Below are 61,422 nucleotides of genomic sequence, written 5' to 3'. Positions count from 1 at the left end.
AAGCCCATTTTCTGGCCCATTATGTATAACATTTTAGTAGTCTTGGTTTTATTCAAAATTGATTTTTAAATAGAAAATAGAATTATTAGTAACTGTTGTGATCCATCTTTTGGCCCATTGTGGTTTATTTTCCCTCCAAACATTACTATGAATAGACTGACCCTTGACCCTATTATTAATTAAAAAAATAAATTAAACTATAAAAAAGGGAGAAGTTATTACAGAAAATAAATGAGGGGATTTATAGCATTGCTATATATAATACATTTTAGGTATAAGTATTTAATATAATTCACTTCTCTTATATATAAGGTTAATTTCGGTACAGAATTGTTAATTTAGTACCGTAATAATTCAATTTTTTTCAATTTCAGTCAAATCTGGACACAAGTATAAAAGTTTCATTCTCCTGTGGTTTTTAATCCATTCGACTAAATTACCGGAAAAGAAGTGACCGAAAAATTTTAATAGATAAACTTTAAACTCAAGACATCATATCAAATCTTGACACAAGTATAAAAGTTTCATTCTCCTATGGTACCAAGTAATGTTCCTCCTACCTAAGGATAATGATAAAAGTTTCAAGAGAGGTAAACGAGACAAACATTTAACATTATGTACATGAGCATGTGAAAGGAAAGCAAAAGAGTTGGAGAAAACTGGAGCAACAAAAAAAAATGATATGATGAGCAACAACACTATGGCCAAAAATGGCTACTGGTAGTTCAACAAATAATAGCCTAACATCTAATTTTCATACAACAACAGTACAACAAGACTTGTATCTTGTATACTAATTTTTTACGCGCATTGCGCAATTGAGATAATGTCCAATATTTTTTTTATCACAGTATAAACAAGCATGGTGTCACGGTTGTGACCAGCTGCCCGCTTTGCCAAATAAATGAGGAGTTAATTTATCACGCCCTGGTTGGCTGTCCTGCCATTACGCACACATTGGCAACTTGCAATTCTAAATGAATGGCTGCAACCGAAACGAACTTCAGAGACTAGATGAAACTCATAATGAAGAATGTGAGCACTGAAAAAAATTTATATGCCATATTCACTATGTATTCCATTTGGCAGGCTCGCAACCTCGCAACACCCCACCTAGGACCAAACGTCAGGCCACAACGACCACCGCTCCTGATGGTACTCCAGAAGGCTTTGTTAGATGTCAGGTTGATGCCGCACTCTTCATACTACAAAGACAGCAAGCTTCGAGACGGTACTTCTAGATGAGGTGGGAGGTTTCAAAGCTGTCACTTGCGACCCAATACCGTATGTCCATGACTCTCATCTTGCAGAGACTATAGCGTGTAGATAACCATTATCTTGACTTAAGAACCTCAACCTTGACAAGTTTGTGTTGGAGTATGATTGCCACAAATCCCACAATGTTGTGACAACCATAAATAAGCCTATGAGAGATCCTTCTTACTATGGTCTCATTCTTAATCAATGTCACTTTCTATTTAGGTCTTTTCATAATTTTATATGTCATTTCATCTATTGTTCAGTGAACCAACTTACCCATATTGTGGCTCTCAATTTGTACGTATTACTTGGGTGGCTAGTCACCGGATGTCTCCTTCAATTCTTAAATTAATGTAATTAATTTCCTTTAAAAAAAAACTTATTTAATAACTAATGATAATGACTGCCAAGACCTTATGGTCTAGTGTCACTTCCGACTGTCCTCGCGCGGATAAACGATGAAACTTTTTTTTTTTTTTTGTTTTTTAAAATTTAATAAATAAATAAAATGTTTTTTAAAGAAATAAAAATAAAAAAAATATTTTTAAAATGACACGTGTCAAGTTTGAAAATAATTAATGTTGTTGATTTGAATTTTTTTTAAAACCATTAACTCTATTACATTGTAGTATTTGTTCATACATACTCCCATATGGGAGAGTAACTACATGTCATCTGAGCATAAGGTGCTTGACTTGCTGATTTGAATTTAATTAAACAATTTTATAGGTTTAGAGGATTTGAGTGAAAATTAGTTGACTTAAGAGATGTAATTGCATTATCCGAATAATGGGTCCAATTTAACATTTTTCATACCTAAACCTAATTCCTAAATTCTAAACCCTAAACTTCAAAGTTCAAACGCCCTTACATCCTATTGCCCCGAGACTCAGACTGCAGAAGTAGAGGATTCTCGCTCTCGCCGGTCGCCAACAGGATTATCTGTCTCCGTCCGTCACTCCGGCAGTAGCCGTAAGATACTAAATTATTACTCCCTATACTATTTTTATTATAATGAATAAATTTTATATACCTTTTAAAAATTTTAAACAAGTTGTCAGGAGAAAAAAAATGATTTGATATATTGATTGTTTATGGAAAACCTTAAGACAATGGTGAGTTCCTGGAAAATGCAGTGAAAATCTTTGCCATCTTTTATTTATCATTTTTTAATTATATATAAATGAAAAACAAATAAGGTAGGAACTAGGCAGGCGATTCATTGTGTAGGATTTCTGATATTTCATTCGATTGGGTTGTGTATAACTGCAGATTTATGGAATATAATGAACTGTGTTTATTTCCCAGTTTCATTTGGTTTTAGACCTTTATTTCGGGCTCAATCAATTCATTCCAAATGTCTGCAATGATTCCCATTGTTAATTTCAAAAACATAAGTGCAATATTCTTAGTTTTATGTTGTTAAATCACATGCTAGCAATTGAAATTGAAGACTATTAGCACAATGAAGTGTAGAATATTTGATGTTGTCTAAATATCATGGGCAGTTGGCACTGAATTACTGTTTCTGTGAAAAATTAATTAAGATCTGACTTTTAATACAGATTTAATCTTTATATCAAACATTAATTTCAGCTTGATTTTATTCATAAGTTTATTAACATTTTCTGGTTAATATATAGGGCTGTGGTTCAGGATTATCTGTGGTGTCTCCTGGTTAGCAAATGGATGTTGCTAATGAATTGGGTTACAAACCTCCTTCTGATTTTGTGGAGGATAAAAGAGATCCACTTGTTGAACTTAAATTAACGGATTCAACTGAGCTCTGGCTCATCCAATGGCCCCAAAATCATGTATGGTCTCTATTGCAGACTCTTAGCTTCATTTACACTTCACATAATCTGATGCTTACATTTTATGGTATAATGAACTTACTATCATCAAACTTGATGGACTTTGGATATATTGCGATAGAAAGGATTAATACTTGCCCAATTTGCAGAAAATTTAATATATCTTGTAAATGAAATATGCTGATAGTATAAGGACCTGAAGTTTTCCAATGTTTATTTGCCTTTGTATGCATATCTGCATCATGAATTCATGAGGTAGAGAATATTTGTAATTTGCAAAGAACAAGGATAATTTGAATATGTAAGTATTATTATATAATGATACATTATATTTCTATACTTCATTGAATTTTGATCTAATCACATTTTTCTTTTTTTGGGATGTTGCAGTCTTCAGATTTTGATGGGCAAGTGTCACTGAAACTTGATAATGAGGGGCATTTAGGCAGCTTTGAGAGTTCTTCTGGCAAGTATTTTGAGCAAAAATTTAAGTCTTTTTTGTCTTTATGTTTACAATCCTTCTTTCTTAGCAAATTTAATCAACATGTATTCTTGTTGACAGGAAAATCTTATGATGTTTTCAATTTAAAAGCCCAGGATCCAGTTGGAACGGTATTTCTATCTTCTGCATCAGAGGCAAAAGCTGGTCTGTGAAATTTTATGTTCTTTCTTGCATTTCTGGCATCTGTGGTTCTTTTGATACATAATGCATATGTATCATGTATGCATGCTTGCATTAGTATATTCTACTTTCAGTAGTTTACATTTATAGTCATCATATTATTGTGCTGGGCCAGGTTATGTTGTCTTAATCATCCGAACACAGCCTTTGTGCAAAACTTTCCAGTTCTGAAAACCATTAACTACAAGCAAGCTAAAAGAAATTTCTGGTGCAGCCTTTATTTGTTTTAGCTTAGACAACGGCCCTGTTTGATAACATAGTTAGCTTATCAGTCAATTTTGGCTTATTTGACCACTATTAGCTGTTTGACTTGGTTAAACAATCAATATGAGTGTTTGATTAATTAGCTTTTTTGTAACCGTTCCAAAATGTTAAAATTCAAAAAGCTGCTCAAAGTAGTAGTTTCGATCAGCTTTTTGAGAAAGTCAGCATGTAATCAGCTGTCAGCTAACAGTTAATTTACCAAATACTTTTCTACAATCAGCTAATGTTATCAACTAGTCAAACCAACTAACCCAATCAGCTAACAACTATTTACCAAACACCCCCAACATTATTTTTTAAAAGACGGGCATTTTCTTGTATCTGCCTTTTAGATCTTTGTTAATAGTATTAATGTTTTGTTGCGATGCTCTAAGCCTCTAACCTGTGTGATACTTTGGCAGTTGGAAAGATTTCGCGCCATGTTTCTTTTATTCACTATCCAGAGCCTAGTGAATTTCAGAAACACAACAAAATGAGTTTGAAGGAGATAGCTCAGAGGTCTTCAACGATGACAAAGACAAGTTCAGTTTTCCATTCTTCAAGTGCTACTAAAAGTAGTAAGCATAGAAGTTCACAATCTACGAGTATCTACACTACCAACACTCCTAGTAGCCAACAGAAAAGTTCCAAATCCAAATTGGGTGAGCCATCTAAGACTCCAAAGAAAAGAAGCCACGGTGAGTCTTCAAAGTCCATGGACCAGTCTGTGCAGGATTCTGGCAGAGCCAACAGTGCAGTTACCAGTTCTGGATCAGCGGGGCATTCTCAAGAAAGAAAAGCAAAAAAGTCGAGGGCTAATTGAATCTTCAAACTGTTATAGCAGCTTCCATTTATCAGATCTTGTTTCAATCTTGATGCACAATTTTGAGGAAGATCATACGGAATATTAAAATGACTCACCGGTTTGTCTAGATTATTATGTAGAGCTTTGAGAATGCAATTAACTTTCAGTTCTTGTGGTGTTGAGTATCGAGTAATGATCTTGAGAGATTTTTTATGCTTTGGTACCTTGGATTTTGTTTACACAAGACTTTGATTCTAACTTCAAGTTGAAGAATATAAATTAGGGATTTATTGGTTACATGATCGTGGTGAAATACTGAAATACATGTTAATGTCATTATTTTAAAAGTGCCGGTAAGTTTTTTACAGTATTGTTTATAGTTACTTTTCATTTGAGAGACTCACTTCATATTACTAAATCAGTTTATAGTTATTTTTCATTTGAGAGACTCGTTCATGTCACTAAATCATACGGTTAAAAATCAATAATGCGGTTTGGCAAAATGAGGGAACTCGAAGAAAAAAAAACTTAGGTCAAGGTAAATCTAAACTAAAAACTGCAGTATGAATTAAAAGGGGGGAAAACATGAAAATGAAGGGTGAATCAGATTTGTTTTGAAACTGGGTTTGTGCAGCTCCAGCTTGCCTCGCTGGACTCGCCGTGGTCGTTAGCAGACGCACTTTCTCTTCATTCATCCGTAAAACCAAAACCCTGAACCCTACTCCTTTCTCTTTTACTCTCTCCCACACTCACTCCTCCAGTGTGAAATCGGAAAATGTTCTCCCCGGGAACGAGGAAATCCAACTTGACGGCTAGAAAGGCCGGCCGCGTAAGGCCTGCTTCCGATTCGCCGGTGACGCCTCTGGTCGAGAACCGGAGGTCGCACCTTGATAACGCTGTTCCCAATCGCCCCAGCACCGGCACCCCTGCTCCCTGGGCTTCTCGTCTTTCTGTTCTCGCCAGGTACGTATACACACTAGCGCGCGATGCTGCTTCCGAATTTCTCTGCATTTAGTCTTGAACTGAAATTTGATAAGTGATTTCAGTGGAATGTTAGCTCTCTTTCTTGTGATGTTCAGGAAATTTCTGAGTTATTGAGAGTTCTAAATACTCGTGTAGTAATTAAGGCCAGAAACGAATTGAGTTCGGTTGTGTATTCCGTGATATTTGTGTGATATATAGTAGTTGAGCAAAAAGTTATAGTAAATAGTGATATGTATATTAACAATATGCTCATGTATGGGGGAGACTGGAGAGGTAGATTGCTAATACCATGCCAACTGATAACTAACAGTCATAGTTTTTGTTGTTGACATGTTTAGAATCCCCCCTACAAAGAGGAGCGAAAAAGGGGATGACACTGATCTGGTAAAGCCTGTATTTGTTGGAGAGTTTCCTCAAGTCTTACGTGATCAGCAAGCTGTTGTGCTTCAAAATTATGCACCTGGTTAGTGATGCGAGTTCATTTATGTCCTTGCTATTAGTGCTTAATTTCTTCCTCTAAGCATTTTGTAAAATGTAATGGTGTATGTATTTCTGTTTTCCATTTCTCTTAACAGCTTAAACATGGCTTTGAAGAATGATAGGTGCATATATATATATTTGCATATTTTGTCAGGTAGTGCATCCATGTCTGGTGGAATGGACAAGGAAACTTTCTTGGCTTGGATTATCAGTGGAAGCAAACTCTTTATCTGGAGTTACTTGGCTTCAGCTGCTTCTAGGAACTGTGTTGTTCTTGAACTTCCTTCTACTTTTTCTGGTAACGATAATGTAGGGAAACAATCTTACAGTTCTGATAACTGGTTAGTCAGTGTTGTCAGTTGGGATAACAAGCAACATACCAACAAAGTTGTCCAACGGTGCAGTTCTGCTGGTGTTATTGCATGTAATCAGAAAAGTCGAACTCTTGTATACTGGCCAGACATATTCTCTGAACCGAGGACTAGTCCAGTTATTAGTTATGCTGATCCTGAGGAGGTGGAGTTGACCTTTTCTCCTGTAGATGGTAAAGCCACACCAAATAAAATGTGGCAGCGCAATAAGCTAGGGAGCAGTTCAACCTTAAATTCCATCAACTCTTTGATTGCTTCTGCTATCCCTGAGAACTGTCAGCATCATGCATGCATTGCCCTAGCTTGCAGTTCTAGTGGTGAGCTTTGGCAATTTCTCTGCAGCCCCACTGGTATCTGCCGCAAAAGGATTTGTCAGAACATATCGCGAGGTGATGATGGTGGGCATTTTGTTGGAGGCAGAGGATATCCAAGGTCATTGGTTTGGCATTTTCTGTCTCATTCTTCTGGTAAACCTAAAAGACAATTTCTTCTACTGACAGATCATGAAATACAGTGTTTTTCAATTGAACTTTCTCCTGATCATATTGTTTCAAAGATCTGGTCTCATGAAATTATTAGCAGTGATAGTGATCTGGGCATCCAAAAGGATCTGGCTGGTCAGAAGCGTATATGGCCTCTGGATCTGCAAATTGACAATGAGGGCAAGGTTATTACTATTCTTATTGCTATCTTTTGCAAGGATCGCATAACCAGTTCAAGCTACACTGAGTATTCGCTTCTAACCATGCAATACAAATCTGGGGTAGATGTTTACTCAGAATGTGTTCAGTCAACAAATGAAAGGATTTTGGAGAAACAAGCTCCCCCCCAAGTGATAATACCTAAAGCAAGAGTAGAAGATGAAGATTTTTTGTTTTCTATGAGATTGAAAATTGGGGGCAAACCAGCTGGTTCAGTGATTATACTTTCTGGTGATGGTACTGCAACTGTCTCACATTACTGGGGAAACTCCACCAGGCTTTACCAATTTGATCTTCCGTATGATGCTGGAAAAGTTATTGATGCTTCAGTTTTCCCTTCTGATGATGATGGGGAAGGAGCATGGGCTGTTCTCACTGAGAAGGCTGGAGTTTGGGCCATTCCTGAGAGGGCTGTTAAACTCGGTGCGGTTGAGCCACCTGAGAGAAGTTTGTCACGCAAAGGTAGCTCTAATGAAAGGTCACCCCAGGAAGAAAAGAAAAGCTTATCATTTGCTGGAAATATTGCTCCAAGAAGGGCTAGCTCTGAAGCATGGGATGCTGGAGATAGACAAAGGTCTAGTTTAAGTGGAATTGCACGCCGAACGGCTCAAGATGAAGAGTCAGAAGCTCTGCTAAATCAGCTTTTTCATGATTTCCTCTCATCTGGGCAGGTTGATGGTGCATTTGATAAACTTAAACATTCAGGGGCATTTGAAAGAGATGGGGATACAAATGTATTTGTAAGGACAAGTAAATCAATTGTAGATACCCTTGCTAAACATTGGACAACAACACGAGGTGCTGAAATTGTAGCTTTGTCTGTTGTGACCACACAACTAATTGAGAAGGAGCAGAAACATCAGCAGTTCCTTCAGTTCCTTGCTTTATCAAAGTGCCATGAGGAATTATGTTATAAACAGAGTATGATCCACCTCCATCCTTATGCTACTACAATGCAGTTTAAATGATCTGGTTTTAGTTTGAGTGTATATAATTGTAATACTTAATAATATTATAAACTAATCCCTGCAAGGATGAATATGGGTTAACCGGTTAAGTGATATTAGTTGGAATATAGGGCTATACATCTCCCCTAGTATTAGACTTTTGCCACATGTCTCTTTATGCAAGACTTAACACATATTCAGAATCCTTCTTGCTGAAGTTGATTCATTGGGATGCTTGTCTCCCAAACTTGAGCAAGAAAATCGAGTTTGAGTAACTATGGATCTTTAAGCCATAGAATAATATCTCATATCTGATGGATTTTGTATCAAATTTTGTCCTATTTGGGTGATTCTTTGTGGTGTTATATCTTTCTATTTAACTTTATTTGTTATGAAAATTTGAAGTAATCAATTGCAAAGAGGACTAAATTGCTCAATCCTTTATTCCTGTATGATTCTTAGCGGTCAAACTTTATAGAAGAAACACTTTTTATTATATCTCTTTATCCTTTGGCTCATTGTTTGCATATATTGTAGTTCTTTATGCTATTAACTAGCCAATATCATGCTGTTAGTGAGTATAAAATAATGTTTCTTTAATTCTTCCTATAGACCAATTAAAAGGCTATATCAGCAGCTCCCCTTGATGATTCTGTATGCCTTTCTAGTTTTAAGGTTAAGAATTTTTAGCTTTTGCTTGCAGGACACTCCTTGCAAATAATCATGGAACATGGGGAAAAGCTTGCTGCAATGATCCAACTGAGGGAGCTCCAAAACACAATTAGCCAGAACCGTGGAACTGGGTTTGGCTCTTATTTGCATTCTGATATGCAAGTCTCAGGCGCTCTTTGGGATCTTATTCAGTTAGTTGGTGAAAGAGCTCGTCGAAGAACTGTTCTTTTGATGGACAGGGATAATGCTGAAGTATTTTACAGTAAAGTGTCAGATCTTGAAGAACTTTTTCATTGCCTGGAGAGACAGTTAGAGTACATTGTTAGTGAGGAGATGACATTTTCTGTTCAGATTCAAAGAGCTTGTGAACTCTCTAATGCATGTGTGATATTAACTCGCACTGCCATGAATTACAGAAATGAACAGCACCTATGGTATCCTTCACCTGAGGGTTTAATGCCATGGAATTCTCAAGAAAAAGTACGTAACGGGCTTTGGAGCATTGCATCTCTCATGCTTCAGCTGTCTAAGCAAAAATATCCAGTAGATGATGCTGTGAAATTGAGTTTTTATTCACATCTCGAAAAACTCTCTGATGTATTACTAGAAGCATATTCTGGTGCAATTACAGCAAGGATTGAATGTGGAGAAGGACATAAAGGTTTATTAGATGAATATTGGAGCAGAAGAGATGCACTCCTTAACAGCCTTTATCAGCAAGTGAAGGATTTTGTTGAAGGCAAAAACCAGGTTGAATTGGTGTTTCAGTATGTTATTACTAAATGTTTTTTATGGCTTCTTTTCATTTGGAAGCATCTCATATATTCTTTTATGCACAGACTGCTTTGTCTGATATCCTTTACTCTAATGCTTCTTAGTCTAGTCATAGGAAAGTTATTTGATTATAACTGGAGTACTGGAAGGAGTCAAGGAGATAGATGTTTACTTTGTACTTTCAGTGATGTTTCTTGCTAAGTGCTTTCAACCATGCAGGATTCTGTGGAGGAATTTAAGCAGGATCAGGAAGAAACTTTTAGAAAGCTTTCCTCAGGCTTGTTCTCTATTGCTAAAAGACACGAAGGCTATCAAACCCTATGGAATATTTGCAGTGACCTCAGTGATCTAAATCTTCTTAGAACTCTTATGGTATAAATTTATTTGCTTGTTTTTTTTTTTTGTTTTGTTTTTTTTAAATTTTCTATTTTGCATTATAATACCTCAATCTTTTCGTATTGTTTGTTTTTGCTTACATCAGTCATTTTTGTGAACATTTCCTATTAATTTTTTGGATGTGATGTTTATTTCTCGTCTAGCATTAATAATGCAATTTTCTTTTGCAGCATGAGAGCATGGGACCTACAGGGGGGTTTAGTTACTTTGTCTTCCAACAGTTGTATGATAACAAACAGTGGTCTAAGCTTATGAGGCTTGGGGAGGAATTTCAGGAAGAGCTAGCAATTTTTCTAAAGCAGCACCAGGATCTCCTTTGGCTTCATGAAGTGTTTCTTCATCAGTTTTCCTCTGCTACAGAAACCCTGCATGTCTTGGCTCTCTCCCAAGATGATAGGTCAATTTCAGATATGGAGACCTTCTCTTTTGCCACAAATAAGAGAGCCTCCTTGTCAGACAGAAAGCGTTTTCTAAATCTCTCAAAGATAGCGGCAATGGCAGGTATATTATGCTTTATGGCTTCTTTGTATTATCAACAAACTATACATATAGAACGCACACTCCAAATAAGATTAGGCATTGTGTGATGCTAGGATTGTATCTCTTCGAAGTTCAAACCCAGTGTGTTTCTTGAGTGAAACTATCAGTAATGAGATAAATCCAAGTAAATTAAGAGAGAACTGTTAAATGGGTAACAGCAGGTTATTGAATTCATGGAAAAACTTTTTGTAATGATTTTTTCCTCCACTAATTTTCAATGTTAAGATAATCTGAAGTTTATTCATATTGCTGTTATCCAGCAAGAACTAGTAGAAATTATTCTCAGTTGCCTCAGTGAAGCATATCCTTTGGAAGCATGATTTTAAGATGCCCTCCTAAATTAGGAAACTATCTTCTTCCTTCACCATAATTTTGGAAGCCAATAATTTCTTCTTTATCTTGCAGAGAAAATAGTTGAACCATCTTAATTGGAACTGTAGAACCAATAACAGGAATTGAGTATTCTGTGGAGAAAGAGTATAGATAATAGGATGTCAGAGAAACAAAAAATGGACTGCCTCAAGGGGAGCATAATGATTATTTTGCTAATAGTTTTTGTGTTTAAGTTTGCTTGTCTATAAATAAGTTAGAAGAAATTAAATTTGTGACTGCTATATAGCTTTCTGATTTTCTTCTGAGACTTGATAAGTATTTTGGCATTTGGCAGGGAAAGATGCAAATTTCGAGACAAAGTTGAAGCGAATTGACGCTGATTTAAAAATTCTTAACTTACAGGTAAATATACTTTTATACAATGTCTAGGATTCTGGCATTGTAATTCTTGTTTTCCTTGGTGATTTGGTTTTATCTTTAGTGGTTGATGCTTTGTATTTTGATGACTATAATTTCCTTATTTAGTCTTGTAAACTGCTACAGAGTAATATCAACTTTATGATCTTGACTAAACAATTATCCTTAGTTCTGGCCTTGTAGCTTGGAGCCTTATTCTGTAAATGAATTAACTGCATGTTTGGTAATTGGTTCATGCAATGAAACAAAGTGAATAGGAATAAGATTTCGGAAGGAATAGAAAAAAAAAAATTATTCTGAATAGCTCATTCGCAGTAATGCTATTCTGGGAATATATAACCAAACCAAACGAAAGAATAGGTCTATTCTCAAGAATGTTATTCCATTTTTGGTCTATTTTGCAAACCAAACATGTTAAAATTTTATTCAGATTGTAGTTAGGACTTAGGAGCCATAATTTCCTTCTTTCAATAACAATGAATGAATTCCTTTAATATTGAATTTAAGATTGATATATTTTGAAGAATTGACACAATTAGAGCCCATCATTCTTTGCCTCTTCTAGATTTGTGCCAAGGACGAAAGATTGCTTTCTGCGGAAAACCTTCAAACCAATTAATGTGGCGTCGTCATTTACTTACACAGTTTGATTGTCCATTTGTCCTACAGGAAATAATCTTGGAACTGCTTCCAGAGGATGAAGTGCAAAACATTGGGCAGCGGCAGCTTCTTCCTCCAATGGACCTAATTGAACTGTGCCTCAAGAGTCAAACCCGGGAGCTTTCTTTGAGAGCTTTTGATGTATTTGCATGGACAAGCTTCTCCTTTCTCAAATCTAACACGAGTCTCTTGGAAGAGTGCTGGAGAAACGCTTCAAATCAGGATGATTGGGAAAAGCTATATCAAGCCTCTGTAGCTGAGGGATGGAGTGACGAGGAGACTCTATCCATTCTCCAAGACACCATACTTTTCCAGGCTTCCAGCAGGTGTTACGGGCCCAATGCAATAACTTTCGAGGGCAGTTTCAACGAAGTGCTACCTCTGAGACATGAAAGCTCCGAACTTCAAAACCTGAAAGGTACAGCTTCCTCCGTGGAAACAATACTTATGCAGCACAAGGATTTCCCCGATGCAGGCAAGTTAATGCTGACTGCAATCATGCTCGGGAGTGTTCAGGGTGATGCAATAATGGAGGACCCTTCCCCAATGGAGTGAGCCTGCAATTTTATTGCTCTTTTTTTTTTTTTTTTTTTTTTTTGAGGGGGGGGGGGGGGGGGGGGGGAGTGGGGGTTCTGTTCATAGTAATTTTGTACAACTATGATGAAATTACGTGCACAAATTTTGTTGTCTCAGCTGCTGGTTTAGTTTGCTTGAAGTAATGAATTACTCAAATAGTCCCAATACAAAGTGTCTAAACGTTTTCACAGAGCTGAGATGTTGATACTTGATACTGTGACCAACAAGACCTAAATACTCTTTTCGCTCAATCGCATTTCAGAAAGCTTCTTCCTAACTTCATCTCCAAGAAATAAACCCTAATGGCAACTTCTACGATACAACAATTGGCATTTTCTGGGCATATTACATTGAAGCCCAGAATGAGCTTTCCCTGGAAGGTTGGAAGCTTCGGTGTTGAACATATGGTAAAGTTGGAACTCCCTTTAGTACTGTGTTAATACTTGTTTCAAACATTGTTTTGAATGTATACCGACAACAGAATACTGACTTGACTCTTTAGTTCTCCGTCCAACAATCCCCACCACGAAGCCAGCTGCATTTGACGCAGAGGCAACACTTGTTGCACTTCACTAGTCCCGTGGAGCTAGCTCAGTTGATTCGATTGATCACCCTAAAGTTGTATAAACGATGTTTATTTTATGGTCTTTCCTTTGCAATAGATGTGGAAAGGAAACCATTGAAAGTGTATGGTTCAACTACAGAATTTGGAGAGGGAAATCAAGGATTAATGTTGTGGGTGTGACTTTGCCTAAATTCTATTAGACGTTATTGTTTCTTTTCGTCTCGTCTGTGCTGTTAAAAACATAAACTTGATAGTGGTTTGTGACAGAGTTGAACATCAGAATCATCACCAAACATGAGTCCTCCTTTTATTTGGTGTGCTTTCAATTCCCCTTCTTTACTCTAGGACAAATGTGTGAAAAAAGAGAAGAGTATACAAAATCTGAACCAAAGAAAAAGAAAAGAATGATTCATTCTACAGATGAAGAGAGGTATCCACATCACAGTTTTCCATCTTTCTATATCCTGTGCTCACACTGATCTTCTGATCACCCCACCATAATGCCCTTTTCTTCATAGCCTGAAAATCTGCCTGCCTGCTGCTCAAGTTCAGTCCAAGAGTGAGTGGATCCCTATCCCCTTCCCCAAACGGAATCAAGCCCGATTCTTGCACGAAAACCGGCTTTTTTGCAGCCTCAAAACTCTTCACAGGACTCATAACTTGAGGCTCAAACAGCAGCTTCAGTTCCTTCACCTCCCTCTGCTCTCTTGCCCTTTGCAGCTGCCTGAATCTTTCCTGCAGAAGTGCAATTGAAGACCCTAAAGCCGCCGGGTCCCTGGTTTCCCTCCCCATGATCACAGCTTGTTTAAACAGATATGAAAAAATGCAGATAAACAGGTAATGCTGTTGCTATGGCCCTCCTATGCTGCTAAACATGGCATATTTAAAGGGGAGTGTCACCAATTAACATGTTTTCAATGGTATATTATATTCAAGGGTGATGTATGATGGGCTGAGAATCGGCTGCTGGCTAGCAAAGTCCAAGAAGAAATGGTGTGTTGAGGTAAGATGAGTTCGCAAATTATATCGTGTACCACGGTCCACCAGCGCATTATGAACTCTGGTCTAGATTCCGTATATACAATTAACTTATGTATATTCCGTTAACAAATTATATACCTGTAAATAAAGGCAAATTACTTTGTGGACCCGTGTTCACCTTATCGGCCTTGTAAGGTGGACTCAAATCTAAAAATGCACAATTTATATATTGAATGTTCACAATTTTATATACTAAATGTTCACAATTTACATATACTAAATGTTCACAATTTATATACTGAATGTTCACGATTTTATATACTAAATGTTCACAATTTACATATACTAAATGTTAAAAATTTACATACTGAATGTTCACAATTTGAATTGTGAACCTTCAGTATGTAAATTGTGAACATTCAATATATAAATGGTGTATTTTTACCCGCGTCCACCTTGCAAGGTGGACCCGGGTCCTTGGCATAACTATTGGTAAATAAATTGAAAGTACATAATATATTAATTGCAACTGAAAGTAGAGCTATCAAAGTGGGCTAGTGGGTCGGGGCCCACCAATTTGGCGGGCTATAAAACTCAAAGTCTGACCTGTTCTTTTTGCGATGCAGGGAGACGAAGCCTATTTTGACAGTTTTAATTACAAGTACATATAATATGTTAACTGCAATAAATACATATGAGATATAATGTCTTATGTCTAGGATGGGTTAATGTAAGTGAAAGCGGAGGGACTTTTCTACAAGGCCAAAAGGTCAAGAACAAGAGGCCAAAGATGAGGGTGGAATGATGGATGAAAGTGTTTGGAAGGGTTTGTGATAGGGAATACAAGGTTAGGTATTGTTTGAGTCGGTTTGTCTTTAATGCTATTCTCTAATACTCTCTAACAGGGGATTAAGATGTGTTGTTGAGCTTTGGAAGGTGTTTATGATTTCTTGTCTATCCATATTTTTGTTGTGTTCCTGTGGCTGGAGGTCTGATTGGGGAGGTAATGGCCATTCAGACAAGACAAGGGCTTGATTGAATATATCCTCTCCTTTTTGGCTTCTTATTGACTTGTATTTTGTGTGATTTATCCTTTCCGGAGCAATGATTTAAAGGTACCCATTAATCATGTTGATGAAATAATAACAATATTTTCTCTTATCTCCGTTCATGTCATGTCAACGAGTGATAATTGTAAGAAAAAATGTCTGCGATCACATATCTTATGTTCGTTTCGAGATGTCTTGCTTCTATTCCTCCTAATCCTCTTCTCCTCGGCCATCTCCAAAGGGCACGCCATTGCGCCAAAATGGTGGAAAAAATGGCGTGCCCCTGCTCCAATGGAGCGCCATCCCACTAAAAATTTGGCGCAGCATGAACAGTGCAGTGCCAAATATGGCACTGCACTGTTGGTGGGGTATTTTGCTTCCAATTTTGCCCCTTCCTTCTATTCTTAATTCTTTTTATGTCCTGATTTTTTAAATATATTTATATACTTTGTTAAACTATTAAAAATAAATTTTATAATATTAAAAATAAAGTATATCATTTGAAAGATCTTATCAAGACGATTAAAATAAGACTAATATTGAATATAAATTAATTAAAAATAAAATTACATAAATATAATTTTAACATATATTTAAAGTTATAATACTTATAATATTTGCATTATAATTATATTTTATATTAAAATATATAAAGTTATAATACAAAGTCTTAATTTATGAGAAAATAAATTATTTTAATGAAAGAAAAAAATTTAGTGCAGAATTTGGTGTAATGGGTTGGAGATGAAAAAAATTTAGTGTAAGAATATGCTGAGAATATTTCTTTTAGTGTAAAATTTGGTGTAGAATTTGGTGTTTTGGGTTGGAGATGGTCTTACACCTATACAACACGTTTGGTTCATAAAATAGGTCGAGAATAAAATAGCATTCGTGAAAGTAGAGATCTATTATATTGTTTGTTTTGACGTTTTATTTCTAAAAATGTCGAGTATGGAATCTTTTTTGATATATTTTTTGAAAGAAATGAGAATTGAATTTAAGACATTTTAAATATGAAATTAAGTAAGTTTAGTTCACGAGAAAAATAGGCTATTAAATAAAAAAAATCAATGAAATTCATGTATTCCTATAAATCCCATTTTATATATATTTTGTCAATTAAACATGATGTTATAGTATTATTCTTGAATTGAAATATTATTATGCTACTAGATTATGAGGTGTATTTTCGAAAAAAAAAAAAAAAAAAAAACCAAATCTTTTGCAAATGATGGAAATTGGATGCAGTTTCTTGCAAATTACGCCGGAATAATAGCTGCCATGAGAATCTAAATAGCCACCTTTGCCTTGTAGAGACAACATATATTGAGCCATTCACTCTTGTAAATTCAGAGGTCTTGAGAGGAGAAAGCTATTCAGAATAAAATAAAATAAATAATGATTTCATCATTTATAACAAATAAATAGTGGAAATTGGAAAATGTTGAATTTTGCCAACCACAAGTTGACACGTTACTCGGACCCACAAATATTATATGACAGGTAAATACCAGTACCTAAAGTTTCTACAAACAGCTAAAAGCTTGCGCTCATGAGATCCAAATTCTCATTTATTCATTCTGAGTGAAATTTATGACTGCTTTCGTGACCACTGAATCAACCGAGGGGGTCAATAAATAGCAAACATTCTAGAATGGACATTGGGGCCTGGGGGTATTAGGTTCCTTTCTCCTGTTTTCATTCATTTTGGTCCAATTTCTCATGCTCCAAAAATAAATAAATAAATAAATAAATAAATAGAAAAGACATTGACAAGCTATTGTTGAGTATTTAAATATTTTGGCATGGCAGCAATAATAGCATTACTGTCATCTTTTCACACTGTTAATGCCAAAGAAGTAAATACAAATTCTGGGTTCTGTTCTGTACAAGATCCTTGTGAGATCCCTTTCAGGATAACACACAAAAAGTTTTGCATTATTGAGTGGTGATGTTTACAGCAGTTTTTTCTTGAAAACAAAAATCAAATTGTATGATGCAAGAGATTAAAGGAGTGAGTAGTACATCCACCAAATCAATGGTGATGATTGATGATATTAAAGATCACTATACCAAAAATTTCTCACCTTATTATCGGTATTCTTATGAGAGCCTTCAGGCTCATCTATGATCTACCACACTTAAAACGCGCCAACCATTTATATTTTACAAGGCAACCTACTCCTTCACTCATAAAAAGAATTGGAACAATCATATACCTATGTGATTTCTGATACAAAGAATAGAGAAGAAATGAAATGAATAGCTAGGTGTCACAACTAAGTGTGTGTCTTCTACCGAGTACCTCAAATTTGCATTATCATCTTTGATGGACAAGCGAGATGTATGGACATGTTACCAAGCAGTTGTGTATGTGATTGATCCTGCATCCTGTGATGGAACACAGAAAAATGTCAGTTTTCCATTTGCATGGCGATTCCTCTGAAGTTTGCATAACTATTTCTATCATTTTTCATCTGAAGATACTTCAAGTAGTATTGATAGCTTAGTGACTAGTTTTCTGCAGTCTTCGGACTCTAAAGCAAAGAAGCAAAGGTCATAAAGGACCTATGCTTGAAGGTCTGATAAGAATATCGAATTTGGGTTTTTTAAATGCTTGAATGTCTGATAAGAATATCAACATGGGTTTTGTAATATTGAATTGAGGAAATAAGGGGATCAAAAGTGAATTTCTAGATCAGTAAAGTTAATCCAGTTTGGAAAATGAATGTGATGGTGTACCAAAACTAGAAATTTCTCGGTTCATGGGTCAAAGTGTCAAACAGCATGCATGAAAACGATCTATCTTTTTTTTTTTTTTTTTTTTTTTTTTTTCTCAAGAGGCTGATTTGTGCTTTTTACCTGAAAATGACTAACTGCTCCTCCCTGAAGCTCAGGCAGCATTTTGCCACCACGCATTTGCTCTGATGGGTGTTCTGTAACAGAAGGTAAAATGATATGATTTAGTGTCTGTTTCTTTTAAGACTCTCTGAAGAAATGAAACTAAAAGAAATATAAACAAAAGAATATGAGAATATCAGTACCAGAAAGAGATGAAAGTCCATCATCTTCTGACCATTGAATTAATTGGGAGGAAAAACCACAGAGCAATTTCTCAAAGATGCATTACATTAAAATCAATGCATCACAGAGGGGCTGTCAATGGAGATACAGCTGTCTAATCCGTATTAGACAACACCATGTTTCAGAGGCTTGACGCAAGAAAGACATTGCACTCATTTTTCATCTCTCCCAATTCTGAACTTATTAGCAATTTCCCTAGCATCAATAGATTTATCTGCTTTAGACAATTCTCTTGCCAAGATAAGATAAGACTGCAAATTTATAGGGCAATTCTTGGATTCCATGGCATGTAGAAGCTTCATGCACATTTCTGATTCCCCCTCCTTAAGCAAACCATCAATCAGGATAGTCCAAACAATCTCATCAGAGTTCCACTGCCTCTCAAGCATGCTGATAAACAAAGCTTCAGCTTCTTTTACCCAGCTTGCTTTACAAAGAGATGAAATAAGTAGCTGATAAATTGATAAGGAAGGCCTAAAACCTTTTAAAACCATCAAGTCAAAAATTTCTAGAGCAGGGCCCACTTTCAATTCCTTACAATAGGCACACAAAAGAGAGCAATCTATTGCATCATTTGGACATAATCCTTTGCTCTTCATCTGTGTTACCAACTGCTCTGCTTCGTAAATTTTACCTTCTTTACACAGACCGACAACTAAGGTAGAGTATGTATCTACACTGGGTTCATGGCCACTTTCTGACATTCTATCTAATAAACTACATAAAAAATCAATACTAGAATCCTTCCCATCTGAATAGCCGTATACTGTCTCGTTTTGAACTGCAATCCTCTCCGCAATTAACTGAGATTCTCTTTGCAATCCCTTCACCAACACAATATAGGTTCGATAATTTGGTTTGCAGCCACTATCAATCATCTGACTGAGAAGTAAGAATGCATGATCTATTCTACCCAAAGCAACAAACCCATCAATTAGTGAAGTATATGTCACATGATCAGGAACCAATCCTTTCCTCTCCATTTCTTTGAGTAGCATCTCTGCATCATCTGCCTGACCTTCAAGACATAAACCATGGATAAGTGAACTATATGTATGCAGATTTGGCATGCAATTCCTTTTTTCCATTTCTTGGAATATCTTAAATGCAAGTTGTGTCCCACCATTCCTACACAGCCCATCAATCAATGTTGTGTAGGTAATGACATTAGGGAGCAGACCATTTTCGGTTAATTTATTGCACATTTTCTCTGCTTCAGAAAGCCTGTTTCCTTTTGATAAGCCATTTATAATGGCATTGTAAGTTTCAATACCTGGACTGCACCCAGTCTCCTCCATTTTTTGAAATAAAGCAACTGCAGTATCCAGTTTTCCTGTCTTTGCAAGACCATCAATCAGTGTTGTATAATTGACCTGGTTTGGACTCAAACCTTGTTTAATCATTTCCCTGAAGAAAGCTGCAGCTGAATCAAGCTTCCCCCTTTTGCAGAAACCAGAAACAAGTTGTGCATAAGTCCACTCATCTGGTTTAAGTCCATTGTTCTTCATCAAATCCAACAATCTAACAGCATTCTCCAGGAAACCCTTTTCAAGATAGCCATTGATAAGTGTATTGTATGTAACCACCGTTGGAGAGGGCCCCAACTTTAGCATTTCATTGAATAGAATCATTCCCCTCTCTATGTTTCCTACCAAGCAGAACCCATGAATAAGAGCATTGCAGGTTTCAGCATTTGGTGGGTAACCATGAGTCTTCATCCACTGGAGAACACTACAAGCAGCACTGAGGAATCCCCCTGCACATAATTCATTGATCAATGCGTTGAATGTCACTATAGTTGGAATTAGACCATCTCTGAACATCTTGTTGAACAAACCAATGACAACATTAAGGCGACCGGAACAAGAAAGCCCACTAATAAGAGCAGTGTATGTTTGAACATTTGGCTTACAACCCCTCTCTCTCATGCTCAGGACTAGATCAATAGCCTTCTCTACATGTCCAAGTGCACATAATGAAGTAATTGGAACTGTGTAAGTGTACACGGTTGGCTCAATCCCTTTCTCAGTCATCTCCTTGAGCATATCCAAGGCCTTATCAACTCTCCCCTGATTACAGAGCCCGTTTATAAGAGTTGCATAAGTAACTGCATTTGGATCAATTCCCTCCATTGCCATCTTATCAAAAACCACAAAGGCTGCATCTAGATTCATGTTCCTGCAATGCCCGAGCATAAAGGATGTGTAAGTGAAAACATCTGGACTCATCTCATGCCGATACATTTTACTCAAAATCACACGAGCCTCCTGCACCTTCCCTTCCTTACACAATATATTAATCATAGTGCTAAAAGTTAGCAAGCTAGGCTGGATCCCATAGTTCAACATTTCCCTAAAAGTACTCCGAGCAGCTTCAACCATGTCAAACTTTCCTAACTGAATCAACAAAGTATTATAACTATACAAACCATGCCCAAGACCCTTTTTCCTAATCTCACTCAAACACTCAACGACCCTCCTCATTTCTTCCATATTTCTACAATCTTTTATCATCAAAATCTTAACATGATCAGCTGGTTCAAATTTCTTGTCCCGCAAGAGCCTATTCAGCATCGACACATAACAATCAATATCGTGTTTGTAAAAATGCCTCTTAGAAACCCAATAGAAGAACTGCAAAGCTATGTCAGTGTTCTCATGGATCTCAACTACCCTTGCCACGTGGCGCGGTTTTAGCTCAGAGCTCAAATAATTGAGCTCCGAGCTCCGTTGCCATTGAAACAGACGATTTGTCAAAATCTCACAGACCTTAGAAACTAAGTGCGATGATGAATTTTCTCCGTACTGCTGATTGCTTCGAAAGTCAGAGAGTTCAGAAATATCGGGTTTCGATGAAAACCAAAGATGATAAGAGTGAATACTATTATTGGTTTGGCGGCGGTGAATCAGGGAATGAACAGATTTGAGTTTGGGGGGGTTTACCATTTCGAGCGCCGGCGATGAAGTTCATGAAGTGAGTGCTGTTCTTGAATCGCCGGGGAGATCACGAGATGGCGACGCATTGATGTGAAGAGTCGCTGGTGAACGTGGTCATGGCGAGACCACGCAGAGAAATGGTAGTGCGTGGACGAAGGAGAGATGCAGACCCGGGACTGCGGGGCGGGTTGGGCAGGTATTCGGATTTCACAGGGTTCGAACGTAAAGGGCCTGGCGGGCCGACCATCCTTCTGGTAGGAAGATAAGGCCCATGACCCGAACATCCTTGTATTTATTTTAAACGAGTTTATCCTTGTATTTATATATGATGAATTGTGTTGATGGAGGAATTGGGCATGAATTTAAAATTGATTGGACTTGAAAAGTGGAGGTCTAGAAGTTAATTAGGTTCAGAGAGTTATTGGAGCCTATGGACGAAGTTGGGGGATTTAAACAATAAGAAAAAAGTTATGGGTGCAAAGTTAACGAGGTTGGAATGTAAAGAATTTATGGATAGGGTACATATTTATGAAAGAGATGAAAAGTTTGTAGGTCCTAATAGTAAAGATTATGAATTTGGAGTCAAAGTGTATAAGGGTGTAATGTTTTCGTCTAAAAAGTGAAAATGTATGAAAGTTTAGAGTCCAAAAAGTGTAGAGACAAAAAGCTTATAGTCGCAAAGTTCAAAGGTGATGAAGGGAGGACTATGGGGGGGGGGGAGGGGGGAGGGTAGTAGGGCAGTTTGGCGATAGGTGGCTAAACAAACAGCCTTTTATCTCCAACTTTCTTGCAACAAGGCACATGTAGTCTATGGTGATGGGTAGGTAATGTATGTCAGGATTGTTAGCTAATCATTCTCTATGAATTTTGGACTTCCTTACTCCTATAAATAGGGGCATTGGTCCTTCATATACATCATCTTCATAGCGCACAATTGACTTCACTTGGTTGTCTCTTGTTTTATTTCCCTTTTGGGCTACTTGCATATCCTGTTTATGTATTATAACAACCTCACTTAGGTTAGATTTGTGCTCCACTTCAATATTATTTTTATTATAGACAAAAAAGAGCACTTGCATCCCAACTGATAAACATGTGTGTTTATTGACATTTTGATCCCTACTTGTTTAGTTTCGTGGTAGTTCTGATTAAACAAAAAAATCATCATGTGTATACGAGTTTTATTTTTTATTTTAGTGTCAATAATTCATTATATAATCAAGTATAATATACATGATTGGTAGCGTTATAAACATGCAAATTGGCTTAAATAAAAACCTTTCAAACACAAGGATCAACTTTTGATAGGGGCTAATCCAAGTCTAGATGATCAAGATTAATGTTGATCATCACAACATATGTTGCAAGAGCTAAACTAGCCAATTTACGCCTACGACATTATTGAGGTAACCTGACATAGCTATGGAGTACTATCACATCGTTTGACCCAGTTAACTACATTAGTCAAATTAAAGAGTGTCACGTCGTCAATACACTTGCAAGATATCATCATGACACAAGCTATTTAAAGTCAATATAAATAGCTCTTCACGTTTACATGGGGGTGTTTGGCAAATGACTGATAGCTGATCGAATTAGATGATAACTAATAACTGATTGTGTTAGTTGGTTTGACCAACTAATTGTATTAGTTGGTTATAAAAAAGTATTTGGTAAATTAGCTTATTACTATTAACTTATTGCATGTAAAATGACATTTAAGGGTATGAGTGTATGGTATTATTTTAAGTTATAAATATAACAAAATATATAAACTCTTGATTATAAAATTTAAATCAACATCTATACTTTTTCTAGGGCATAAGTTAATTATTTTAATTTATTTAATTATAATTAAATTATATTTGAAAAAAATATTATTAAATTATTTTAATTTTAATAATTAAAATTCAAAATGATTTTTTTCTGTAATTATTATTATTATTATTGTTATTATTATTAAATAGCCAGTACCCACAGTCCCACACCCACAACCGGTTATTATTATTATTATTATTATTATTATTAAATTAAATACCCAAACCCACTTACCCACAAATACCCAAACCCACTTACCCACAACCCATTCTCAATCCCTACCCAATTTCCTCTGCGAACGATGCCTTTGTATAGGGCAATTTATATCCTACACCACGGCGCGCGTTGTACTATGCGCCCAGATGCAAAACGACGTCATTTTAATTTTTTTTTTTTTTGAAATTTCCCACCCCAGTGAATGGCAGTAGTTTTTGCTTTAAAAAAAACTCGCTGTTCAAGAATGTACATAATGTTATACTTGAATACACATAATTGTATACATGAATGTACATAATTATATAACAAAATATACATACTCTTTTTAAAAGATAATACACATAATCTAACATAATACTTAATAAACATAAACTTTTAACATAATACACATCAACTCTTAACATAATACACACAAATTTTCTAATTCGGATGTACATAATTGTATAAAAAGAATGTACATAATTGTATAAAAAATACACATAACTGTATGAACTAATACACATAACGTTGTGAACAAATACACATAATCCCAGCAACTTCCTACCGCGCCTCCCAACACGACTCCAAAACGACGTCGTTTTGGGAGGCGCGCGGCGCACAATGCTATGTGCGCCGTGGTGTAGGATATAACGATTGTTTGTATAGCCTTTATCATTCACCCATTTTCAAGACCTACCGGCAAGGTACTTAAATGTGGAGTTAAAATAAAAAACTTATATATAAGTTATACACAGTTCATAGTTGGTATAGCGTTTGATTCAAGTCGTATTCCAACTAAATTCTGGTGGGGCCTAATTAATGCTGCCATTGCCATGTATAGTGTTTCAACACTCAACACTTCAACAGGTAGCAATTACTCTCTGCTGTTCGGAATTCGGTTTTTCTGTGCGGTGTTTCTACAAAAGCCAATTGCGTTCTGGTGTTCTGCATTCGGCTTTTCCGGACGCACGGCAACAGGTGAGATTTTTCTTGGTTCCTTTTCTTTCGTGGACTATCGCCACCGCTTATTATGCTTTTGTGCCTGCGTGTAGATTGATTGATATGGTGATCAATTGATGTTTTCTGTTATCAATCTCTTCTGTCTGCTGGGAAAAAAAAAAAAAGAGAGAAGATTTTTTGGGCTCGCGTTTGAATTTCTCTGTTATTTCTTGAAATTTAGTGGAAAATCGTGTTGTGGTGTTGAAAAGAAATCTGGGAAAAGTGTATGGTTTCTTACTTCCTGAGCATGTTCAGGCCTAATTCTTGTGTGGCTGGGCAGCCAGTGTTGGGAAATTAGCTAAAAATAGCATTTAAAGTCATTTTGAGGCAAAGTTTTGAGTGAGTTCCACTTATGATTTGAGTTGGATCAGAGTGAGTTCGCGTTCAGATATTTAATTTGATATATTATACCCTCAAAACGATAATCCGTGAATGAAAAATTGATTCTATATCGGTTGAGTTGTAAAAAATGGGGTTGGACTCCACAATAGAAAAAGGGATTTGGGTTTGCACTTGTATATATACAATACAATTCTACTTGTTGAAGAGTTTGAATTGTATAGTGCATAGGGTTTGCCGTGTGATTCACGTCTTGGATTAACCATATTGTTTTTTTGAGGGGAATTTTATTTTTCAAAATTCTTGGTGAAAATTCCTAACACAGATTGTTTCAATTGATTGAGAGTTGTGAACTTTATGATCAAGGCACGTGTACTGGGGCTATTATGATCTATTTGGTTTGCTGGATAGAAAAGAAAAGTTGGGTCTTCAGTATAGTTACTTTGCTTGCATTCAAATGTGAAATTGCTCATATGTTATTTCCTTTTGTGTTTTCTGGATACTCTAGATGGGTAAATGTAGTTATCTAAGTCTATAAAAGGCTTGCCTTGATTTATCCCTTTTGGATTATGTTAGAGAGTTGATCTATTCCTGAATCGGTTTGGAGCATGGAAAATCCTGGAAAGAAGGTTTTGCTTACCTCCAATGGTGATGAGATCTGCAACAACATTGCCCGCCATTTAGCACAGCGGGGTTGCCAGTAAATTCTCTCCCTCAATTCAAAGTTCATACACATTTCTATCTGGTTTATTATTAAACGGAGCATGTATTTCAATTTTATTTGTGATTCTAGTTTCAAATTCGATTACATCTGTATGGTTGAAGAAAAGTTTCGTGAACTGTTGCTATGAATATTTCTTAGGTTGGTTTTAATGGGAAACGAGAGCCGACTGAAGAGTGTAGCTAAGATGATAAAGCAATCTCTAGATGGTAGTGTTGTGGTAGTGGAGGTTGTGGGCTTGAATATGGAAGAAGAAAGAGAAGCGGCTTTTGATGAAGCAGTGGAGAAGGCGTGGAAGATTTTGGGCTGTTTGGATGCTTTAGTACACTGCTATACTTATGAAGGTGACTCTGTACCACCTTTAATTTGTCCTTGAGATATAAAGAGTGGAATGCGTTTTTTATAGGTAGGAAATTATAGTGGTTAAATTGCAATATTAGCATAATGGCATCATATATAGAATAGGCAATGAAGGTAGACTGCAGAGTACGGGAGAGCAGGAGGATAAATCAGCTAGTCTCTCTGAAAATTAACTGTTAGACACTTAGACATAACTTGTGTGATATTGATATCATAACTGTTCTTTCGATTGATCTTTGAACCATATACGAAGAAGTATTATTGTTCTAGAAGTGAACAAAATGTTTTGTAGTAATTTCCCTTCAAGATACCAAGTTGCTTAGGGCTTCTGATAAAATGCAACAGGGAAGATGCAAGATCCTCTGCAGTTGGGCGAAGATGAGTTCAAGAAGATTGTCAAGATAAACTTCATGGCGGCTTGGTTTTTGTTGAAATCTGTGTGCAAAAGAATGCGGGACACAAAATCTGGAGGATCCATTGTATATTTGTCCTCGATCATAGGGGCGGAGAGAGGACTATATCAAGGCGCTGCTGCATATGGCTCATGTTTGGCCGGGGTCCAACAGCTAGTCAGGGCAAGTCATCTTATCAATTGATTTGATGCATATTAAGCCAATATGAGGCAATTCATTTCTAGCAAAGAAAATATGATAGTAAATTCTCACTCTATACTCTCAACTTTTACTCTCACACTCAAAATCTTGATGTTGACACTTTTAGTGGCGCCTACATGAAAAAAATAGCTTATCAGTGTCCGCCACATCAGGGAGTAAGAATTGGGAGTACGTGTAGTATAACTTTGCTAGCAATGCTTTATCATTTCTTCTTACTTCTTAACATTGTTCTACTTGTGTAGCTATCTGCAATGGAGATGGGCAAGCACCAAATCAGGGTGAATGGAATTGCTCGGGGCTTGCATCTCCACGACGAGTATCCATTATCAGTTGGAAAAGAGCGGGCAGAGAAGTTGGTCGGGGAAGCAGCGCCTCTCAACCGTTGGCTTGACGTTGAAAAGGACCTCGCTTCAACCGTCATCTATTTAATCAGTGATGACTCGCGTTACATGACTGGAACCACCACCTTTGTCGATGGCGCTCAATCATTAGTAAGGCCTCGGATGCGATCATATATGTAAAACATATATGCTTGGTTATTCTCTAATAAGTAACTCTTCTAGTCTTGAGTAAAACCGTCTTACTTAAAATGTAATATTTTTCTATATCTTTATAAAAAGTGTTACGGAGTACATTATAATTAAAAAAGTATTACGCGGTCTCATGGTGAGACAGTCTCAGACTATACTTATTGTTCTCTAGAGTAACTATATCTAATCTCTATATATACTCCGTAATAAGTAGCAGGGAATCAGGGATTGACCAATGAAATCCTTGCTTTTTCTCTGTTTTAGACCTTTTTTGCGATTGAGTAGAAATTCTGGCCAACAAAGTAACTAGTGACCGTAGAACGGTCAACGGTTGCCTTTTCACCGTAGAAGGCAACAGGCAACTATCGTGACTGTCTCTGCCGGAGAAGGCAACCCAGTGGTTGCCTCCATTGATTCAAAGGCATGTCGTCGGAGTTGGCGAATGTTGACCAAAACCCTAGTGACCTGAGATAGTAGGTCAGTAATCAATTTTTGGACTTCATTACACCAAAATGAGATGATGGGTTTAATTGCAATTTTAAAAAGTTTAGAATTCTAATTAACTTTTTAAGTAACGTTCGAGAGCCTATTTGACATTTTCCCATAAAAACCAAGAAGCATCAATTGTTTAAGTAACTATTCATTTGTGTTTCTCATTTGGAAGAACTGGCTGAGGCAAAACTTAATGCAATGGTAACCCTACATTACCAAGAATTTTCATTGCCATTGACACTTGAAATCATCAAGAGCAAAGTATGATCCTAATAGCTACAAAATTCAAACCCAAATAAGTTCATAAGTACACTTTTAAAAGATATTGACTATCAATAAAATATGTAAATCTAATTTCACAATTAGATGGCAAATATCATTTTTCATGTCATGTTTTTATTATCCTTTTTTTTTGTTCTTATTTATGGAAGCATCCAATTTCACATTTACATGGCAAATATCATTTCCAATAGTTGCATAGCTTTATCTTCCTTAGGTGTTATGTCCATTGCAGGCTCAAGCAAGCAATTCTCCAGACAGACTGGAGAGGATTCCTTATTCGTGTTTCACAGTTTTGTTTGTTTGAAACTCCATGTTGCGAGTGGCGAGACTGGAGAGTAATAGTGTTGCCTTATAATACTGGTAACGACAAACGTATTTGCAGCCAAGAACAGCAAACTCGCTATCCAAAGTTGGATGAAGACATTCTTCTCTTTGAATTCGAGCAAAAAACCCCACAGCAACCAGTGTGTCTGAGCTCCAATCCACAAAAGAATGCAACTATGCAAGCCAAGCCCTTACCTTTCAGTTTCATATTACTCCACGGCAGTATCAAGGGCAATAGTGGGAAGTCCTGGGCAAAACAGAAGATGAGAGCAAGCTGCACCATAATCTGAGGAAGAAAAGAAATGAGTTTCTCCAAGATTGAGAAATCGCGTTCATAATTCAGATATATGTGGTAGAAGTATATCGAAAAATTGGGCCTCGGGTCTGTACGAGTGAGATGATATAGCAGCGCTTCATTCAAGAATTCCCATCCATATAGATATAAGAAAAATCCAGTTGAGATAAAGAACACAGAACCAGAAATAAATCCAAACATAAGTCTCCTCCAAGTAAACATGCTCGTGAAGAAACACAAAAGAGAATGCAGATCAGGAAGTTTTCTACGACTTCAACTCTTTGCTACCTGGGGCTTTCTAGCACTCCAATCTGTAAGTGTGGGTTTCTTACTAGGCTGGAAGTTTAGAGGATCAAGAACCAAAATTATTGGGTGTGAATACACTATAGGATAGATTCTCAAGTGGACAACAAACCCATACCAAAGTGCAGCTTGTATAAGACAATCTGTGGTCACAAAAACACCAGACACATTAAAGATGAGTTTTTTACTTAAATGTACATAACTGTTATGTACAGGAACTATGGAATTATGGATTAATCAAAGAAAGCCACATTAAATAGTACTAAATTTCATGTAACATTGTCTTAGAGCTAAAGCCAACTAACAAAATGAAGAAATGAAATAAATAAATATGGGTTTAGTGACTGCTCAATGAGCTGACTAAGAAATTGCAAATGCAACCCGCATGGGTAGCTCAGTTGGTTCCTAGGTGGTATATTGTGGACAAGTGACAACCACAGTGTAGGGGTTACACCCATAGCGTTAGGCTCCTTATGGTAGCCAAGCACTGGTCCTCTCACCTAATGGGCTGCTAAGTCACCATGATTTAGCCATTCACTGCCCTATCGAGTCGGGGTGGGGGGAATTTCGCCTTTGTTGGCAAGGGCAAGAAATTGCAATGTAGGTATAAAATCTTCCACAACTAATAGCAGATCTGCCCCACGACACAATTAACATTTCAATATAGAAAGGTCCTTACTCCTTAGAGAACACTTTTGCAGCAAAAAGAAAGAAAAAAAAAAAAAAAAAAACTTTTTTTTTGAACTAGAAGAAATTCAGAAAATAATAGTAAAACTAAAATGGAATGTATAGAAATACCTGAAGCAGAAAAGAGGAATTTTCCCCAAGAAGGGTGATTATATGATGATTTCTTTTGGTTCCCTAGTAAAATACTTTAGAGAATTATTGTTTTGGAAATTTAGCCAATTGGACTTAGGTGGATAGCTTCATACAGTAAGTTAGGATATATGCTTCCACTCCCCAAACAGTTTATTTAAAACAACTCGAGCCAAGCTGAATTCAATACCTTTGGTTGTGATACTGAGAAGGATAAATTGATGGTAGGCTCTTGCAGAGAAAAAATCATCTCTATTCTATCACAGCTATCAGAAGCTTAAACATTGGCCTTAGTTACCTTAGTTACAAGAGCAAAGGGGAGAAATTGGCAACTCTTTGTGTTCTTGGACTGAGATCCTGTTTTGGTCTGTCAACCTCGTTTACAAAACTCTCAAATCAACTTGCACTGGTAGGTCTTGTCTTCATTGTCAGGTTCCTCGTTTCAGCAACAAAGACATCAACGGTCTCATAACTTTCCATGTGCAAAAAGGATTGCTCATAATCTTGCGGGAAACTGCAATAGATTCACAATTTGAAATGGCGAGGAAGACGGCCAGATTCGCTTAGCAGCCTCAAGATCTCTCTGGCAAAATCTTGGTTGCCAGTGAGCAAAAGCCCGTTTAAAACCCGATTGAAGGTGAACCTTCTAGGCAGAAACCCTCTACCAACCATTTCCACTAGCAACCTGCCAGCCACCTGCAAATCATCTGATTTCTTCCTAACAAACATTGAGCTGATCAAGATATTGTACGTGTCCAGATTGGGTAAGCAATCCCCACAATTCATTCTGTCAAATACCTCTACCGCCTTCTCGATTTCTCCTTCATCACAATAGTAGCGGACAATAACATTGTAAGTCTGAATATTTGGCTCGCATTTATCGTCCTTCATTTTATCTAAATACTTCATAGCCTCATTCATCCTCCCTCTATGACACAATCCCCTAATAACCGCATTATAGGTCACGGTATTAGGCACATAACCTTTCCTCACCATCTCCTCAAACACCAAAATCGCGTTTTCCACACTATCCTTCTTACACAACACTTGAATCAAAGCATTGTAAGTTGCAACCGAAGGAAGCACACCCGATCCAACCATCTCATTAAATATCCTCCGAGCTTTATCAACCCCACCAACAACTCCAAAACCATGAACCATAGTTGTATATGTCACTATGTCAATATCACACTTCCGCTTCTTCATTTGCAAGAAAAATTCCCAAGCTTCCTTAATCTGACCGGCTCGAAGAAAGCCTTTAAGCATTATATTATACGTCGTTATGGTTGGATTCAATCCTCTCTCTACCATTTCCTTCAAAATGTTTTGAGCTTTGGGTGTTTGTTTAATTAAACAAAACCCATTCACAATTATGTTATAGGTAATAGTATCAGCTTTGAATTTACCCCTAAGCATCTTCAACAGCCTATAGGCCATCTCCGTACGCCTCAATTTGCAGAGCACATCAAGAAATGTATTGAAACAATTCAAATCCTGGGGGCAACCGTGTTTATGCATAGCCAAGAAAACCTTCAACGCCTTATCGGATTTGCCAGCAGAAATGTACCTTTCGGTGATGATAGCGAATGTTTTGGGGCGAGGGCCGAGCCGTCGGGCCTGCATCCGAGCCACGAGCTTCCAAAGAGTCCTGTAGTCGCGCATCCGGGCGGCGATATCTATGGCGTGGTTGAATGCAGCGGCGGAGTGAGCGTAAGATGGGTGGCGATCGAGGTGGTTGAAGAATTGGAGCGCCTTAGGGCCATGGTTCCAGAGGCGCTTGAGGACGGCTTGGACGAGGTCTGGGGTCCATTGGGTGAAGTTGTGGAGGGTTGAAGCTAGGGTCTTTGGGTCTTCCTTGAGGATGCGGTTGGAGAGCGTAACAGCGTCTATTGGTTGGGCCGACGGCGGCGGCAACGGCGGCGCTGGAAGTGTGAGAGAGGCGGAGAGGTGGCGGGACAAGGAAAAGGGCTTAACGGGGGCGCTGGTGGGGATTGTACTTTTGAGTCTGAACATTTTCTGGAGCAAGAACATAGAACCTCACCCTCAATGTTGATCGAAAAATAAAACCAATTGAAGAATGATCCCTAATTAGCCCTCTATCTTGAATCAGTATAATCAAATTGATCATCACCAAATGATGATACACATGGTTTGATTGATTGATTCCACCAGTCCCTAGAGCTATCAGGAAAAAATACTATAATGTGACAAAGGGCTGGTCCATTTCTAAAAATATGACACTTCTTTTTTGGACTAAAATGTGAAAAAAAACGTTTGGACATGCGTTTTTAGCATGTCCCAGGTTTTTATTTTTTTATTTTTTTTATACTTTACCAAAGACGCATTTGGGAATTGCGTCTTTGGTATTGTATACGGCCGTCGCATTTACGAAATGCGATCGCCGTATATCAATAGCATACGTTAAAACGCATGTACGAGATGCGTTTGGAGTATTATACGTCCAACGCATCTCGTACATGTGTTTTAATCGCCGGTCAGCGCCGGAGAATACAGCCAATTCAAATTCGTAAGCTTTACAATAAAATCCGGCAATGTTGTCCTGTCGAACGGATTGTCCCCGAGACTAAGAACCTCCAGCTTCGTCATATTTTCCAGCGAATTCCAGGGAAATTTCCCGGTGAACCCACTGTTGTTCAAGTACAAATGCGTCATCTGAGTGAGTGAAGACATTCCCGGAACCGGTCCGGAGAATAAATTATTCCCAAGGTCTATATACGTTAGACTAACGCATTTCTTCAAGCTGTCGGAGACTCCGCCGGAAAGTGAATTGAATCCCAGAGAGAGCTTTTCCAGAGATTTAAGAGAGCAGATAGAATCGAAAGGGACCGAGCCAAAGAGGCCTCGGCGGGAAAGTTCGATTTCTTTGACTGAGCCATTTGAATCGCATGTAACTCCGGGAAAATCGCAGGGAGAATGACGCGCGTTCTAGGTATCAAATATCTTGGTATCGGAGTTTTGAAGGGCCGCTTTAATGGCGAGGAGAGACTCGAGCTCGGGGCGGCGGCGGCGGCGACGGTGGAGATGAATAGGAGGGATAGTATGGGTAGAATGATGAGGATAAGGTTTGGCCGGAAAATATGAGGCGCCGCCATGGCTGACAATTGGAGAATTGTCTTCAATTCAGAAGGGTGCGAGTGAAAACTTATCCTGCAATAAAGCTTACATGCGTTTTAACGTATGCTATTGATATACGGCGATTGCATTTCGTAAATGCGAAGGCCGTATACAATACCAAAGACGCAATCCTCAGATGCGTCTTTGGTAAAGTAAAAAAAAAAAAAAAAAAAAAAAAAAAAAAAAAAAACCTGGGACATGCCAAAAACGCATGTCCCAAACGTTTTTTTCACATAGACGCAATCCTCAGATGTGTCTTTGGTAAAGTATTAAAAAAAAAAAAAAAAAAAAAAACCTGGGACATGCCAAAAACGCATGTCCCAAACGTTTTTTTTCACATTTTAGTCCAAAAAAAAAAAGTGTCATATTTTTGGAAATGGACCAGCCCTTTGTCACATTATAGTCTTTTTTCCGAGCTATCATATACATGCTAAATTGCTAATAAATAATGTTGCATACTGGACAGGAGTAGCAGTTAGAGCATCCATAGTAATTTGACTAATATTACACGTACTCTCACTTTCTACTTCATTTTGTACTTCAAGTGTCATTGATTGATTTAAATAATAAAGTAGGCCACTATTCTTTTCATTCACTTGAATTTATTGGTACACGTGTGGCAGGAGTTTATACTCTATGGGAGTACATATATTATTTTTGAGTTAATTCCAGCAATGGTCCTCCGACTATAGTGATTTTCCAAAATTAGTCCCCGACTTTTAATTTGGACACTTTAGGTCCCTTGATTTTCAATTTTTTTTCCAATTGAGGTCCTTTCGTTTGAATACGGTTCATTAGACTTTAAATGAAGGGGTAAACTCGTCCTTTCACCTGCCTATGTATTATTCTTCGTATTTCTCCCTTCGTATTTCGCTGTTATACCTTGTAAACATCTCAATAATAGAGGAACGCACACACGAGTAGTTAGCAAATGGGGAACGACGAGGAACATTTTAGGGTTTCGACTAAGATTATCTTCATATAGAAATACTAAGAATAATACATAGGCAGGTCAAGTGATGAGTTTACTCCTTCATTTAAAATTCAATTAACCGTATTATGACGAAAGGACCTCAATTGGAAAGAAATTGAAAGTTAAGGGACCTAAAGTGTCCAAATTAAAAGTCAAGGACTAATTTTGGAAAATCAATATAGTCAGAGGACCATTGCTGGAATTAACTCTATTATTTTTCTAGTAGTTTAACCCCGATTTTTTGGAGTTTTTGTAATTGTGATTAAGAAAGATAAAAAAAAATATGGGTGAAAAAAGGAAAAAAAAAATTTTGACATTTAAACAAAAAATGAAAAGGTTAGGGTGGCCGCCAGTTGGCGGGCGCGAATTGCGCCTAACACGTTTCTTCAACGTTTTTTTTTTTTATTCAATTCTTGCAATATCTTGTCTCTTGCAGGAGAATTATTTCTTCAACAATTAATCCCCACATCAATGTATGATCTCCATCTGAGTTATTTCCACCGACATGAACCCCATATTAACCCCCGATGTAGATGCTCTTAGGCATAAAGAACCCACGCATTACATGGCGTTTGGTTGGAGGGAATTTAAATTCCATTCTCACCTAATTCCAAAGACTACTAAATTCCTTAATTTGGTTGGAAGGAATTGCAACTTCACGGAATTGCAATTCTCTCATTTTCAATGAATTAAAATCTCATGTCCCCCTGAGATTTTAATTCCATGGATTTTAGGACGAAAAACAGATAATCATGAAACAAAATTACCCCTCCTTTTTAAACTTAAAATTGATGCACACAACAACGATAAGCATTTTAGACTTTATACTACTTATTCCCTTTCAATTTCCATGCACACCAAACATTGGAATTGAAATTTTCAGTAATTATATTATTATAAACCAAACACTGGAATTTAAATTTCCACTTTATTCCAAATAATTTATCTCCCATGAAATTGTAATTAATTTCTCACGTAATTCCCTCCCTCCAACCAAATACCCTGATAGAGTCAATGTTCACATGTGGCCTCGTACGAAGCAATAAAAATGAAACTAAAGTGTTATGTTGATTGGCATTACTCCTAACTTAAAATGAAATACAAAGTTCTAACTAAAGTGTTATGTTGATTGGCATTACTCCTAACTTAAAATGAAATACAAAGTTCTAACTTAAAACATAGGAGTTGGTTATCATGTCTCAGAGTAACAAGTGGCATGTGATAAGTTAGTCCTGAAACAAATTAATAACATGCATAGCTCAATTTATCACTTCACTAATTACCATTGATAGTGTAAATTAGATCGATCGCGATTACGCTACGAATACATATGTAATGAACAAGTAAAACAACGCTTAGTTAGTCAGTCGGATCGGGTGGACGACTGAGTGGACTAAGACTATGTTGTATTACATAGTATAAACGATTAGAAGTGGTCTAATATTAAAATGTACTCCGTAATAAATATGACAAATGAGGGGAGGACCACCCCCCTCCCCCTCCCTCTATTTATACTAAGTAAGTTAGCTAAGCATTAAATGCTCCATATGCAAGTGGTTTGACGTGACGCGCTTTCGTTGGTCTTGTCAATTTGTCGTCTCACAGGTATGTGTAGGTTGACTACCCAAGGCAACATAGCCATCATTCTCGCACAATGTCAACTGCTTTTCCTATAGGTGCAAGTGAGTTCCTTTTTACTTGTAATATAAACTAAGCTTTCCAACTTTGCAAAGTGGGTATATAGTAGATCGACTGGGTGGCTTTAACGGACCAACCAGGTGGCACTTTGCTGGGCGACCCCACAGGTAATCCTGGAACGTATTTACCCATCACTATGTTTTCCAATATTCAATACGAGTGACACAATTGGCCGTGGACGGCTAGGATCCGATCGACTGAGTGGTCATGGCAGACTAATGGGGGTGGCACCTTACTGGAGCGTATAGTCCTAGTGTGTATTTACCCCGCAACCATAACCTAGGGTTGAGTGGAAAGAGATTGAATGAAACCAATTAGGGGAGTTTAACATGCAAAAGCAATCCCCATATATTCCTATAAATATAAACATTTTCACATGTAAGAATGAGAATGTAAAATTATCATTTGCCTTAACCGGCAATACTCATTAACTCAGTTAAACAATTCACATAAGCATATTGAAAGAATGCATTCATCGACAACAATTATTGCATATCAATATATCATATGTGTATGTAACTACAGACCAAATTGCAACTAGATCATTTAACTTAAAAAAAAAAAAACATTAGGTCAACGAATAACGCAAATTTATGCAATTAAACAAAAATTGACTTTGTTTTCAAAAAAAATAAATAAATTGACTTGTTTACTTGCTAATACGATGACATGACGGTTAACCAATTTTAAAATAATTTTAAATAATAATTATTTTAAAATTTAAAAAAACCCACCCTCCCTTGCCTTAGCTTCCCGCCGAACTTCCTATCAAGCCAGGAGATGAAGGATTTTTCGTCTCCATAGCCGGAGACAAAAGCAAGGGAGGGAGTGAGATGTTTTAAAAATATTTTTAAATAATTATTTTATTTAAAATTATTAAATTAAAAATAACAAATTATTTTTAAATTGGTTAACCACCACGTTATTAGTAGGTATAGTGGTATGTAGTTGTATTACCTATTTAACCATTTTTAGGTTTGTAGTTGAATAACTAGTCTAGTCCAGTGGTATGTAGTTGTATTACCTATTTAACCATTTTTTTTTAAAATGTAATTTGCCAAAAGAGAAAGGAAGTAAATGACAATATTACCCATTACCATTCCCAGAAATTTTCTGCCATGAAACGCAGACTATGACCCATCTCCAGAAGCTTCGTTAAACGCTTAAACCTCGCCTAAAACCCTACCAGTACTTAACCGCCACATTCATCCTTCCTTCATCACTCTCTTCACGCACCCACCTGATCGCCTTCTCCTCATTTCCACATTTCTACTTACTTTTACCTCGTTTCTGCTTGAAGAAAGTATGCACAGGCTCTCCAGGCGTTCTCTCTCCGCTGCTCTGCGCGCTGGCGGCTCACGTTACCGGAATGCAGCTGCTCCGATTTCATCCTCCGGTCTCCTCAACCAACCGGTATTCATATATTAGCGTGTCTTATCTATCATCTGTATTCCGTCGCTTTTGTTTTGGCTTGATTTGGAACTGAGTATGTATTGGAAAATGGACAAAATTAAGCTCGGAATTATTGAAATTAAATGAATTGTTTGGATTTATGTGTTTTTGGAGTATTTGGAATGTTATTGGAAATGGATGAGCATACACTCGGAATTGTCACAAACTAAATAGTTTGTGGTATGAAGTTTTGTGTTTGTGCTGAAACCGGAATATTCATTGGGGGATGAATGAGTACATACTTCGGTTTTAGTAAATGTAAATAATTGTGCTTTGATGACGACGCTGGGGGAATCAGGTGAAAATTTGTTGTGCTGTTGATGTATATTGTTTGCATACTGTATCAGATTTTCTAGATGTTTCTCATTTTTGCTACTTTATTGATTTCACGGTCCCTTTTCTTCTAATTGAATGATATTTCTGCTGTTTATGCTATGCCTTTTGCTATCTGAATTTCTAGTTTGCTAATGCCTAATATCGATCCCATCTATCATGTAACTTTGTTTATATCTTGGTCAGCTACTCCCACCATTGTAACCAGCAACATCTTTTGTCCTTCCAATATTTGATAGCTGCCATTTTGTTTAATGAGCTTTACTTTGTGTGTGTAGGTGGGGGGGGGGGGGATGGGAGGGTGGTAGTAATTGCATTAGAGCCTTTTTCAGTATAGTTTTACAAAACTGTTCATCTGCCTCTTAAGAACCAATGCTATCTGAATGTAGTTCTCTAGCTTCTCCTGCCCTGCCCTCCTTTCCCCTCCACACAAAAAACTCATTCTTAAATTCATTATTGTTTTTATTGTTGAGAAGGCTGGTGAGAATGATGCCAAAGTCAGATGTTATTCAGCTTTTGCTTTGGAAAGGCACAGTAGCATGAGAACAGTAAAACCATTTAATGCAAGAGGAGAGCTGTTTCTTGGAAGCCGACATGAGTCAACATATGCAGCATCTGATAAACAAGGAGCTGTGGCTGAGAAGTATGAATATCAGGCAGAGGTGAGCACTATTCTGATCAAGTCAAAGCTTTGCCAAATGCAGGAAGATGGAATAAGGAATGAAAATGGATAACTTGAGATTAATATGAGCTCCTTTTTTTTTTTTTTTTTTTTTTTTTTTTTTTTTTTTTCCTCGTGGCAGGTTAGTCGTCTGATGGATCTAATTGTTAACAGCTTGTACAGCAATAAAGAAGTGTTTCTTAGGGAGCTAATCAGGCATGCTTTATCCTCTACAACTTAGTTTTTCATCTCTAAGATGTTTTAGCATGCTTCAGTATTAACATTATGAAAGAAAAAGTGTTATATAGGGTATGTGTTGAACCTATTAGTTCTTTTTTTTTAAAAAAAAAAGTTTTTATTTAATAAAAAGTAACTGTAGGTCTGTAGTAGTAGACGTTCATGCATATGAGATGATTAATGAAGGGTTTGCCTCCTTTATCATGTGACAGTGATCAATAAAATTGAAATGTAAATGAAGGGTTTGACTATTTACATGTAATAATGGCCAATAAGTATTATAGCATATAACTTGATTTTGTCGTGAAAATTTAATGAATTTCATTTAATCAAGAATTCAAGATATACTTTGTATTCCATATCTTAGCATATGGGACCACTACGGAAAGTAGAGGATTTTACATTTGCCCCCATATCTTAACATATGGGAGCTCCATGGTTTCATTCTAAATAGTCATGCTTCATCTTATTTTTCCCTGTGGAAATGAAGACAATGTAGCTTCCTTATCCTGCAGTTAGGGAAATAGTGTACTGAGCATTTTCAAGTGTTAGTTTTAATAAATTAACTTTATGCCTGATCTTAACCAATATATGTGTTAAAGTCACCATTGTATTACATTTGGAGTTCATTAACATTTTTTTTTTTCTAATTTTATTCTAACAATTTTTATTTCAATATACAGCAATGCAAGTGATGCCCTGGATAAGTTGAGGTTTCTTGGTGTTACAGAGCCCGATCTTTTGAAGGATGGAGTTGATCTTGACATCCGTATACAGACTGATAAAGATAATGGCATAATAACAATCACGTAACCTTCACTCTCCTTGAGTACTATATTTCATTTCTTCTTGTCTTACTTTGTTGGAAGTCATCATTGTGTTTGTTCTATGCAGAGACACTGGAATTGGTATGACTCGCCAGGAACTTGTTGACTGCCTTGGTACTATTGCTCAGAGTGGAACTGCAAAGTTCTTGAAAGCCTTGAAGGTACCTTGTCTACATAATGCAACCCACTGGTATCATCATTTTTATATCAAATTGTTAAGGAAATTTTACCATATAACAGGATAGCAAGGATGCTGGAGCTGACAGTAATCTTATTGGTCAATTTGGTGTTGGATTCTATTCAGCTTTCCTTGTTTCTGAACGGGTATCTTTTGCCCCTGCAATGTTCTTTGTCTTAAATTTTAGATGAGGTATATTTGTTTTTCATGTTTGATGCAAACAGGTTGAAGTCTCAACAAAGAGCCCAAAATCAGATAAACAGTATGTTTGGGAAGGAGAGGCTAATTCTAGCACCTATAGCATTCGGGAGGAGATTGATCCTGCCAAACACATTCCTAGAGGGACTCGCCTCACTTTATATCTGAAGGTTAGTTGATTGAATAGCTTCTAATGCATGCTTATCAAGTATGTGGGATCATTGATGTCTTTTTTATGCTTTCTCTATGTTTTCAGAGAGACGACAAAGGTTTTGCACATCCAGAAAGAGTACAGAAACTTGTCAAAAACTATTCACAGTTTGTTTCATTCCCTATATATACATGGCAAGAAAAGGGATATACTAAAGAGGTAGCGCTTCTTTTATTATTTGAATATTTATCTATTAGTAAATCTTTCCTGGTGAAGTTCTAAGTATGCTACTTAATTCTTTCAAAGATTCTGTTATATTGTCAACAATGACTTTATGCCTCTGTATTACTGATAATCCTCTCTGCTGCAGGTTGAAGTTGATGACGATCAGGCAGGGGCCAAGGCTGATGGGCAGGATGAGCCAGCTGAGGTCTTTGTCTGAATTCTATGGCTAGTCTTTCATTTACTGGATCTTGTGCTATAACTTCTTGCTTTTGACGTTCTCATTATCATTTCATTGCTATAGAAAAAGAAGAAGACCAAGACAGTTGTGGAGAAATATTGGGATTGGGATCTTACCAATGAGACTCAGCCAATATGGGTGAGCTATATGTTTGCCCCTTTTTTGCTGATTGTTCATTATTTCTCTTCTTGAATAATGAGTTATCTTCTATTTCCATGCAGCTTAGAAATCCAAAGGAAGTTACTACAGAGGAGTATAATGAGTTCTACAAGAAGACTTTCAATGAATATTTAGAACCTCTTGCATCTTCACATTTTACAACTGAGGTAATTAAAGGCTTTCAGAAACTGGGGACTGAAGTTTTTCATAGTCTTGTCTTGATATAAAAAAAATTCATTGGAGGAAAGTTTCCCTAGTTAGATATGCATTAACTTGATTAGTTATATGAATAAACTGGATTTGAGCTTGTATGGGTTGATATTTGAGCTTTGCATGTGAATTTCTTAGCTGATGCAGTATGCTGGAAGCTTTGCCTGTAAATTTAGAAATGCGGGTTTTATGAAGTACCTTTATGACCTAACCTTTTGCTTTTGCTTTTGTTGGGATAGGGAGAAGTAGAGTTCAGATCTGTTCTCTATGTGCCATCAGTTTCTCCAATGGGCAAGGATGACATTATTAATGCAAAGACAAAAAATATCAGGCTCTATGTGAAACGGGTGTTCATTTCAAGCGACTTTGATGGCGAACTGGTATGGAAGTACTTCAGTCTTTCTTTTCATCTTTTTTCTTTTAAATTAAATGTTTTTATGACATTGAACCATCTTGGGAATTCAATGTTTCAAGGAGAGCAATTGATTGCTCCAAATATGACAACTGATATGCTCTTTCTTCTCTCATGTATGGAACAGTTCCCACGATATCTGAGCTTTGTTAAAGGTGTGGTTGACTCAAATGATCTTCCGTTGAATGTCTCACGGGAAATCCTTCAAGAGAGTCGCATTGTGAGTATATTTGAATCTTGACCTGAATTGAAGTTGCTTTACATTTGAATTTTTCCCTACTCATCTTTGGGTTATGACATTCCTCTTATTGCTTTGATTAAGGTTCGTATTATGAGAAAACGCTTGGTGAGGAAAGCGTTTGAGATGATCCAAGGCATAGCCTTGAGTGATAACAGAGAGGTAAGTTCCTTTTCCATCTAATGCTCTTTTTTTTTCTTCCTCAAAACGCTTTAATCTTGTGAACATTTGTTAGGAAAATTTGTATGGTATGCTTTGGGGCATGCGATGTCTACACCTACAGCTTTGCATTATTTGCAACTTAGTTCCTCGTGCAGATCGGTGACTTTCCATTGATGAATTTTTCTTCTGTATCTCACTTAACCAATCACATTTTATCATATGCAGGACTATGAGAAGTTCTGGGAGAACTTTGGCAAGTACCTAAAAATAGGATGTATTGAAGATCGCGAGAATCATAAACGTCTTGCTCCATTGCTGAGATTTTTCTCTTCTCAAAGTGACGAAGAGATGATCAGCCTGGATGAGTATGTTGAGAACATGAAGCCAGATCAGAAGGAAATCTATTATATTGCTTCCGATAGTGTTGCAAGTGCAAAGAACACTCCCTTCCTCGAAAAACTTCTTGAGAAAGATCTTGAAGTATGAGACTTGTGAAACAAGTTCAGTTGGGTTCTTACCTGTTGATATCTTTCTCCATTAACACCATATTGTTTCCTTAATGCAGGTACTCTTCTTAGTTGATCCCATTGACGAGGTTGCCATCCAGAATCTCAAATCCTACAAGGAGAAAGACTTTGTTGATATTAGCAAAGAAGATCTTGATCTGGGTTAGTTATCCAAGATCTTATTTTGCCACCTGTTTGTTTCAGAAATGACTTTAAAATAATTGACAATAATTGTAAGCTTTCTAAAATTTGCCAAATATGGAGCTTGTAATAGATTTTTCTGTAGTGAGATTAGTAGTGCCAACCTGCTGAACTTGTGACAAATTTGTTGATCTCTTTCTTGGCCTGTCTATTTTATGCTCTTTGACATCTGGGAACCTTCATTTTGAAGGTGATAAGAACGAAGATCAGGAGAAGGAGATGAAACAAGAATTTGGTCCAGCTTGTGATTGGATTAAGAAACGTTTAGGTGATAAAGTTGCCAGTGTACAAATCTCAAATCGTCTAAGCTCGTCTCCTTGTGTTCTAGTAACTGGAAAGTTTGGTTGGTCTGCCAACATGGAAAGGTGGGTTCTGCCATCTGCGTTCAAGTTAACATGTTACTTTTCAGGTTCTTCCAGAAGCTGTTTTCTAATACTTGGGTTCCATGCAGGCTGATGAAGGCCCAAAGTGTTGGTGATAACTCCAGCTTGGCATTTATGAAAAGCAGAAGAGTCTTTGAGATAAATCCTAACCACCCAATCATCAGAACTTTGAATGTAAGTTGGTTTGGTTGAACTGTGAAGATATTCCATACCAAACTGCTTTCCCAGCTTTTAACTGAACACTGTTCTGTTTGTTTCTCAACTCCAAATGTTACAGGAAGCATCCAAGAATAGTCCAGATGATGAAGAAGCCCTGAGAGCAATTGATCTTTTGTATGACGCAGCTTTGGTCTCTAGTGGTTTCACTGTGAGTAACATCATTCCTTTATTCTACTTGCATAGATAGTTTTAATATGGTTTAGAAACATCAACGTACTTTAATGGATGTTGAGCTTTCAGTAACTAATGATTTTTCTACCAAGCATGATTTGGGTTTTGATGCATTTAAGTATTTAGTTTAGGGGAATTCTGTATTGTAATTTAAGACTGGTAAACATTTTGAAGATATATTAATAAAATAAACAAGATGTGTGAACTTTTTGTTGCTCGCCCTGGTAAATCGTTTCTAGGATAGAAGGAAAGATCTTATTCCTAACGGCTTAGGAGAGAAACAAGATACATTAGCGATAAGGAAATCACATCTTGGCAATGGAATAACCAACGGGGCCTTTTCAATTTTCACTAATAAGGACCATTAACAGCACGTTCCTACTAATGTATCTTGTTTGTGGAATTGATGATAAAGACATGCATGCATTATAACATATAACTCAGTATGGTCAATTAGCACAGAATTACTATTTAGTTACATGCTTTGGTAGTGATCCTAGTCTTCTGTTCATTGTATTTTTTTCTGATTGCTCTTCTCAATTTATACAGCCCGATAATCCCGCTGAGCTTGGAGGTAAGATCTATGGCATGATGAACATGGCTCTATCAGGCAAATGGGGAGCTTCAGATGGGTTTCAGCAATATGCGAACCCCCAAACACAGATACCCGAAACAGTTGAGGCTGAGGTGGTGGAGCCTGCCCAAGTCAGTGGCCAAAAGTAAACTAAGTATATGACGACCTAGTTGAAGTTTAGCAGTTGGTGGATTTGAACTTTGAAGCTCTATCCTATCCCAAGCCTCCCTCTTTAAAGCTTGTTTTTAGTGTGCATACGAATTGGAAACGTTCAAAGCCGACCGATTGATACTGACTGTCTTTAGGCTGCTGAGTTTCGGAAATTTTATTCCAGCTATTTATCTCTACTCTACTATACTCCCAACAGTCCAACTCAATATGCAAATTAAAACACTTGTGTTGAGAAATACAAGTATTTTCATAATCCCTTTCCATTTGAGTTTTTGGGTATTACAAGGAAGGAATTAAATCACCCAAATTTCTTTCTGCATAGCATTAGCATACCGTATGACTGACTAAAGTGGAGTTGGATAATGGGTCTCAATAGTAATCCGATATCAAATCATGAGTGAGGTTGGTGTAAAAAATGCAGTCTTAAGAGTAATCAGCAAAAATGTTTAGTAAAAGCCTGAAGCTATGGGGGTTCATTCTCTATGATAAATTGAGATCTAACAAAAGGTGTCTTGTCTGTCCGTCCATAAATCTAAATTACTATTACAGATGAGATGACTGGAAACAGATTAAGAGCCGCCTACAACAATTGGTCCTATATGTTACGGATCAATTCTGATCCTCCCAGCTATCTAAATAAATGTCTCAACATTTCTTCATTGGCTGTGTAAATCTGTACAAATTGAATCTCAATGCTGTTAGAACAGTGGTGACAATGGGACCTTCCAACTCAAATCTTCTATTTCTTCTTCATCATTCCCTTCCTTCCTCACCTAGGGCTAGGAGGTTACACTCACGAGCTGAAAATTTGTGTCTGGCAAGCCTCTTTTCTGTTTTGAATGTCTGTTATGACGACGGGAAACCCAGGAGGAGGTTCGGGAGGGTTTTGTGCTTGATTTGGGATGACAGGAAACCCAGGAGGAGGTTCAGGAGGGTTTTGTGCTTGATTTGGGATATCTTGAACCTGCACTCCACTAACAGATTCATGAGACTTACCTGGAAGTACTGTGCTTTCTGCTTGCCCTATCTTCTCTTCAGCCCTGTGTTCTATTTTATTCTTGGAATGTTCATCTGCATTATTGTTTCCAGCATGACTTTCATCCTCTACATGATTTGCTCCCTGGAGAAGTTCTTCTGGGGTTGCAGCAGGGTCAAGATCCCAGCATCCATCTGGCAGGTTAGGACCTTCTTTCAGTAAACAAGAAGGAACCATGTGTGAAAATCGCAACATCTCTCTTTTTGGAATCCACCGACTGGCCCCCTGGTCTGAGTTCCTTCTGTAAACTGTCTTGAACCTGCCTAATTTTATCAAAGGGGCAACATGGACACCAAACTCTTCAGAATATCCATCAAGAATCTCCACCATCTCATACTGGTGCCTCACTTCATCTGGGGTTGCTCTATTCCAATCTGATGACCAGTTTCGATATACAGCCCAAATATCCCCAGTTTTTGGGAAGATTCTAACACAACCTCCCCTACCAGCCTTTTCCTTGCTGAGAAGGTGAGAGAAGATGTTGACCTGTTCAACTGTTTCTGAGTTAAATGCCCTAAAATGTCCACAGGATTTGGTAAAACCAGAACACAACCAATTCACTGACCCAAATTCGCTATCTGATTTGGAGCTTAAGTAGCTGATATGAATCTTGAATGGTTTAACAGAGATGACTTGGCGAATCAGACAATACAAGCGGGGCATTCCATCTTCCTCATCATATAAAGCCCATATTTGTTTTGGCTTAAAGCATTCCTCTGCTCTATCCTTGTCAAAATCATGGAAGTCAGAATCTGGTACAGTTATTGCCATGGACTCTGTTTTTCTTGGCTCTGATTGATGCCCTGCATTGCCCAGGCCTGCTTTTTTAGGTTTTCCGCTGCACTCTTCAATTCCAGCAAGTGCCTTTTTCTTCTTTTCCATCTCAGCAGCAGCAGCCGCCGCTTCAGAAGCCAACTTCATCTCTTCCAGTTTCTTACAGATTACAGTTCTTGCCTTGTCAATTAACAACTTTCTAGTATCAATTATAGGCACAGACAGGCAACGCCTGGTTGAATTCTCATTTGCAGGAGAAAGCTTAGAATTATGTTTTGGATTCCCATTTTCATTGGAAATTTTCACTTCTACTTCAGTCTTAGGAGGCACTTCACAGTTATTATTGCCATAAGTATTCCCGGGTTCAACTTTCCTCCTCTTAGCAGGCCTTCCAGGCTTGCTCACAGGCTGTTCATTATAAATGGTAAATCCATTGACAACTTTTTCCATTTGTTGTTTCCCATTGGCTCTTTGTCTAGCACCCTTTCTGTTTGCACTTTGGGTTACCGAGACAGAAGAAGAAGAAGAAATTCCACTAGGATCTATGACTCCAGCAGAATTTCCGGGGAGGGTGCTCCACTGAAAAGTAAAATTGGAAGCATACTCTGAACCATGTTTGGTATGATGTCCTGAGACCCCATTATTTGCACAATATATAGATGCCGTTGAAGCATGCGTGACACCACATCCACGGCTTCCATATCCATTTTCAGGCACATAGGACCAGGAGCAATACTGATAGGAGCCATTCACCGGGGCCAATCCTGTTTCAACAGCGATAAAAACACCACGGCAATTCTTGCAAGAAAGTCTTTTGTTAACATACTTTCTTAGATACTCATACTGAACGTGACAAGAGGTACACACAGTCCAAAAGGTATCAAGTCTGCTGTTAGAGGCGGCAGAAGCAGTGTGCATGGAAGATATATTTCTCCTGTGGTCATAAGAGCTTTTTTTAGCAACATCAGATAGTACTGTCCATGCTTCAGAAACAAGCTTGAATGCACCGTCAGCTCCAATGCTTTTGTTTTTGTCAGGGTGAAGTAAAACAGCCATCTTTTTGTATTGTTTTTTAACTTTAGCCTTGTCTGCAGATGGGTCCAATCCTAAGACCGCATACAAGTCAACCTCTCCATTAATTTTCATCTCAGCAGCAGAATAAACTCCAAATGTCAACACCATTTGAGCTATTCCCTCTAAACCAGGACATAGCTTTTCAGCTTTCAAAGCAGAACTCTTTGCACCAACAAAGTCCTTGTCAGAAAATCTCTTCTCAGCATCTGCCTTAGCTTTAAGCGCTTCCTCTATGTTCACCTCCATTACAAAAACCCGGAACTCAAAATCAGAGAAGCTGAAAGATAGTTATAGGCAGCTCATTGGGGTAAGTTGAAGCCTACTATGCCCAGTCTCCTGCAAATGAACACAGATAACATACATAAATTTGGACGTTCAATTTTTACATTTCACCAATCAACAACATCGAATTTCATAAAACAACTGATTAAATGCTGGCACCATAGCAAATAATCCTCCTCAGTAAGATTCCATACTAATAACACTCAATACAAAAACCATTTTTGATTGTTTTAGTATTTTCAAAATCCAACATTCACACAACATATCAGAATTTTTACATAAGACACATGAGAATGGGGAATTTATCTAAAGCCATGAATGGTAAATTTAAGTCTATATTGTCAAATATCAGCTCAGAACAACCACTGAATTATGCAAGATCTTCAACCTCAAGTCAAAGATATTTCAACTCATATTCAATTCAACTCAGACCAGGGTAAAACCAAAGCATTTACGATTTAAGACAGCAAATCCAATCTTCTGCAAGATACAACAAGAAATATCCACATCTAACCAAGATCCAAGCTATAACTCAAGATCAAAAGCAAAATTACATAACAAAAAAACACCAAACACATCAACTGAGCTAAAAATCTACTCACCGATTACGCAAAAGCAGTTATCGAAATAAATGAGACCGGACACTGATCAAAAGAAGCGCCGTCCCCGACACTGCTGCAGCTATCTAGATCTTCGCTATTCACGCCGAGCAATCCGCGTTAGGGCACATCTGTGAAGTTATCCAGCCTACGAAAAAAACTGAAATTAAAAACAGTAAAAGAAAAGAGTAACCACTTGAGAAAGCAAGGTGCTACACATACAATATAACAAAGTTGAGGATCTTAGAAATACGCTCCGGCAGCTGACGGCGGTGAACGGCGAGAGACCTGGTCGGAAAACGCCGATTGGTAAAGTATTTTTGGGCAAAATTTCTACTATTACTCCAACTAAACGGCGAACAGTAGTTTGCTGCCTTTAAAAATAATAAAAATATAAATATAAAAATAATTGGAAATATAAACACCATAAAATGAAAATAAAATGATAATTATGGAATAATAGAAAGCGCAGTTAGGAAGTAGGAGGCGTATTAATGCGCAGGATAACTTACGGTGCGCACCTATGCGTGCGATGCGCACTGTTTATGTGGGCCCATAATCTGGTAAATTATATTGTCGATTATAAATTATAATACATCTTAGAATGTGAACCATTGATATTACGAGAGTGTTTGATAAATAGTTGTTAATTGTTAATTGATAGGGTTTGTGAGTTTAATTAGTTGATAGTATTAGCTGATTGTAGAAAGATATTTGGTAAATTAATTGTTAGCGGATAGTTCATTACATGTAAAATGATTTTTTTAAAAAGCTTATCGAAAAGTTACTTTGAGCAGTTTTTTGAATTTTAGCATTTTGAAACAATACACTATTACAAAAAGCTAATTAATCAAACATTTATATTGAATGTTTAACCAAGTCAAACGTCTAATAGTGGTCAAATAAATAAAAATTGACTGATAAACTAACTATATTGTCTAACAAGGTCTATAACTCTATATTTATTTTGAACGGATTAAAGATTTGTTTTTAAATATTATACAACAAATAAAATTATAGTACATTAAAGATAACTTTTAAAAAATAAATATTTAATATATTAAAAATATTAATTATTCGATACATTAAAAATATATATGTATTAGTAGTTCACATTTCAATTTAGATTATGGTTCACAATATAATAATTGAATAAAATGCTACCGAGTATTTTCTGCCAAAAAAATCAATATAAAAATAAGTCTTTTGATTGATTTTGTTTTGAAATTATTATAATTAATTAGATAAAGAATTCCCTGCAAGTGGAACTAACTTAATAGTTAGTCAAATAATATATATATATATATATATATATATATATATATATATATATATAGTGTTGGAATTTATTTTTCAAACCCATACTTTAGAAAATTATATTTAATTTAGTATTAAAATTAGTTAGGTAATGGGAAATTATGCAGAGTAGGTAAGGTAAACATTATTATTTGTATAAAATTTTGCATCATTTTCGTAATATGATTAATCAATTCAAAGACCAATCAAATAAAAGGATAATGGTCAAGCACTTTGTGCTCAGATGACATGTAGTGACCTCTCCCATGTGAATGGTCATGAGATCGAGCCTTATTGGAGGCGTTGTTGACTCTTTATGTTTCATTAGGTTGAGAAAGTGTAATAAGTCACCCGAGTGAAGTTTGAGAACAATAACTCAGGATCAAGTCTTACCAGTAGCAAAGTAAAGGTAACGCTCTATTGGGTTAAGGATTCAATCTTTTGAGAACAGTAATATTCAAATTAAACAATATTACCTGCCCTATATGTTGAAAAGAAAAGTTTATGATACCATATATAATGGTATTGTATATATACTTTTGTACCTGATATGATTAAATATGTTTCGTATAATATAAATTGGTATATTTATTACTTATTTATTTCAATTTATTATTGTTGTTTTAAATTATGTTTGGTCAACTTATTTTAATTATTGTTAAATAAATCTCGTTTTCTGAATAAATAATACGTACTCTGTATAACTTATTTAGTAGGTGATTGCTATGTTATTATTACCTAAATTTCTAATACATATTGACAACCTAATAAGTATACAAATTATTCCTTTACAATGTTGTAAGCGACTGAAATCTTTCATCCAATGTATGAAGTGACTACAACCAATCAACCATCACTTGCCAACCATGGCATGGAGCAGCAGGAAGACATAATCATTGAACATAGTGTGACATCATTGGCATATAGTTGAAGATAGACATGTTTATCTTAAATATGGTCAAGATTTAGAATTGACAAAGGTGGTCATAGTTGTCTTTCAAATATGAGGTCTAAATAAAAATGTGACATAAATAAATTACTCCGTAATTAAAATAAAAAGATATATCTAAATTTGAACTTCATAAATACAAAGATTTAAGAGCACTCACAATTGTTGAACTCAATTTTAAATATTTTTTTTTGTCACATAACTACAATTATTGAATTCAAATTTACGTTTTTTTTTTTTTTTTGGTCAGTAAATGTGCCAAGCAAGTAACGTCTCCTTCAACAGCTATAGTGCCAGTCATACCCCTCGTGCTACCTGAATGGGGAACCGACCCTCGATAACCAGACCGACCCCCGCCTTGCCAACTAAGTGTTCTGGCGGGCTCGGGGAATGCTTGCTTTGTGACTCGGTTATTTCGACTTATATTGGGTTTGATTGCTTAAAGTGAAATGGTAAAACAAGTAGAAACTAGGAACATGTACTATACTTTTCGTAGCGATCCCAATGAACGGCGTCAATGATTGTTTTATTAGGACCAAGTTCACCATAAATTGGGTATAAGTGTATGAGGGGTGAGAAAGTAGTAATTTTACTATCCAGGACGTTAGGCGCAAAAGAGTGTGTACAATGTTTGAGATAACGTAGCGGCCCAAAGAATAATCAATAATAAATAAATAGTGGACTATGAATAATAATGTAGGCGCGAGGGGTTCAAACCCCTTTATTCTTATAGGAAGTTAGGACAAACGATCATCAAGCTAGGAGGATTATATTATAATGAACTAAAAGTTGATGTCTACATGACAGGCATGATGCACCTTATATAGTGTTAGAGATCTCTCTTAATAATAATGTCACAAGTGTTAGAAATTCATCCAGATGTTTGATAAGTGTACATGTGTTTCTCCACTACTTTGCTGCCAACGCTCTTCACCTAAATAAGTAGAGCATCTTGCCATTTGGTAGATAAGATTAGAGTAGCTTAGTGTGTTGGGGCTTGTGTTATCATGCTTGAGGTTGTGGATTTGAGTGGAGTCTTGTGGGTTATACCTCTTCTAATATTTTGCTCCTTTACCTTTTCCCCACATTTAAATCCAACAAGATCCCTCATTCAATATTCTTAGGCTCAGATATTCCCAATAAAATAATTTCCGATGTCCCATGGCCCCGTCAATGTGGATTGTTAGCTTAGTAGTATAGATTTTTTATTTTTTTTTTTGTAAACATAAATTTTATAAAAATTGTATACATTATTATTAAACAAAAAATTTAAATTCTTTCATCATTTTCTCTCTCTCTCTCTCTCTCTCTCTCTCTCTCTCTCTATATATATATATATATATATATATAATAGTTAAAGTTTCATTTTAAGAAATTGTGAAATATATTTTAAATTAATTTTTTATTATTATTATTTTTTCACGTTTACGCCCAACAAGACCCCTCATCCACTCTTTTTGGACCCAGACATTTTCAATAAAATGAGCCCGAAGTCCCTGGGCACTGTCAATGTAGATGTTAGCTTAGTATTATCATTTTTTTTTTAATATAAATTTTATAAAAATTGTGTACATTATTATTAAACATAAAAAATTAAATTCTCCGTTTTTTTTTTTTGTTGGTTTCTCTATATTTTTCAAATATGGTTGTTAAAATTTATCACTTTAAGAAATTGTGAAATATAATTTAAACTATATTATTATTTGTATTGTTTTTTTTTTTTTTTGAAAAATCATCAGAGCCGATTATTAGTATTGTTATTATTTAGTAATATTTTAATATTTGACATGAATTTTTCGCATTGCCTACAAAATGCTAGTGAGTTGCATAATTAGTAATATGTTGAATATCTAACCTTTTGGCATAATTACACTTTATTGTGGTTTAATCTGATATAATTTTATTTTTTTTCACTTAGAAGACTTCAAATGCACCACTCATCTCCACTTTAAAAATTTATTTAATTTGACATTTTCTCCATTTTTAAAAGCTTAGAACTTTTCAAAGTTATTAGTGGAATTTTAGTTGTATTTGCCCAATAAATTTAAGTTAGACTTTTTAAAATATTTGTTAATATCAATTTTGGAGTATCTATTAATACATTTTAATTTTTACACTCGTGATAAAAAGGTGGAATCATCCACCCCAAGCATCTTCACATCCTGACCCAACAATTTGTAGAGGATTTAATTATGTGATTAAATTAATTAACAGAGACTAGACTTTTGCTCACTATCCACAAGAAACCCCTCCTTTTAAGTGGATATTAAAAATTAAATGAAGGTTCATAAATATGAAATTGTGAATCCCCATAAAAGGGAAAAAATTTAAAACAAGGTGAAGAATAATACTCCGTAAATTATGCACGGTAAAACAGAATACGACGCCGTCTTGTCGCCAGGACGTGGCTCTGACTGTTAGTTTACACGTTCACGGCTTTGCAAAGGAACAATAGGGACGACGACGACGACGCCGGCGAGTCGCCGCCGTGTCTTCCGCCGCCTTCCCCGTCGGCGAGCAACACCCTCTCATAGTAATCCACACAAAACAGCGAGAGCGAGAGCTCCACCTCGTGGCGGCTCCAGACTCGCCGGGCCACGTCGTCGTCCGACGGCTTGCCGAGCAGCAGGCGGTTCATGAGCACGGGGCGGACGCACGCCATGTAGAGGCTCCGGTAGCCGCCGAGCGCGAGCACGACGGCCCTGACGGCGTCCGGCGGGCGCGGCACGTGGCGGAAGCAGAGGGTCTCCCACAGCGAGTCGTTCCGGGTGCAGGCGCGCCACAGGCTGCAGACGCACGCCGCCACGCCGAGCGACGGGCCGTCCAGCATCTTCAAGATCTCTATAAGCACATCCACATTGTCGTTAATACAAAACTTGCTCCTTTTGTCTCCTTCGTCTTCTTCCATTCCCGCTTCAAACCGCACCATTTTAACCGTGTCAAAGAGAAACTTGTACTGATCGCAGAGAGAGATGTATATATATATATATATATATCCAAGCAACCAACAATATAATGTATATATATATACACAGTGGTGCTTAGCTAGTGCCCCGTTTAACCTGTTCACATTTCAAATTAAAGAAGTTGATAACTTTACTTTACACTCCGCAATAAAAAAAACTTAGACAGCCTCATCAACCACTAAGTTAGCTTAGTTGATTGGGCCAATTATTCTAGAGTTCTACTCAAACCATAATATAGGTGTTTAAAGGATGAAGATCTTTTGTGCGTAAAGTACTATAGGCCGGGCTAGTAAAGAAGAGGCATGTGTACTATTCGTGGCTAGAGAATTATTGGATGGAGGTCGATACTCATGGCTGGGAGATTGTTGGATGGAGGCTGATAAAGTCCTTAAGGGTTAAATCCCGCACCCAATTTGTCTCGAACAATGTGATGACGGTCTATGGAACATTTTCTTTTCCGAGTGAAATCCCCTAGTATATGAAAGAGTGAAAAAGTACTTTCAGTCTTGTGGAATAAGAAGCCTTCGTAACTTAAAGCACGCATTGAATTTGTTCGGAGCTATGAGAGCGGAATCCACTTTTTGGAGAATATGAGTCGAAGCAATAACAAGAATATTTCTAGTAGAACATCTTACCTGGAGAGATGGTTCACTAATAGACCGAGGGATAAGTAATTCGACTACACACAATTATAAGTAAGAAAATAAGTTGGGTCTTGGCTACTAGCTATAATTGAAGATTGATTACTCACAATTTACCTCATTGAATTGGCTATTGGGACAGGGGTTCTATAAACTTATTAGTCTAACTTAAACTGAGAAATTTAATGTATAAAAAAAATATTAAAAAAACATATACACTGCCTAGACACATTTGGGACTTATTTTATTCACTAAAACTCTAGAATAAGGGCAATATCCTCCTCAAATTTAAGGTGTAATAAAGTTTTTTAATTTCAATAGTAACTAGCTAGCCTATTTAGAGTACAGTTCAATTGGTTAACCAATCGATAACTATAGAAATTAATTAATTGTTTGATTTTATAGACAATTATATTACTTTGAAGAATTTATAAATAATTAAGACGCATTTCACCAGCTTGAAAAGTTCTTGCGGCTAAAATACAATAATATCTTTTTCCCTGAATAGTAGCTAGCTAGTATGAATTATAATTTAATTGATTAAACAATCTAAACAAGTTTGCACATAACTTTATATTTTATACTAAAACTCAAAGCAAGGACGGTAAAATAGTCTCTTGAAATTAGATTGTAGTAATATATTTCTCTTCTTCAATGGTGGCTAGGCAGCTATAGTCTAGAGGCTATAGGTATATATAGTATACGTTGTGGTATATATAAGAAGCAGTAGGTGAGTTATTGTAGGAGGAGTTGGGGGGCCGGTATCAAGTTATGCGGAGAACAGGCCAAGGATAAAACTCCAACCCACAACATCATATCGTAGGCCTTTCAATTGTTTAATTTGTCGTCTGCTGTTTTTGTTGTTCCCATCATCCCATGCATTATATTACTCCGTATATTGTACTCATCATCACAGGGCTTCACCATATATACTGTTTTTATTTTAATATATATAGCTAGGCGTGGCTTAGCTAGAAAGTAAAATGTGAACGTTGGTTATGCACTTCCTAGCTGAGTAACTAGCTAGCTAGCTATTACCTGGGTATTCGGTAATTCACAATTTCACATCAATTATTCCTTGTGGGATCGGAGGGGAATATCTTGGGTACACAAAGATTGAAATTTTTAGATATGGATACCACTCTTATTAATTGGGTATTGGTTCAAGGTACTTGGCACAAAATGTGGTGTGAAACCTTGCTTTAGTATTTTAACTTACATGGCATGGCGTGCATTTGGTTGAGATGAAAGAATTGGATATGAAAATAATTGTAATTGGGTGAAAATAAAGTATGAATTCATTTTACATTATTTGAGGGGGAGAAATATAATTATTGAAAATAAGAAGAAAAGAAGTGATATAAATACTAAAGTCATTTTTGTAATAATAATAATAAACAAAGGGTACTTTTGTCAGGGCATCGAATTGCATGCAATTCATTTGGGGGGTGGTGGGGGGAGGGGATGCGCCCATGAATTGCAATTCAGCAAAATGAGAGAATTGCAGTTACCTCAAACAAAACACTATTGATGTGGTAAATACTCTCGGGTATACAGGTACTAATAAAAATTATTACATAGTAGCTCGGGTAATTAAGACTAAAGGTATCAGAGAGTCTCGAGCTAATAAATGTTATAGAGAGAAAGCTTAAACCCCCATTTTCTTAGCAATAAATGTGTTATTTATAGGAAAAAAACCCCCATTTTCTTATCAATAAATGTGTTATTTATAGGAAAAAATGAGAGAACACATGTCGTGGAGCTGGCATATATGGCATGCATGTCAGGTGTGGCGCATGCACTCGATCGACAATTTCGGAAGCAACGCAGGGGTGTCCATGTGCCATAAGATGCCTGTCTTGGCCTACGGATGGAGTGGTCGGTCCGGGCGCCACTCCTTGGATGCGCCTTTTAATTACGGAGTAATATCAGTCGATTGAGCTCAAGATGCATGTCCCGAGCTCTAAGGTCAAAACTGATATTAGGGTTCACCGTGTAAGATTATATATGCTGAATCATGGATTAGTATATCAGATCGGGTCGGGTTGAACTCGTATCATATCGGATCGAATAAGGTCGGGAATTGATCTTCGTAGCCTAGGAAGAGCAAACCGAGCACATATATGATGGGTCATCTAGGGTATATTTCCCATCAACTGTAATTTGCTTTACCATAGAATAACGTAGGAAATGAATTCCAACTACATCCAATCAAACACCCCATTAGGGAAGTAATAATTACAAGCTAAAATCATGCCATAAAAATCAATGTTAATTTGGGTTTTCAAACATAAAAGTTAAATGACATGGAGGTTAGGACGACTTTTATAAATTTATTATTGATATTGATGACTATGATACAATTGGCATGTTGAAATTATTGATAAAGATTCACTCAAAAGTTACTATTTCATATTAACATAATTCATATCATCATATACTTATATATGATATCCCATTAAATCATCATTAGGTTGGCCTATATGCCTTGAGAATGGATACTCAACATTGAAAAATGATTGATTTTTAGGTTAGTTTCAAACTTGTGATGTGATAATAATAATAATAATAATAATTTTTAAAGATGAATAATCTTGTATAGCAGTTGAAATTTTGTCTATTTTCAACCACTCAAAAAGTTATTAAAATATTTTAATTTTTGATCATTTTTAAGGTGATTGAAAATTATGACAACCTTAAAATATTTGATCGAATAGATATAACTCTGCACTAATCAATTTGAACTTATGATTGGTAATTAATAACAAGGAAAGATTCTTTAAATTTCTAAAGTGGTCAGACAGTTTATCATCAAGAAGATCATCCTTCTCTTGTGATATATATGTTATATGTAACTTGAAGCCCCCGCTCGCGCGTTTGATCTTAGAAATTTTTTTATCATAAATTTTAGAATTTATATCTTAAAATTTAAAGTTTTTCAACAAATAATAGTAGTGTGATGACATACTACCATGAAATATGCATACATGATAAGGTTATATAAATGATTATTTAGTGAAAAAACAGAAGAGAGAGAAGTTAATCAATAATGAGGTCCATATAATCAAAGCAAAATGAACCATGCAACAAACAAAAAAAGCTAATCAATTAAGATGTTTGGATTGAATTAACTTGGTAATTATAAAGTTTCAAGTTTGACTTTTTTTTTTTTTTTTTTTTTTTTTATGGGAATTGAAATGATCAGTTATTAACATTTTATTTTATTGTGGTCTTTTGAAATTTTGCAGAGTTACAAAACGGGTTTCACCTGTGCTGCAGGCTTTCTTGTAAATCAAAGCTAGGTTAGTTTGAATTGAAGATGCGTATACATATGATGGTCGGACGATCACGAGCTGAGGAAGGTGGTATATACAATATATATGTAACAACATGGTTGTCTGGATTGGGTTGGATTTTGGTGAGGAAAGGAAAACCCCAAGCCCCTATGAGACAGACAGCACCATATATTCCAATTTGCACTCAAGTGAAAATTTGACGTTAGATCTTCTCATAAGGCATATGTTGGGATGGCTAGCTGTTCTTTGATGATTTGTTTGTTTTGTACTGTATTGTGTTGGGACTTGTTTGTTGGACTCTTCTTAGGAAACATTGCCATCGAATCCTCCTTCTAGGAATTTGATAAAAGCAAGGTTACAAGGGGAAACCTCATCACCAAAAACATTCACACATTTTTTCTAGCTTCTTTCAATCCATCAAGCTAGCTAGCTAATAAGGCTGCACCCTAGTGTGTGTTGTGTGTGTACTTGGTTTTGTAAGATATGTGCCGTGAGCTAACAAGTCAAACTTGTTTTCAATCATTGTAGAATGGCATTGCCAAGACCTATGAGACATTTGAGGTGATTACAAGGAGGAATAGAGGTTTCGTGGTTGAGTTTAACATCTCTAACTACTAATATCGTAATGTTAAATTCAGGTTTGCTATATATATACATATATTGGATCCAGTGAGATTATGAGATTTGATCTTGAGCATTCACTTTTTTATTTTAACGGTTAAGATATCTAAATTGTTTTATTTGTTAATTGCTATCTGTAATATACTTAGGGGTAGTGGAGTAATTTTGCACACGCATTTATTTCTTTCCATATTAAAATCGTGATATTTTCTTTGTTTCCTTTTGCGTATGTTTTTCTTCAAAGCCGAGAGTCACAGCTGCTACGCCTTTCTTCTCGATTTTTCTTCTTCTTAAGAGTCAGAGCTGATACGCCTTTCTTCTCGAAAACATCGCATTCCAGTGGCTCGTTGATTATCCCACCACCGTCAATCCCTTCGCATCGGTGGTTGTAGTACCGAATTCTCCATAGCTGACTCGTTGTCGAGTTTAATCGCTATTGCTATAATTATCGTGAGGATAAATTCAGTTCTTCCTTTATATATATATATATATATATATATATATATATATATATATATATATAGTCATGTAGTTAGAGGGTGTTTTGGTTTCATATATTTGAATGTATTGTTGTTGATTGTTTTAATTATATTTGAAAATTCAATAATTGTATTTGCTTGACATTTTTTTTTTGTAGTAATTTTTTATGTTAATTAAATTTGTCAAATATGATATTAATCATCTAGGACTTTGTTTGGCCTTTTTTTTTTTTTTTTTACAGCGTTCTAACATAATAATTTTTTTGTGATAAGCATTTTAAATAGAGTTGATAGTTTTTGACATGACCCGTTAATATGATAGAAAAATAATAAGTTAATATTTAATCTTAATATATTGTAAGTCATCGGTTATATATTTGTCTTTGACTATTGTCACCATATTTGAAAATTCAACAATTGTATCTATTCACATTTATCTACTCCATATTATAATTTATATATTGTAGTAATTTTCAAATGTAACCACCATTATCAAGTTTGTCAAATGTTGTATTAATGACCTAGCACTTTGCTTGGTCACCTATTGACCGCATCCTAACTTTTTGACATAACATTATAAATAAACTTGATAATTTTAGACGTGACCTTCTAACATCATTTTCTTATCCTAAAAATTGTACAAAAAATTATTACGTATCATTTTGAATCGATGGAAATGCTCTAAGCTATAGAAAATGTTTTAAGTTTGGACTAAATATTGTAGAAACATTATTCTTATTGTAGTTGATACAAACTTAAAATTTTGCTTAAAGTTGTATGTACAATAGGTAATAGTACGTACCAAATTAATTAATACCTTAAAACTTTTCCATGACGGGTTAATGCTAAAAATTCTCCATATCTAAGTGCATACCCAATTAGGATTTTTGATGTGACTTTTAAGGAATCAAAGCTTATGTAGAGGAAAGAGGGAGATGAGAAAGAAGAAATGAGATGCATACCCAATTAGGATTTTTGATGTGACTTTTAAGGAATCAAAGCTTATGTAGAGGAAAGAGGGAGATGAGAAAGAAGAAATGAGATTCTTGCAGGGAAGAATGAGTTTTTGTCTCCATAGTGGGACCCACCAAGAAACAGAAAAAGGAAATGCACCTTGCGTAAGACGCAAATCTCGCGCCCAACCGAAAGCGTGGTGTCGTAAATTCTTACTTTAAAAAAAAAATTGTGATTTTATTTTATCAAATTTTGTATTTTTTTCTTCCCTCCCATCCCTTCTTTCCTAGTCACACCTGCAAAAACTCTTCAAAAACTACAACTATTGGAGATGCTATAAGAACAAGCCCATTAGTGGATCTTGGTTCAGTTTTTTAGGAAAGATGACTGAGGTGGAGGAGATAGTGTGAAGAAAGAAAAGATTTGAGATCTCAAGCTAATGACATGTTTTTTCACATAAAAGTGAGACCCACCAAAAAATAAAAGAAAATCGCCACCTTCCGCGTGCAAGGCAGTTGCGGAAGGAGAGGTGTCCAGTAATACACGCGTTCGTTGGGCGCGTTAAAAACAATATTTTATATTTTATTTTATTGTGACAATTATTTGTTTTTGTTTTTGTTTTTTTTTTCATCATTCTTCCAAAAGGCTGAACCCCAACCCCGGCCCGACAGAGCGGTGAGAGGTTGTAAATCATAGTGACTCAACTGAACATTAATCACAGAGGCTAGACCGGTGCTCACTACGCACAAGGAACCCCCCTCACTTTGAGAGGCACACTGCCGCTGGTGAGACTCGATCCCTGGTCATTCTTCCAAAGTTTCACCGCTGTGATCAGTTGAGCTACCCATGCAGGCATCATTGTTTCTCTCCTAGTTGTCTCCTAACAATTACGCTAAAAACTTAATGGATTGCTCTATAAGAAATTAACATCTTTTAACTGTAAAGTACTTTGAATTTGAGATATGTCAATCTTTCTTCAAAAGATATGTTTTCTAGATCAATATGTACTGGTCTTGTACTGGAAAAACGAAAGCATCCATTTGTCAAAACAATTGAATATTTTATGAATAGCTTAGTTTGAAGGTTATCCGTTTTGGATAATGAATTGTTCAAAAAGTCCAATGTTCCGACCTTTAACGCTAATTTTCATGAAACCGCAAAGTCGCCATTACCGATTCTCGAGCCTCCGCGTTTTAAAAAACTCCGTCTGCTCATTTGCTCATAATCATCTAGAACAATTCAACAACAAAGCATCATCTCAGTTCTGTTAAATACCAGTAATCAAGAAGAAATTGAAGGAATCGGGGGAAATGGACGAGCTTTCGAGCGATGTGATCATCAAAACGCTATCGGTGCTGCCGATCAAGCCGCTTGTACGGTGCAGATTCGTCTGCAAATCCTGGCTAAACCTCACGCATGACCCGCATCTGATCGATACCCATCTCTCATTTTCCTCTGAAAACGAGACCCATTTCGGTCTCATCCTCAAAACCTCCGTCCCAATTGGCCGGACCCTCTCCCGGAGCAGCTTGTTCTTGGTGGCAAACGACGGAGCTGATGATCTCTTCAAGTGTGTGAACGTTAGCTTCTCTTTGCCCTCTTTCCGCACTTATGAAATTATGGGTTCTTGTAATGGATTGCTATGTTTGTTTAATCCACTTTCTAAGCATTTGACTCATATATTTAATCCTTGCACTAGAGAGTATATGGTTTTGCCCAGCCCCCAAAGGGCTCCAGAGTTTATTGTTGATATAATAGTAGGGTTTGGGTTCTTGGAAGAACAAAAGGAATATAAATTGGTAGAAGTGGTTTACTATGGGAGTGAATTAGTTGGTGAAGGTGTTTTGTGGTCTAAGGTTAATTTGTATAGTCTGGGTGATAAGTCCTGGAAAAGTCTTGGCTATTGCCCTTATTCACTTTGTGGTAGGGGGTGCTCTGAGGCCTTTGTGAATGGAGCTCTTCATTGGGTTAGTTCTGGTTATGATGATGATGGTGGAGGGCTAGTTAGTCAGATTGTTGCCTTTGATTTAGCGAGGGAATCGTTTGAGGTTGTGCCGAGCCCCGAGTTTGATTCGGGGAGGTTGAACTATAGTTTGGGCGTGTTACGGGGGTGTCTTTCGGCCACAAAGTGCAAGTTCCGGGATTACGTTGAGATTTGGGTGATGAAGAGTTATGGGGTGAAGGAATCGTGGACCAAGTGTTTGAAAATTGTTTGTGATGAGGTAGGGCTGATCATTGGAGCTGTCAGGCCGCTGTTCTTTCAGAAAAACGGCGAGATTTTGCTTCTGCACGGTGGCGTTTTGCTCTCTTATGATCCTTTGAGTAAGAAATTAAGAGAGGTTCGTGTTTCTGGAATGCCCAGGTCTTTTAAGGCGTTTGTTCATGTTGGAAGCCTTGTTTCGCCTTGCTCACTGGTTGGAAAGTGATTCGAGAGTATTTATCTTTGTTGCCTGGCTTTAAACACGTTTTTTCTGCACACGAAACCGAGCTAGCTATATCTGAAAAGGTGTTGGATTCAAGGATTTTGCTTACATCGATTGGGGAGCGAAATTTGGGGTGACCAAAGACGGTCAAAAACTCGAGGTATAAATCGACTTTCCAAATCCTTATGTGCCTGCATACATTTCATTTACTTATGATGAGGCCTCCAGCTGCATTTTACGTGTTGATTTCGATTGTGTATCCCGAGTGTTGATTAGAGGCTGGGGGTTTCCGAAATAAAGTGTAACTCACATTCCTCAGTAATTAGGCCTTCTAGTTATATGATTGTGTAAATAACCAATATGCAGATTCCATTAATACATTATGGTGGCATTGCATTTCAAGCTTTGTAACATCTTTTTCCTTTATATCCCCTGCAAAAAAAGGTGAAAAGAGGTCGGTTTTTGCTGTCGATTGGAGATACAAATCAAATGAGATGGTATGATTAGTATCATTTTGCGGGATGTGAATACCAGTTGTATCTCTAATCTCTCTTGTTAGGCCGAGATGTGGGGGCCTTGGGAGCGAACAGATTTCACTCCTATCCAGTGGTTTGGATCTTGAGTAATGGCCCGAGGATTCACGAGAACCCTTGTTTTGACAACCAATTTCACATCCATTGATTTATGTGAAATGTAGACTTGAGAAATGTAGTGAAGCTCCCCAAGAACAGGATAAGCAAATGCTGCTTAGATTCTATGTAACCTTATAGATACATATTTTGAAAACCTGGAAAGAGTGCTTGGCAACTTGTTCCTAGTTTAGTACTTCATATTCTTCTTCCACAATTGATATACCCTGCACCACGGTGCACGTAGCACTGTGCATCCCGCGCCTCCCAAAACAACGTCGTTTTGATAAGTTGTGTGAGGAGTCGATGCGACATAGTATATGTGTATTATGT

At 36.7% G+C, this 61,422-nt stretch overlaps 10 protein-coding genes and 1 pseudogene across 10 annotated transcripts; 5 read left to right on the top strand and 6 right to left on the bottom strand.

Annotated features, from left to right (window-relative positions):
• Positions 1-2,124: 2,124 nt before the first annotated feature.
• On the top strand, positions 2,125-5,101 carry LOC109192225 (mediator-associated protein 2-like). The gene is made up of 5 exons (XM_019342792.1): positions 2,125-2,232; positions 2,904-3,074; positions 3,465-3,540; positions 3,637-3,720; positions 4,422-5,101. Exons 2-5 carry the CDS (start codon positions 2,946-2,948, stop codon positions 4,820-4,822), a joined length of 690 nt encoding a protein of 229 aa, XP_019198337.1. The 5' UTR covers positions 2,125-2,232; positions 2,904-2,945; the 3' UTR covers positions 4,823-5,101.
• Positions 5,102-5,369: 268 nt separating this feature from the next.
• LOC109192385 (nuclear pore complex protein NUP133) lies at positions 5,370-12,845 on the top strand. The gene is made up of 9 exons (XM_019342999.1): positions 5,370-5,767; positions 6,127-6,251; positions 6,423-8,261; positions 8,991-9,709; positions 9,953-10,105; positions 10,300-10,630; positions 11,337-11,404; positions 12,089-12,648; positions 12,696-12,845. Exons 1-8 carry the CDS (start codon positions 5,580-5,582, stop codon positions 12,632-12,634), a joined length of 3,969 nt encoding a protein of 1,322 aa, XP_019198544.1. The 5' UTR covers positions 5,370-5,579; the 3' UTR covers positions 12,635-12,648; positions 12,696-12,845.
• A 4,289-nt stretch (positions 12,846-17,134) lies between these two features.
• LOC109192386 (pentatricopeptide repeat-containing protein At5g65560-like) lies at positions 17,135-21,458 on the bottom strand. Its single transcript, XM_019343000.1, has 3 exons — positions 18,295-21,458; positions 18,113-18,186; positions 17,135-17,641 (listed from the first exon to the last, which is right to left on the bottom strand). The coding sequence occupies exon 1, from the start codon at positions 21,277-21,279 to the stop codon at positions 18,487-18,489; it is 2,793 nt and encodes a 930-aa protein (XP_019198545.1). The 5' UTR covers positions 21,280-21,458; the 3' UTR covers positions 17,135-17,641; positions 18,113-18,186; positions 18,295-18,486.
• Positions 21,459-24,127: 2,669 nt separating this feature from the next.
• Positions 24,128-26,884, top strand: LOC109192390 (levodione reductase-like). The gene is made up of 5 exons (XM_019343004.1): positions 24,128-24,261; positions 25,198-25,321; positions 25,484-25,686; positions 26,048-26,277; positions 26,559-26,884. Exons 2-5 carry the CDS (start codon positions 25,230-25,232, stop codon positions 26,835-26,837), a joined length of 804 nt encoding a protein of 267 aa, XP_019198549.1. The 5' UTR covers positions 24,128-24,261; positions 25,198-25,229; the 3' UTR covers positions 26,838-26,884.
• An 821-nt stretch (positions 26,885-27,705) lies between these two features.
• LOC109192274 lies at positions 27,706-29,838 on the bottom strand (annotated as a pseudogene).
• Positions 29,794-31,484, bottom strand: LOC109192389 (pentatricopeptide repeat-containing protein At1g74900, mitochondrial). The gene has a single exon (XM_019343003.1). It carries the CDS (start codon positions 31,387-31,389, stop codon positions 29,884-29,886), a length of 1,506 nt encoding a protein of 501 aa, XP_019198548.1. The 5' UTR covers positions 31,390-31,484; the 3' UTR covers positions 29,794-29,883.
• Positions 31,485-31,842: 358 nt separating this feature from the next.
• LOC109192273 (receptor-like protein kinase HAIKU2) lies at positions 31,843-32,471 on the bottom strand. The gene is made up of 2 exons (XM_019342847.1): positions 32,366-32,471; positions 31,843-32,246 (listed from the first exon to the last, which is right to left on the bottom strand). Exons 1-2 carry the CDS (start codon positions 32,469-32,471, stop codon positions 31,843-31,845), a joined length of 510 nt encoding a protein of 169 aa, XP_019198392.1.
• Positions 32,472-36,272: 3,801 nt separating this feature from the next.
• LOC109192387 (heat shock protein 90-6, mitochondrial) lies at positions 36,273-43,352 on the top strand. Its single transcript, XM_019343001.1, has 20 exons — positions 36,273-36,577; positions 37,426-37,611; positions 37,753-37,826; positions 38,531-38,656; positions 38,742-38,835; positions 38,915-38,998; positions 39,077-39,220; positions 39,307-39,420; positions 39,572-39,631; positions 39,728-39,802; positions 39,886-39,990; positions 40,273-40,413; positions 40,573-40,665; positions 40,768-40,845; positions 41,071-41,325; positions 41,411-41,513; positions 41,743-41,917; positions 42,004-42,109; positions 42,213-42,302; positions 42,875-43,352. Exons 1-20 carry the CDS (start codon positions 36,470-36,472, stop codon positions 43,046-43,048), a joined length of 2,385 nt encoding a protein of 794 aa, XP_019198546.1. The 5' UTR covers positions 36,273-36,469; the 3' UTR covers positions 43,049-43,352.
• A 166-nt stretch (positions 43,353-43,518) lies between these two features.
• On the bottom strand, positions 43,519-47,252 carry LOC109192388. Its single transcript, XM_019343002.1, has 3 exons — positions 47,058-47,252; positions 46,839-46,983; positions 43,519-46,290 (listed from the first exon to the last, which is right to left on the bottom strand). Exon 3 carries the CDS (start codon positions 46,198-46,200, stop codon positions 43,864-43,866), a length of 2,337 nt encoding a protein of 778 aa, XP_019198547.1. The 5' UTR covers positions 46,201-46,290; positions 46,839-46,983; positions 47,058-47,252; the 3' UTR covers positions 43,519-43,863.
• Positions 47,253-51,326: 4,074 nt separating this feature from the next.
• Positions 51,327-52,046, bottom strand: LOC109192359 (F-box protein SNE-like). The gene has a single exon (XM_019342958.1). The coding sequence runs from the start codon at positions 52,007-52,009 to the stop codon at positions 51,503-51,505; it is 507 nt and encodes a 168-aa protein (XP_019198503.1). The 5' UTR covers positions 52,010-52,046; the 3' UTR covers positions 51,327-51,502.
• A 7,025-nt stretch (positions 52,047-59,071) lies between these two features.
• On the top strand, positions 59,072-60,886 carry LOC109192217 (F-box protein At3g07870-like). Its single transcript, XM_019342786.1, has 2 exons — positions 59,072-60,487; positions 60,533-60,886. Exon 1 carries the CDS (start codon positions 59,348-59,350, stop codon positions 60,461-60,463), a length of 1,116 nt encoding a protein of 371 aa, XP_019198331.1. The 5' UTR covers positions 59,072-59,347; the 3' UTR covers positions 60,464-60,487; positions 60,533-60,886.
• Positions 60,887-61,422: the final 536 nt, after the last annotated feature.

The sequence above is a fragment of the Ipomoea nil genome, unplaced genomic scaffold, assembly GCF_001879475.1.
Source record: "Ipomoea nil cultivar Tokyo-kokei standard unplaced genomic scaffold, Asagao_1.1 scaffold1770, whole genome shotgun sequence".
In the NCBI taxonomy this organism is placed as follows: domain Eukaryota; kingdom Viridiplantae; phylum Streptophyta; class Magnoliopsida; order Solanales; family Convolvulaceae; genus Ipomoea; species Ipomoea nil.
The sequence above is the reverse complement of the archived record's forward strand: the minus strand, read 5'-3'. Positions and strand labels throughout refer to the sequence as shown.

Bases quoted from the DNA above. Each gene is read 5' to 3' on its own strand.
- LOC109192225 (XM_019342792.1), top strand. From the start codon at position 2,946: ATGGATGTTGCTAATGAATTGGGTTACAAACCTCCTTCTGATTTTGTG. The intron at 3,541-3,636 runs GCAAGTATTTTG...TCTTGTTGACAG, and splicing joins CAGCTTTGAGAGTTCTTCTG to GAAAATCTTATGATGTTTTC. The intron at 3,721-4,421 runs GTCTGTGAAATT...ATACTTTGGCAG, and splicing joins TGCATCAGAGGCAAAAGCTG to TTGGAAAGATTTCGCGCCAT.
- LOC109192385 (XM_019342999.1), top strand. From the start codon at position 5,580: ATGTTCTCCCCGGGAACGAGGAAATCCAACTTGACGGCTAGAAAGGCC. The intron at 6,252-6,422 runs GTTAGTGATGCG...ATATTTTGTCAG, and splicing joins GCTTCAAAATTATGCACCTG to GTAGTGCATCCATGTCTGGT. The intron at 9,710-9,952 runs GTTGAATTGGTG...TCAACCATGCAG, and splicing joins TTGTTGAAGGCAAAAACCAG to GATTCTGTGGAGGAATTTAA.
- LOC109192386 (XM_019343000.1), bottom strand. From the start codon at position 21,279: ATGGTAAACCCCCCCAAACTCAAATCTGTTCATTCCCTGATTCACCGC.
- LOC109192390 (XM_019343004.1), top strand. From the start codon at position 25,230: ATGGAAAATCCTGGAAAGAAGGTTTTGCTTACCTCCAATGGTGATGAG. The intron at 25,687-26,047 runs GTGACTCTGTAC...AAAATGCAACAG, and splicing joins ACACTGCTATACTTATGAAG to GGAAGATGCAAGATCCTCTG. The intron at 26,278-26,558 runs GCAAGTCATCTT...CTACTTGTGTAG, and splicing joins GGGTCCAACAGCTAGTCAGG to CTATCTGCAATGGAGATGGG.
- LOC109192389 (XM_019343003.1), bottom strand. From the start codon at position 31,389: ATGTTCTTGCTCCAGAAAATGTTCAGACTCAAAAGTACAATCCCCACC.
- LOC109192273 (XM_019342847.1), bottom strand. From the start codon at position 32,471: ATGGCGGCGCCTCATATTTTCCGGCCAAACCTTATCCTCATCATTCTA. The intron at 32,247-32,365 runs GTCTCTCCTCGC...CAAATGGCTCAG, and splicing joins CGCCGCCGCCCCGAGCTCGA to TCAAAGAAATCGAACTTTCC.
- LOC109192387 (XM_019343001.1), top strand. From the start codon at position 36,470: ATGCACAGGCTCTCCAGGCGTTCTCTCTCCGCTGCTCTGCGCGCTGGC. The intron at 37,612-37,752 runs GTGAGCACTATT...TCCTCGTGGCAG, and splicing joins AGTATGAATATCAGGCAGAG to GTTAGTCGTCTGATGGATCT. The intron at 39,803-39,885 runs GTGAGCTATATG...ATTTCCATGCAG, and splicing joins ATGAGACTCAGCCAATATGG to CTTAGAAATCCAAAGGAAGT.
- LOC109192388 (XM_019343002.1), bottom strand. From the start codon at position 46,200: ATGGAGGTGAACATAGAGGAAGCGCTTAAAGCTAAGGCAGATGCTGAG.
- LOC109192359 (XM_019342958.1), bottom strand. From the start codon at position 52,009: ATGGTGCGGTTTGAAGCGGGAATGGAAGAAGACGAAGGAGACAAAAGG.
- LOC109192217 (XM_019342786.1), top strand. From the start codon at position 59,348: ATGGACGAGCTTTCGAGCGATGTGATCATCAAAACGCTATCGGTGCTG.